Source organism: Triticum aestivum, chromosome 5B, assembly GCF_018294505.1.
Source record: "Triticum aestivum cultivar Chinese Spring chromosome 5B, IWGSC CS RefSeq v2.1, whole genome shotgun sequence".
Lineage (NCBI taxonomy): Eukaryota > Viridiplantae > Streptophyta > Magnoliopsida > Poales > Poaceae > Triticum > Triticum aestivum.
Window position 1 is genome coordinate 276,787,082 of NC_057807.1, and position 72,089 is coordinate 276,859,170.

Consider the following 72,089-nt stretch of genomic DNA (forward strand, 5'->3'; position numbering starts at 1 on the left):
GGATGGGTGCCTAGCACCACACGGTGTGCGGATGCGCGCCGTGATGCGCCAGCAGCTGCACAGAGGATGAGGGGAGCTGGGTGGCTAGCTGAAGGGGAAAGGGGTGAGCCGTGAGAAGAAAGTGAGACTGAGAGTCACCGATGTAGAATACTCCAGTTTTTTGTCGCAAGGCTCTATATTTTGGCCTTGTTCGGAACTTCCCCGCTCCGTGGAGTTGGGGAGTTGGGTTTTGGCAGCTCCGCCTAATTAAGCTAAAGGATGGTCCGCTCCCGGAGCGGAGTTAACGGAGCAGAGAGAAACCGAACACAGCCTTTATATATATTGGAGTAGCATATACTCACATCGTCCCAAAATAAATGTCCAATCTTAGTACAATTTTGTATTAAAGTTAGCACTTTCTCCATTCGGAAATACTTGTCATCAAAATGAATAAAAGAGGATTTATCTAGACTTATTTTAGTTCTAGATGCATCTCTTTTTATTCATTTTGAAGACAAGTATTTTCGGATGGAGGGAGTATAAAATTGAGACATTTATTTTGGGTCAATGGAATAGATCCGAGGTATTTAGACGGTTGTCAGGGCTATCAAAAATCTTAGATGTAGGCTTTTTAACATTTTATTTTGCATGTTGCATATGAATTATGATACTACTCACTAAAAAAAATTATACCTCTATTTAAATCATAGTTGTATATATGAATTTCAGGAAGTCCAGAGATGTCCAAAAAACACTTTCGTAGGTATGCATTCAGGCGTATAATACTTACTAACACAGAGATAATCTTGATATACAGAATTGACTAATGATAATTGATAGAGTTAAATACACTACAGGTGTCCTAACTTGTCCGGCGCGGTTAGTTTGGTGCCTAAACTTGATAAAAGTGATGTCGTAACTTGTCTACGGTGCCTCTCGACGTATGCCGCCGTATCGAGTTCCCGCGTGGCATTCCAGTCTGTCGCTGGGCCACATGTCAGTGGTTGCCTACGCGCGTTGTGAGCTATGCATGTTGTATTTTACAGGAATGCCTCTGGATTTTAATTAATTCTCGCAAAATATACCCCTTGATTTTAATTAATACTTGCAAAAAATACCAGGAAGTCAGCGTACAGGGACTTCGAACATGGGATATGTCGTTGCCTGACAATCGAGCGGACCAGGCGGCCACGGCCTGGTTTGCGCTTAATTATCAGCAAGCAGTTTATATAGATGATTGTACGTATCGCTCTGCATATGCTTCTACTGGAGCAATTTTCTTTTTATTTATTCCAAGTTACTACCTTGTCTTTCTTCGAGTGATGTTTCTGTTTAGTTTTTATGATAGATAAATTTTTCCATGTGAAAAATAAAATAATTATCAAGAAAGCTCGCCGCATGTAGTACAGATAGTAGACATTGGTTATGTCTATTACGCATGATTGTGTGTTTCAATTTGCAAGTGTAGTTATCACGTACTTGGTTTGTATCTACTATGTAGATGACTGTTTCGTCACGTTTGTTTGTATCTATGGTGTTTTAAGGGATGTACTAATTTCACGGATGATTTAGTTATTATCTACATTTAAAAACAAGTTTGTCCATGTTCATAGATTTTGAATTACCTTTGACATTGTTCTTTTGTCGAAATATATTCCATAAAAAGCACTCATTTAAAATATCCAAGTCCATGCTATGACTTTGTCGAGTAATCTTTTCACATCATACTTCGTATGTCCGTGGCAACGCATGGGCATTCAACTAGTAAAGATAAAAGTGGTAGATTGATTTTTCCATTGTGTGTTGTTCAACCAGCCATCACCTCTTACCTATTTACGAGGCGGTTGGACTTCCCATACAAGAAAAGGGCTCCAAATCCTTCCAATATTAACAGAACTCATATTAGTTATGTCTGAGACAACAGTTTGGTTTTTGTGTTTCACTGGCCAAATTCAAGCACCCTAAAGAAAATTTAACTGTTTTGACGAGACAAACAATTTTCGTGTTGAACGTTTTTCGATTTGACGCCATCTTGAAGCAGTTTCGGGCTATTTTCTAAGGTCTGTAGCAGGAAAATTGTTTGAGTCCGGACTCCAATCCGGATGATTGCCCGGATCATCCGAGACCTATCCCAGATCATCGGTTTCGGCTTCAACTTTCTGCTGCCTTCCCGAATGATAGCCCATACGTCCAGGACATTCGTCTGGTCATTGGTTGGATGAGCCAGCCATGTACTGCAGCATTGCACATTTTTTACTGCAACTTTCGCATACGATCTCGGGTTAAGACAATTTTATATCAAAATCATCTGTCTTTTGGCAAGACGAAGAACTTTCATGTTGAAACTTTTTCCATCGAGGCAATCTTAATTTGGTTTCATGACATTCTTTAATCTGATGTCAACATAAGCATCGTTAAGATTGTCATAACTATTGCATCCGAGCTCCGGTTTGGACCATCTCTATATCTATTTAGATCAGCATGAAGAGAGCCATCCAATGGTGACATTAAATCATAAATTTTACCTCATCTTGCGATAGCCTCAAGTCACTCTTGCGATCATGCCATTTTTGAGCGTCAACAGTCGCCCCGGGAGATATCCTCCTGGTCGTTGTGGTTGTCGGCCTCTAGTTCGGGGTGGCGGGCGTCGTCCTCGAGCCGGGGAGGACCTCATCCACAATGAAGAACCCGAACAGGAGTGCCATCCGCGCCTCCAAGAGCTCCAACACGCCATAGCGCTCGTACAACCCCCCCCCCCCCCAGCGCATTTGCATCGCCTTTGCCTCTCCCTCCCCCCATCAATCATCGACGGCGACAGCGCCTAGCACCACAACCTTTGCTACCATCCTGCACTCTTGACACCAACGCCATGTTGAAAGTGCAACTATCCCTAGGTGGTTTTGGTAATTCATAACAACATGTAGCTCATTGAGCTAATGCTATTCCAAGACTACTATTTCAGGAAAGCTCAATGAATGGCATGGCACGGATGATGAAAGTGGATCCCTCAAAATATCAAGGATAAAGGATTGGCTCAAGCTCAAAAGCTCAAGACTCTTCATTTTACATTTTAGTGATCCAAGATCACATTGAGTCTATAGGAAAAGCCAATACTATCAAGGAGGGATGAGGTGTTGCTTAATGAGCCTCTTGCTTCAAGTGCTTAGTGATATGCTCCAAATACCCTCAACTACTTTCTCACATCCTCATATGACCTAAACCCAAAGTCAAAATCGGTCACACCGATTCTTTCTATCCGGCGCCACCGAGTTCAAATGTCATAGCCACTGTCACAAACCCTAGGCAAATCGGTCTCACCGATAGGGATCTCGGTCTCACCGAGATGGGATTGTAATCTCTCTATTTCACTTCGTAACGTTTCGGTCTAACCGAAGTGAGCGATCGGTACCACCGAGATTGCAATGTAAACTCCCTGTTTCCCTTTCGTAACATTTCGGTCTCACCGAAATGAGCGAATCGGTCCCACCGAGTTTACCTGACCAACACTCTGGAAAGCGTATTACCAAAATCGGTCTCACCGAGTTTGTGTAATCGGTCTTAACGAGATTACGTTATGCCCTAACCCTAACCATATCGGTCTTACCAACTTGCAGGTCGGTCCCACCGAAAATCCTAACGGTCACTGGGTTTACTAAATCGGTCCGACCAAGTCTGTTGAATCAGTCCCACCGAGTTTGGTAAATTGTGTGTAACGGTTAGATTTTGTGTGGAGGCTATATATACCCCTCCACCTCCTCTTCATTCGTGGAGAGAGCCATCAGAAAAAACCTACACTTCCAACTTACCATTTCTGAGAGAGAACCACCTACTCATGTGTTGAGGCCAAGATATTCCATTACTACCATATGAATCTTGATCTCTAGTCTTCCCCAAGTTGCTTTCCACTCAAATCCTCTTTCCACCAGATCCAAATCCTATGAGAGAGAGTTGAGTGTTGGGGAGACTATCATTTGAAGCACAAGAGCAAGGAGTTCATCATCAACGCACCATTTGTTACTTCTTGGAGAGTGGTGTCTCCTAGATTGGCTAGGTGTCACTTGGGAGCCTCCAACAAGATTGTGGAGTTGAACCAAGGAGTTTGTAAGGGCAAGGAGATCGCCTACTTCGTGAAGATCTACCGCTAGTGAGGCAAGTCCTTCGTGGGCGACGGCCATGGTGGGATAGACAAGGTTGCTTCTTCGTGGACCCTTCGTGGGTGGAGCTCTCCGTGGACTCACGCAATCGTTACCCTTCGTGGGTTGAAGTCTCCATCAACGTGGATGTACGATAGCACCACCTATCGGAACCATGCCAAAAACATCCATGTCTCCAATTGCGTTTGAATCCTCCAAACCCTTCCCTTTACTTTCTTGCAAGTTGCATGCTTTAATTTCCGCTGCTCATATACTCTTTGCATGCTTGCTTGAATTGTGTGATGATTGCTTGACTTGTCCAAAGATTGCTAAAATCTGCCAACCTCTAAAATTGGGAAAAGGTTAAGTTTTTAATTGGTCAAGTAGTCTAATCACCCCCCTCTAGACATAATTCAAGGTCCTACAAGTGGTATCAGAGCTTTGGTCTCCATTTGCTTTGATTTCCATAGCTTTTGGTGGTCATAGCCTTGGTTTCACAACCTAGGAGAGTATGGCATCTAGAGAGGGAAATTATCACCATAGAGGCCCTTACTTTGATGGTACTAATTTTGCTAGTTGGAAGCATAAGATGAAAATGCATATTCTTGGACATAACCCCGCCGTTTGGGCTATTGTGTGTATTGGCTTGCAAGGTGAATTCTTTGATGGGAGAGAACCAAACCGTGAAGCTAGCGCGGATGAATTGAAGATGTTGCAATACAACGCTCAAGCTTGTGATATCCTCTTCAATGGACTGTGCCCCGAAGAATTCAACAAAATCAGCCGTCTTGAGAATGCAAAGGAAATTTGGGTTACTTTGATTGATATGCATGAAGGTACTGACTCCGTCAAGGAATCCAAGTTGGATGTGCTCCAAAGTCAGCTTGACAAGTTCAAAATGAAGGATGGTGAAGGTGTCGCTGAAATGTACTCTAGGCTTGCTCTTATCACAAATGAGATTGCTGGCTTAGGGAGTGAAGAGATGACCGACAGATTCATCATCAAGAAGATCCTAAGAGCACTGGATGGAAAGTATGATACCGTGTGCACATTGATCCAAATGATGCCAAACTACAAAGATCTCAAGCCAACGGAAGTCATTGGAAGAATTGTTGCTCATGAGATGTCACTCAAGGATAAGGAGGAACTCACAACAAGTCAAGTGGTGCTTACAAAGCCTCATGTGAAGCCCCCACATCATCAAGTGAGAAACAAACCTTCAATGAAGAATTGAGCTTAATGGTGAAGAACTTCAACAAATTCTACAAGAGTAGAAGCAAAGAAAGAAGATCTAAGTCAAGGTCCTACAATGACAAAAGATCTTCTAGTCCAGAGCGCAATTGCTACAATTGTGGGAGACCCAGACACTATTCCAATGAGTGTACGGCACCCTACAAAAGAAGAGAAGATTCTCCAAAAAGAAGAAGCAAAAGAGAAGAATCACCACCAAGAGAGAGGAGGAGTAGAGATGATCATTATGAACGAAGACCCTCACGGAGAAGCAAGGATTCAGAAAGGAAGGACAAGTCATCAAGAAGCTACACAAAACGAAGACATCAAGCTCATGTTGGTGAATGGGTATCCGGCTCCGACTCCGACAATCACTCCGAGAGAAGCTATCACTCCGACTCCGAATATACTCAAGATGAATGTGTTTCCGATCTAGCACTTGTGTCAACCAACTCCTACGACATATTTGAAGGAAATATGCCCTAGAGGCAATAATAAAGTTATTATTTATTTCCTTATAATCATGATAAATGTTTATTATTCATGCTAGAATTGTATTAACCGGAAACATAATACATGTGTGAATACATAGACAAACAAAGTGTCACTAGTATGCCTCTACTTGACTAGCTTGTTAATCAAAGATGGTTATGTTTCCTAACCATGAACAATGAGTTGTTATTTGATTAATGAGGTCACATCATTAGTTGAATGATCTGATTGACATGACCCATTCCATTAGCTTAGCACCCGATCGTTTAGTATGTTGCTATTGCTTTCTTCATGACTTATACATGTTCCTATAACTATGAGATTATGCAACTCCCGTTTGCCGGAGGAACACTTTGGGTGCTACCAAACGTCACAACGTAACTGGGTGATTATAAAGGAGCATTAAAGGTGTCTCCAAAGGTAGATGTTGGGTTGGCGTATTTCGAGATTAGGATTTGTCACTCCGATTGTCGGAGAGGTATCTCTGGGCCCTCTCGGTAATACACATCACATAAGCCTTGCAAGCATTACAACTAATATGTTAGTTGTGAGATGATGTATTACAGAACGAGTAAAGAGACTTGCCGGTAACGAGATTGAACTAGGTATTAGATACCGACGATCGAATCTCGGGCAAGTAACATACCGATGACAAAGGGAACAACGTATGTTGTTATGCGGTCTGACCGATAAAGATCTTCATAGAATATGTAGGAGCCAATATGGGCATCCAGGTCCCGCTATTGGTTATTGACCGGAGACATGTCTCGGTCATGTCTACATTGTTCTCGAACCCGTAGGGTCCGCACGCTTAAGGTTACGATGGCAGTTATATTATGAGTTTATGCATTTTGATGTACCAAAGGTTGTTTGGAGTTCCGGATGTGATCACGGACATGACGAGGAGTCTCGAAATGGTCGAGACGTAAAGATTGATATATTGGAAGCCTATATTTGGATATTGGAAGTGTTCCGGGTGAAATCGGGATTTTACCGGAATACCGGGAGGGTTACCGGAACCCCCCGGGAGCTATATGGGCCATAGTGGGCCTTAGTGGAAAAGAGAATAGGCTGCCCTAGATGGGCTGCGCGCCCCCCCTTTCCCCTAGTCCTATTAGTACTAGGAGAGGTGGCCGGCCCCCTCCTCCTCTTTTCCCCTCTGAGGAATCCTAGTTGGACTAGGATTGGAGGGGGAATCCTACTCCCAGAGGGAGTAGGACTCTCCTGCGCCTCCCCCCTTGGCCGGCCAGCCTCCCCTCCTCTCCTCCTTTATATACGGAGGTAGGGGACACCTCTAGACACACAAGTTGATCCACGTGATCTATTCCTTAGCCGTGTGCGGTGCCCCCTGCCACCATATTCCTCGATAATACTGTAGCGGAGTTTAGGCGAAGCCCTGCTGCTGTAGTTCATCAAGATCGTCACCACGCCGTCGTGCTGACGAAACTCTTCCCCGACACTTTGCTGGATCGGAGTCCGGGGATCGTCATCGAGCTGAACGTGTGCTCGAACTCGGAGGTGCCGTAGTTTCGGTGCTTGATCGGTTGGATCGTGAAGACGTACGACTACTTCCTCTACGTCGTGTCATCGCTTCCGCAGTCGGTCTGCGTTGGGTACGTAGACAACACTCTCCCTCTCGTTGCTATGCATCACATGATCTTGCGTGTGCATAGGAAATTTTTTTGAAATTACTACGAAACCCAACAATATTTGACTCACCAAATGAAGGAATTGGAAGATGCTTCATGGCCAAAGGTCCAAAGGTAACACATCCCGAGTATGTTGATTTCAATAGTGATGAAGATGACTTGCTAGGTGATGATGATTTACTTGTTGACAACTCTAGTGATGAATACTATGATGAAACGTCAATTAATCATGCTAATCAAGATAAAACGAATGACAATGATAAGGAGCAGATTGAGCTTCTAACTAAAGAACTAAACACTCTTAAGTTAGCTCATGAAACTATCTTCGAAGATCATCGAGAACTTTTAAGGGCTCATGAGAAGTTACGCTCTGAAAAGCTCAATCTTGAGCAAGAGCATGAGTTCTTAAAAGCAATCAATGATGATCTCCGTAAGAAAAGTTCTTCTTACATTGCCAAGCGTTTGCTCTTATCTACTTACATGCCTCAAGTCAAGTCTAGTAACAAGTACAAGAAAGATCCTTCCTCTAGTAGTAATAATAATAATGCCAAATCCAATATTGTTGCTTCTATAGTTCTCTTGATTCCACTAATGATTCTCTTAGCCAAGTTACACTTGAGCAAGAAAATAGCTTATTAAAGGGAATTATAGAGAAAGGTGTATACAAGAGCCTTGCCTGGAGTAAGCAATTCGAGGAAATTGTACGGAAGCAAGGAAGGCACCGGAAGAATCAAGGTGTTGGTTTTGAATGAAAGTTCAATGCCAATGGAGTTGAGTGGGAAGAACAGCAATACCCCAAGACGAAGTTTGTTCCTCAATAAGAGAAGTATGATCCTACTTCCTTCAAGGGAACACAAGCACAAGATGATCTTCCACCACAAGACCACAAGAACAAAGGCAAGGACAAGCTTCAAGAGAAGATTGATGCATTTGAAGAAGCACCCAAGGCCTTGATCAAGTGGGTTCCCAAGACTACGTCAAGTTCTACTTCATCAAGTACAACTACAACTACAAGGATTCCCATCAAGATGATGTGGATCCCAAAGAAGAAGAACTAGAGAGTTCTTGAGGGTGATTCCGCCAACATTCTTCACTCATATCATTATGGCAAGGACAAGTGCAATCAACTTCCACATCTTGCACTAGTTCAAGGAGTCACAAACCCTCATGTTGGTAAGGCAAGGGACAAGGTAACCTAATGATTTCATGGACATCATCTTGTGTGTGCATCACTCTATGTCTATGGATATTCTTGTTTGTTCCTTGTGGGACTAACCCATGTAGGTATGTTGAAAGTGCAACTCACTCCAAAGGATTGCTCCAAATGATCTACATCAACATTGAGCATCCACATCTTCAACACCTACATGAAGTCATCATCTACAAAACCCAAGGTTATTTTATCCCTCTAAAAGGGGATCTCACATCTAGGGGGAGCTTAACTCTAAGAATTGAGTCAAAGCAACTCTAATGGTGTGAACACATCAATGCATTATGTAAAAGTGGTAACCTCACTTGAGCTTAAACGATGAGTATGACCTATGATCAAATATTCTCATTTGACTCCTAAGTCAATATACTCATATATAGATGACCTAGTCATCGCCAATTGTTTGATAGATGCTAGAATTGGTTGTGCATGCTTTCCCACATATTTCATTTGCCATTTTATTGTGTGAGCATGTTGGTTGCATACTGTACTCATTCGAGGACATCCACTTGTTGTTTTGATTGATTGGCTTCTTTTTTTCTTTTTGCCAAGTGGATGGACAAGAATGCCTAAGAACCTTCTCTAGCTATCTATGCTTTTCTCGTCTCAAACTCTATTCATGCTACATCACAAAATTTGATCAAGTCAGATTCGAACCACTCTGTGTGAGGAGCACTCAGAGTCCCCGATTCGTCATAGACTTCAACTTCCAAAACTTCTTTGTGATTCTCGGTCTGACCGAGCCTCCATTTCGGTCCTACCAAGATCACTAAGTCGATCTAGGTTTTCAATCTCGGTGCAACCGATTTGAACTTTTCGGTCACACCGAGTTGCTGTAACTGTATACAGTTATGCATCTCGGTGCCACCGAGTTGTTCCACTCGGTCACACCGACAGGGTCGGGCTATATATACTCACGGGTAAAATTTTGGAAAATTTCTCCAAACCCCTTCGCCCGCGCATAGCTCGCTCTGCCTCCAGGGTCTCCGGATCGTCTCCTCGTCGCCAGCCGCCTCCTGTCGCTGGTCTCCGCCGCCGTCAACGGAATTCACCCCGGCTGTTGCCGCCGTAGAGAGTTCATTGCCAAGCTAGGGTATGGACTCGATCATAGTGCTATCCTCGTCCGATTCCTAGCACATTGTGTTCATTATGATTCTTGCCACGATTGAAACACTCCTATCCAGTCAATACAATCCTTAGAATAGATGCGATTTGAAAATTTAGGGTTAGGTTTCCGCCGAAACCATCTCGGACCCACCGAGTTGAAAAACTTGGTCCCACCGATTTGGCTAATGCCATTGCACTAGTAACTCTCGGTCTGACCGAGAATTGCTAATCGGTGTGACCGATTTTAGAACTTTGTGAAACCCTAGCAGTCTCGGTGCCACCGAACTGTGACTCGGTCCTACCGAGTTCACCAGTTTATGTTCCAAAACTGCTTCGGTATCACCGAGTTTGAAAATCGGTTGATCCGAAATGCTTTCTGTGGAAAACTAAAACTGAGTTTTTGAATCATTCTTTTGCAAAAATCTCTGCATTTTGTGATGCTCATCCATTCTATCTCATCTATAACTATTCACAGGGTCAGCAGTCAGTGATTTGCAGCATGTCAGACCAAAGTGATAGTCAGAACAAGTCAGAAGAGCACAATCACATGAGTGAGGGCACTAGTCCCTCTATCACTTCAGATGATGGCAGCAGGAGCACCCCAAGCAATCTGCCTAAAGCTGCCACCAGGACAAGGAAGAAGAGAACCTCAGAATCTGAGGATGAGGATTATATGGCAGAAGAAGATGAGGCTACTTCCAAGAAGGTAGTGCTCAAAAAGGAGTATGCCTCAGCAAAGAACACAAAGCCTGGACTCAATAGGAAGGTCCCTGCCAAGAGGACACCTATGCTGAAGGTCAGAGGATCAACTCAAGTGCCTGAAAAGACTGATCCCAAAGAGGCACCTGCAAGAAGAGTCACAACTTCCAAACCCAAGAAAGTTCCCACTGGAGAAACTATGAAGTTTACCATTGAATCAGAAGATGAAGCTGCTGGTCAAGATAAGAAGAAGAAGAGAGCCAGAACCACTACTGCCCAGGTTCTTGGAAATCCCTCTATGAGGAGAGACTCTGAAGAGGAAGAAGAGGTTGCTGCACCAGCACCCAAGGCACAAAAGCTAATGGGTGATGCTATAAAGTCAGGGGCTGCAACATCAAAGCCCAAAGAAGCACCCAAAGCTGCCCCCAAGCCCAAGATTGCACCAAAGAGGAATACCAGGAGTATTCCAGCTGCTAAGAAGAACAAGGCCCCAGTGCCTGAAGTTGCTGATGAGGAAGATGATGAAGGACAAGTCCTGAGGAAGCTAAAGCCCAAGATTCCAGACCACAATGATGCTCATCCTGTGGCTGAGAACATGAAGTTGAGAAAGGATGCAGGACTCGAATTGTGGAGGCTGCCAGATCCATATGCTATCAGGAGAAGAACTGTTGTTGATTACAGGTTCCATACTAAGGAACAGTAGGACTTCTATGAGACAGTGATGTTGGACAAGAAACCAATAGTGTGTGATATGAGGTGGGTCGACTGGACCTACATGAAGGAAAATGAGGAACACTATCCTGGAGTGCAAGACAGTTTTGTTGCTTGTGGAGTTGCAGACTTTGTTGGGCAGAAGCTCACAAAGTGGAATGATGAGCTCATTATGCAATTCTACCCCACATCACACTTCTATCCAGATGGCAAGATAGTTTGGATGTCTGAAGGTACAAGGTACCAGTCAACAATAGAGGAATGGGCAAATATGATCAATGCCCCAAAGGAGAGTGAAGATGACTTGGATGTCTATGCCAAGAAGAAGATGGACCACAACACCATGGCTCACATGTACAAGGAAATTCCTGATGCTGCAGTTGAGACACATAAGTTTGGGTCAGTTCACTTCCTTCTATCAGGGCTGCCAACAATCAACTGGATCCTAAGGCACACTCTATTTCCCAAGTCAGGTGACCACAACATGATTAGAGGGCATGCTATCAACTTGCTACACTTGTTTGATGTGCCACAAAAATTCAAGGTCATGAGCCTCATTATTGAGACCATTAAGAGGACAGCAACAGACCAGAAGAGAAGTTGTGGGTATGCCCCACAGATTCAGGAGTTGATTAACTCAAAGATGGGCACAAGAACATACTTGCTGGATAAGGAACATTTTGCTATCTATCCAGACTTTGAGGACAATCAAGTTATAATGAATGAGAATGAACCATCTTCAGTGCAAGCTCAAGAGAAGAAGGAGAAAGCAAAGAGAGAGAAGGCTGCCAAGATGCCAACTCAAGAGGAGGCATCTGAGTATTTTTTGAAGAACAAGCAGGAGCAGCTTGGTTACTTGATAGCATCAACACTGAGGATTGAGAAGGGGTTGGCCACCCTAACTCAAAACCAGGAGAGCCTTGAAAGAATCATGGAACAAAAATTCTATGATCTAGATGTCAAAGTAACTGAGATTCAGTCAGTTGTGGAGCAGCTCCTGGATGATATGCAGGAGAGGAAGGGCAAGACAACCACTGATGCATTTGCCAGAGTGCCTAGAGGTCAGAGGTCAGCTGCAGTGCCTATGACAGACACCAGAGCCACATCATCTGCACCAGCTACAGCTCCTACAGCTCCAGTGCAACCAGCTCCAGCACCGACTCCTCCAGCTCCATCCACATCAACTGAAGCCTTCGTCCAAGGAGCCATCTCTACACCACCACCTGAAGATCAAGCCTAAGCGATGATCTAGCACTATGCATTTTCTATGAACTTTTTGGTAACTTGTTGCCAAAGGGGGAGAAAAATGTATAGATCATAGGCTTCGAGAGAGAGTGTGTGTGTGTTGCTTTTGTTGTTCTCTCTTGATTTGGTGGTTAAACTTTGTTTGCTTTTGATTGCTTGAGATACTATGATATTATCTGTGAGACATTGATGATCACGTGTTTGATCATAAGCTACACTTATTATCTTACCTATCCTTATATGATCATTCACTTTGCTTGGTGATGAGTGCATGTATTCAATCATTATTATTTTGAGCGCTCCACCAAGATGTATGTGACATGGAAGAGTAACCCATGAGCCTAAATCCTTGTGCATTTGCAGTCCAAAGCAAATTTTAAACTATGCACAAATTTAGGGGGAGCTCTTGCTTATCACATACTTCTCAAAGAGATGATGTTTTCCAATCTTATTATCATTTGTCGAAGCTTTGATCTATATGTTGTCATCAATTACCAAAAAGGGGGAGATTGAAAGTGCAACTATCCCTAAGTGGTTTTGGTAATTCATAACAACATATAGCTCATTGAGCTAATGCTATTCCAAGACTATTATTTCAGGAAAGCTCAATGAATGGCATGGCATGGATGATGAAAGTGGATCCCTCAAAATATCAAGGATAAAGGATTGGCTCAAGCTCAAAAGCTCAAGACTCTTCATTTTACATTTTAGTGATCCAAGATCACATTGAGTCTATAGGAAAAGTCAATACTATCAAGGAGGTATGAGGTGTTGCTTAATGAGCCTCTTGCTTCAAGTGCTTAGTGATATGCTCCAAATACCCTCAACTACTTTCTCACATCCTCATATGACCTAAACCCAAAGTCAAAATCGGTCACACCGATTCTTTCTATCCGGCGCCACCGAGTTCAAATGTCATAGCCACTACCACAAACCCTAGGCAAATCGGTCTCACCGATAGGGATCTCGGTCTCACCGAGATGGGATTGTAATCTCTCTGTTTCCCTTCGTAACGTTGCGGTCTAGCCGAAGTGAGCGATCGGTCCCACCGAGATTGCAATGTAAACTCCCTGTTTCCCTTTCGTAACATTTCGGTCTCACCGAAATGAGCGAATCGGTCCCACCGAGTTTACCTGACCAACACTCTGGAAAGCTTATTACCAAAATCGGTCTCACTGAGTTTGTGTAATCGGTCTTACCGAGATTACGTTATGCCCTAACCCTAACCATATCGGTCCTACCGAGTTGCATGTCGGTCCCATCGAAAATCCTAACGGTCACTAGGTTTACTAAATTGGTCCGACCGAGTCTGTTGAATCGGTCCCACCGAGTTTGGTAAATTGTGTGTAACGGTTAGATTTTGTGTGGAGGCTATATATACCCCTCCACCTCCTCTTCATTCGTGGAGAGAGCCATCAGAAAAAACCTACACTTCCAACTTACCATTTCTGAGAGAGAACCACCTACTCATGTGTTGAGGCCAAGATATTCCATTCTTACCATATGAATCTTGATCTCTAGCCTTCCCCAAGTTGCTTTCCACTCAAATCTTCTTTCCACCAGATCCAAATTCTATGAGAGAGAGTTGAGTGTTGGGGAGACTATCATTTGAAGCACAAGAGTAAGGAGTTCATCATCAACGCGCCATTTATTACTTCTTGGAGAGTTGTGTCTCCTAGATTGGCTAGGTGTCACTTGGGAGCCTCCAACAAGATTGTGGAGTTGAACCAAGGAGTTTGTAAGGGCAAGGAGATCGCCTACTTCGTGAAGATCTACCGCTAGTGAGGCAAATCCTTCGTGGGCGACGGCCATGGTGGGATAGACAAGGTTGCTTCTTCGTGGACCCTTCATGGGTGGAGCCCTCCGTGGACTCGCGCAACCGTTACCCTTCGTGGGTTGAAGTCTCCATCAACATGGATGTACGATAGCACCACCTATCGGAACCACGTCAAAAACATCCGTGTCTCCAATTGCGTTTGAATTCTCCAAACCCTTCCCTTTACTTTCTTGCAAGTTGCATGCTTTAATTTCCGCTGCTCATATACTCTTTGCATGCTTGCTTGAATTGTGTGATGATTGCTTGACTTGTCCAAAGATTGCTAAAATCTGCCAAACTCTAAAATTGGAAAAAGGTTAAGTTTTTAATTGGTCAAGTAGTCTAATCACCCCCCCTCTAGACATACTTCAAGGTCCTACACACGTCTTCGATGTCGCTACCACCAGGACAATGTCCGGATCTAGCCGGCCTCAGCACCATCTCGAGTCCCATTCTGCCTCACCCGACACCAAACAATCTGAGGAAAAATCATCGGGAGCTGGCCGGGATTCGTGCAGCGAGTTGTGCCGGCCGCTCCATCTCGCCAGCAAATTGTCGAGCGGAGTTTGTGTTGGTTGACTCACGAGGATTGAGGGGAATGAGAGAATGGGTGAGGTGAGTGGGAACTGATGGCTGTCGGCGAGGGGAAGGAAAATATATATTCATTCAGTTCCCACTTCCCATCGAACGTCCCCAGGAGCTGACGTGGAGCTAACTTCGCGTTAAGATCCGTGCTTAAAATCCAACGGGAGTCAACGCGTTCGGCGGGAACCCTTAAAAATCTGACGTTCGATGGTTATCTTTTTCGTTTTTCTTTGTGCGGGGAAGAAATTCAAGGGAGAGAAGGTGTGCGATGGGTGCGGGCGACAGTGGGGTGCCGTGACATTCTGCGTAGGAAAGGGAAAAAGGAACCCGAGTCGCGTCGGATGACGCGCACTGCCCGAACAACACGATTGGGGTGCGAGACCAGGTGCTCTTGAAGACGTGCGCTTTTTCGCTAAGTGCCAGTTTTTTTGGGCGGCTTGAAAAATAAGCCGCCTCTTCCCAGCTTAAAAAATAAGCCGTCCCTAATTTTGTTGAGATTTCTAAATCAGTTCTCTCGTAACTAGTTTACAAGCCTCAGTGAGTAAGAGAGGCGGCTTGTTAGGAAAGCTAGGGAGAGGAGGCAGCTTTTTTTTAAGCTGGCAAAAGAACTGGCCCCAACGGACACTGTTTGCTCGTTAAACGTGTCCGTGTTTCTTCTAAATGATCAGGAACAGCCGACATGGATCCATTTAATTGGTTCAGGTTTCAATCCCCGGTACAAAATCAAATATATACTGTACATAGATAGTTCCGTGTTGTGTTATGTATACGTACTCTCGCGTAAGCAGCTGTGTGGTTGCACCCGCAGGGGTATATATGTACACACGACCGACACAAGAATTAATCACCACACACCTGCATATGCTACTACGTACAGTACAGTACACACCGCCGATCGAGCAAAGTAATCTGCTCAGAACATGAAGAACTGGTGCTTGTCCTTGCCACTTCTCCGGCCGCGCTGGTCGCCCCCGCGCGAGGACGACACCGTCGCCGACGAGGACGAGGGCCCGCCGCCGTAGCCGGGGATGCGGCGGAAGCCGATGTTCTCGACCGCGCCGACGGTGTTGAAGAACATGCGCTTGTTGAGCTCCTCCACAAGCGTCCGGTGCAGCAGCTGGCTCCGCACGTCCACCATCGACCGGTTCCTCGTCATGCGGCCCTGCTGCCTCCGCGGCCGCCCCTCGTCGCCGCCGGCGTCGGGGCTCCCGCGGTGGTGCCGCGGCCGGCCGGCGCGCGACGACGACACGTCGTGTCCTGCTGTGCCGCCGTCTCCTGGGCCGAATCTGGTGGCCTTCACCTGGCCCGTCTTGGAGACGCCAGGCTTCTCTTCGGGCTGGGCCTCTTCGGAGGAGTACTGCAGCGCAGAGCGCGTGGAGCTTGTCTCGTCGTCGTCGCTGCTCACAGCGTAATCTACACCAACCACAATAGGACACGTGTCATGGCTCAACGAAGGGCAGCAAAACGACCACAAAATTGCAACTAGTCAAAGATAGGGAAATATGTGCTCCATTATGCTGTCCTTTCGCCTTCATCAAGGATGACTATGATATATCCCATTTCCACATGCTGGGACGTGACATAAAATATGTGCTTTTTATCATGTCAAATGGATATGCTAGCAAATGGGCATATGTAGACAGCGACAACCGCGTAACGAATACTTCCTCCGTTCCCAAATACTTGTCTTTTTAGGCATTTCAAATGGACTCAACATACGGATGTATGTAGACATATTTTAAAGTGTAGATTCACTCATTTTACGCCGTATGTAGTCACTTGTTGAAATCTCTAGAAAGACAAGTATTTAGGAACGAAGGGAGTAGTATATGCATGCCAACACCACATGCAACAGCCATACAAACCACAAGGAGCCACAATGGCCACAGTCGCTGATGCATAGCCATAGCCCATAGGTACATAAATATCAATATGTCTTAGACACTGATAGGGTCTTTGATATGCATGCCAATCATCTGTCTGGTAAAAGCGTATTACTGAAAAAATGAATTTTATATTACGGAAAGATCGTTACAGACCTAATCGGTACTCTTTTGATTTATTAAGCTAAATAAATGTTTTTGTATCTATTAGTTGCCACAAGTTTCACTCCACACTTCCTAAAAAGTGTAACATGTAGTTTCAAAAAAAAAGTGTAAGCATGTAAGAGCATGCGCAATGCTTGGTCCTTATGTAGATGCTTGCAGTTGAAAAATATATCAAAACTTCATGTTAGTGCCCTCTCTTTCAACGCTAGCAGCTAGTACATGCACTAATAAACTCCATAACCTGTGGTCATGGCCCCTAAGTATTTTTATACCTCCTAATGCAAAGGAAAAAGGCCAACGATGGACTCCATCTTTTGTGATGATGCCACACCAATTGCAGAATTTCTTGACACAATTGTTGATTGGCTGGTAATTCTATCATAGCGCCTTCTGCTAGCCCTATGCATTGGGCATTCCCTAATAAAGGTCTAGTGGAGTCGTCGCATGATACTTACTTCACCTTTTTTTCTAAGCAGAATATAGAGAGATCAAATTTTGCATTATGGTTGTCATTTCTTAAAACTTCTCCACTGTGTGCCTTGATCGCTTCTTAAATCTAAATGAATTTTTCAGTCCATTGTATCATCATCTAACTATCATTCACAACACACAAATATAACACGACTAAAGATTGCATTAATATTTCACCTTTGTGCTTAATACTCGTGTGCAATCTAATTTAGAATTCATAGTGTGCAATCTTGGATTACTTAATACAAGAAATTTAGGTAATAAAGAATCCACAAACCTTACTTTCTAGTATGTAACCATGTTAATATATTGTAGCAACTAAAATTGCACTTCAGATTTATATTGTAAAACTGTATTTAAGAAAAATTTAACAATACTACTTTCACATAACCAATGTAATATACCACATGGAACATTGGTGAGTAATCTAAAAAAAAGGTTTATATGTTGCACAAAATAGTTGTTCAATTAATCTGACTGCATGCTTCTAAAGTGTGGTCTATATATTCCCAAACAGAGCTACCTACTACCACATAAATAATTACTGCAATCTGACATTGTATCAACATCTAACTATGTTCACCCACATAATATAACATAAATAATTGCATTAAGATTTCACGTTTGTGCTTAATACTTATGTGCAATCTAATTTAGAATTCGTATTGTGCAGTCTGAGATTACTGAGATTCAACAAATTTTGATAACCAAGAATCCACAAAACCGTACTTTCTATCATGTAACTATGTTTAATATACTGTAGTAAATGGCAAAATCAATAAGGCTACTTTCACATACCTGACGTTTATATACCACATGGCACACGTGGTGAGAAATCTAGAAAAAAATAATTATATGTTTTCACATAATAGTTCTTAAAATAAATCTAACTACATCCTCTTCTAAATAAAGTATGATCTTTTCCTCAAAAAAATAAAAATAAAGTGTGATCTATTCCAAATAGTTACTATGCACTGCCCTAAATATATTACTCCGTCCTAAAATTCTTGTCATAGATTTGTCTAGATACAGGTGTATCTAACACTAGAATATGACTAGATACATTTGTATCTAGACTAATCTAAGACAAGAATTTTGGGACGAAGTATAACGTATTGCTTTGCATGATCTTCAAATATGCAATTTAATACATTAGGCATTACACATATCTAAGAAAAAGTTTAAACAAAGATTAAACAACTAATCATGATATATCCAATTAATAATATCATTAAGGGTGACTTCTTATTATAAACAGTTAGTCGACAAACATAGTGCTCTAGCTAAATCCTTTTTTTTTGTGTGTGTTTTTTTTGCGGTTGCTCTAGCTAAATCGTTGTATCTATGTTCTTAATTTCCTGTCATACCCCTCTAAAAACTTCTTATCGCACCACCATTTCAATTGTAAATGGGCCTTCTAATTACTTTTTTAAAGAGGGGATACTAATTAACCCCTACCTGTGCAATCGGTCTTCTAACTACTGATCAAATCAAATCAAGTAAAGTAGCATTGCGATGCTGACATATGATCACAACTCAAAAGAAGAAGAAAAAAACGTACCTTGAAACCAGCCACCGTGGCCGCCACCTGATGTTGTCGGCCCTATGCCACAATGAGACCCGTTGGAAGAGGTCGGGGAAGAGGAGAGGTAGTAGAATGGAGGCTGCTCCTCATTGTCGTCATTATCCGCGTACGTATAGTACTCCTGCTGATCATCACAGCCACCGCTGACCCAGTCCGGTACCAGCCTCATGATCTCCTCCTCGATCATGGCGGCGATCTCTGAGGGGTCCCGGTCCGTGATGTCCAGCTCCTTCACCATCTCCCTCGCCACCTCTGTCGCTGTATCGCCGGCGATGTCGAACGGGAAGTAGATGTTCCTCGAATGGCCTGATCAGATCAACAATTAACCTTGTCACCTTGTCAGGTCAAGATTTCCATGTACATACGTACGTATGTGCTTACTTGTCTGGGAAATGTTGCAACGTCTGAACGTGTACCTGCTTCGTCGACGATCTGCACTTTGAGGAATATGGTATCGTCGTCGGTGTTGAGCTTGCCGGTGATGGTCATGTCAGTCCTTGCTGCCGCCGGCTCTGCCTCCTCCGGGTTATCCTTCCGGTCACCGGAGGTGGGCAAGGCAGGCAGCAATGGCGGCGGTGACAGCGTCATGGTGGTGTCCTGCGTGGAGAGGAAAGGGTCGAGCAGGAGCTCCTGGGCGGAGGGGCGGTGGGAGGCGGGGACGAGACACCTCCCGATGAACCTGCGCGCGTCAGCGTCATCGACCCGGTAGAAGGCGTCGGGCAGCTTGCCGGAGGTGACCTTCTTGTAGATCTGCGCCGGGTTGGAGCACTCGGCGTAGGGGTACTCGACGGTGAGCATCTCGAGCATGCACATGCCAAAGGAGTAGACGTCGACGAGCTCGTCGTAGTCCTCGTCGTACATCTCGGGCGCCATGAACTCGGGCGTGCCGATGACGCTGTGGGCGGCCTGGGCGCCGCGGAGCACGGCGGCGAGGCCGAGGTCGCCGATCTTGACGGTTCCCTGGTTGCCGTTGACGAACACGTTGTCGCACTTGAGGTCGCGGTGGATGACCGGGGGGTCGTGGGCGTGGAGGTAGGCGAGGCCCCGGAGGATCTGGCGTGCCCAGCCGCGGACGGCGCGGAGGCTGACGCGCGGGTATCGGAGGCGGTACGCGCGGAGGGTGCCGGAGGAGAAGAGCTCGGTGATGAAGTTGAAGGTGCGGCGGGGGGCGCCGCCGGTGCAGCCGCCGCGCGGGGAGGGGGAGGAGACGGAGACCCACGAGGCGTGGAAGGCGATGATGGCGTCGTGGCGGAGGGTGCTGAGGAGGTGGACCTCGGAGTACATGCGCTGCAGCGCGTCAGGGGTGCGGAGGACGTCGGCGAGGTTGGCCTGGTTCCATGCCACCTCCACGCCGCGCACCTCGTCGAACCCCCTGTACACCGACTTCATCGCCCCCTTGCCCAGGAGCTCGTCGAACTGCATGCATGCATCACATTTCCAACACAGATCAACCTTCCCATCCATCAGCCCCAAGAACAACACTTACCAAAATAAATGTTCTGAAGTTGTGTTAAAGCTGCGACAAGTAATATGGATCGGAGTGTGTAATATTAATATTTCCGTGTGTGTTTTCAGGTAGTATAAATTACATTCATAATTCAAATTAGAATTCACACTGATTGCACGTAATATGACCGTTAGTGCTTCGATATGCCAATTTCATGTTAACAAGGAAATACTAGGATTAAAAGAAAAACCAATACGTAGACTAACAATACAACTACTGTACACAACTGTGGAGAGAGCACTGAAAGGACAAACATGAGTGACCGCTACAACTTCATCCACTGAGAAATAAAGGTGAAGGATATCTTTGGGGGATACTGACAGGGCATATTATCCCGTTGAAGCTTTCAAAGCATCTCATTATTGGCATATTTGACGCATGGAACAATCCTCACCACCAATCCATCACTCATCAACCAAACCCAACTTAGTCCTAACCTAACTAGGGGTCTCCAACCAAACACAAACTCTTCCCTGATATAACTTGGATTAATTAGATTAGAAGAGAAATCACAATGAAATTCTCACCTTCCAAAACTAATGGTCCACCTTCCTCAACTATTTGACCAGGTATAGAAATACCATATCGATGATGTATTTCAATGCAACAATTTCTATGATTGTTTGCATGCATTAGGATATGCTAGCTCCCTCCATTCACAAATATGAGATGTTTTGCATATTTTAATATAAACTAGTACATTAGAATTAAAATGAGTGAACAAACACACTAAAATGCGTCTATATACATCCGAATCAGAAAAAAGAAAGAATATCTTATATTTGTGAATGGAGGGGGTTAGCATTTAATTAATATTCAACTGGCCAGTTCATATCCGGACGGTTTCAGGCCTGCTACCGCACAAAGAAAAATTGGCTGTAAACATCTCGTACGTGGTCGCCAACGGGCAGCAGGTGAAATTCATCAATCAATCTTGCATATATACTCCAATTGAAAAGCACTTAGTTTGCCAATTAGTGGACATGTACGTACGTAGTTAGCCACTGAATTGCACACGTAGTTTGACTGTAAACAAATATAGAAGATGTGCAGCTAAGCTAGCTAGCCCTAGCAAGGCAACAAGAGCCAAATGGACATGTAAAGAAAAGAAAAAGGCACAATAATTGTGGCCTTGTTTAGGGTAGCTCCCATGTACACATCAACACGGCATCCATCCTTGATAATTGAGTTAAGCATTTGAAAGCCCACAATCCTATTCAGTTCATGGTGTAGTTGTAAGCATGTTTGACTCGAACCCAATCTAATCTAATCACAAGAACATGCTCCTAACAAACACAAGAAAAAAAAAACCAAGAACACGAAGCTTGAGAAATTGAATGTAAGCAAGCTGCTAATTGGTTATTATGACTGTTTTAGGTTGCGCGATAAACTTAGCTGAAGCGATGAGATCGAAGAGGCAGAAGAGATGGAGAGCTTACCCGGCCGTAGCGACCAGTGGGGTCGGTCTCGACGTATCCATTGTCGTTGTTCCTCGCCGCCGGTGACATCTCCGGCCGCCGTGGGCTCGACATGGCTTAACTACTGCTGCTCTACTAGCTAGTACTGTACTAGGCTCCCTGTGGCTGTGTGGATGGATCAGTAGGTGATCCTGCTGGCGGCTAGCTTGCCGCCGTGATAGGTGCAGAAGACGCCAGAGAGGAGGCGCGAGTCGTCGATCCGCCGCAGCATGATCCACGCCGCCGCAGACGACGAGGAGGAGGTGGAGGAGGAGGATGACGCCCCCGCAGCCGCAGCGTCGTCGAACCACGACCGCGCGCTGCTCATCTGACGCTGACAAGGACGGGGCGGTAGTAATAGGAGGAGGTGGCGAGCAGGGGCAGGGCAGGGCAGGTTGAGTGCTGGAATTGGATGCCTGACCCAGGTCCTAACAAACTGAATGCTTAAGGGTGATCACCTTCAGACTACGTCTTAAGTCATACATAATCTATAATTAGGATAAGCTATGATTCTCTAAGAACATACGCTAAATTTGGCTCGTGAATACCACGCAACTGTTGAATATGGATTAACTGTGACAGGCAAGCAGGAGTAGTTAATTAGCAGAGCGGGTGCAAAATACGAACATCTCTTTGACGTTCGACATTGGTTTCTTTTTCTTATGCAACTTTTTGGCGCGTTTGGGGAAGAGGGAGAGGACTCGACACTGATCCTGATGCAACTTCTATTTTAACTGGTGCTTGGTTTTTGACCATTCGAGCTATCGAAAAGGTTATATGAGGAGCCAAGTTTCTTAGAGAGGATACTAAAACCAACACCAAATTGCGTCAATCAAACTAAGCTCTAGAGAGAGAGAGAGAGAGAGAGAGAGAGAGAGAGAGAGAGAAACGTTGGAAGGATAGACTCCAATAATTGAGCTACCAAACTTTATTCTACACGTAAGCACTTGTACTTCACCCACCAAAAGAGCATATAAAAAGGGGCATAATTGGGAGTTCAAAACAGCCAGAATTCAAGGTATGATCTCATCATTCTGCAAAAATAATTGTCATCCGCATGGAAATACATATTAAAAATAATATTATTGAGAGAAAGATAGTCGTTTTATTTTTGACCGACTACACGATTGAACATATCGTTGCATCCTATTCAAACATGTCACTAGACTGACTACATGACTCGGATTCTAGTTGCATTTTGACTTTACGCTTGAAAGTGACATGATATAACCACACATTTCTGCCCTACGCGCTCGTTTCTATGCAAAATCACAAGCAAATCATACTCGACATCACACCGCCTTTTCCAACATGAAACAGAGCTAACAGTTGAGCATAATGATGTTACAAATCTAAAATAAATAAACAAATCTAAAACAATTAACAACAATGATAAGGCAAGGCACAATACGAGCAAAATTTCTTTCCATGTGAAAGATACAGAACGCTGACAGAATGTATCAACTGCAACTCCAAAATCTCATATGCAACGCCTATCCATTTCTAGGCAGCTAATGTTACTTCAGGCAAGGGGTCTTTCAGTTGCAAGTCAAGACCCAGACAGATTAACACTACAACGGCGAGCTCCCGAGCAATCCTCGAATGCTCACAGGGTAAAAACAGAATGTCTAAACTATCTCTTTTCCTATCCATCTTTGCATCCTGTTCCCCACTTAAGGGGAACGCCAAAACTTTAAAGAAAACGAAAGGAAATATATTTTTTGCCCCCAAGTATCTACAGTTCTACATGGCACAAAATGTCCTGTTTTCCAGGAGGGGTAGGGGCTGAAACTTCGGTTACTGCAGGGCAAACTTGCATTGTCGCCGCCGCATAAGGTGAATCTGATGACTGGAGAACCAAGTTAGGATGTGCATGATGATGCTTGACTAGAAGAGAAACCCTCTGCTATGGCTGCACTGAGTGTGCGCCACACATCAGTATCTTCCGGTTGAATCAGAAAAAACAACAGCTCTGCTATGCGGTAAGCCATATATGGCGTCAACTGGATAGTGGTGGGAAATCACCATTGTCCTTGAGATGATATGGCTTACTATTCCTGCAAATTGTGTAGTGTAGGATTATTAAGAACTGTAAATGTTGAAAACACACATAATAAATGAGTGAGGTCACACAGTGAATGTGGTAAAACCAGAGAAAAGGAATGCATTTTCAAGCTGAATAGATGTGATTCAAGGTTACACTAACAAAATGGACGGTTTCCATATTACAAATTAGTGTTCTAGTGTGGGTTTCGCGTGGCCATATCAATATTTTTTGCTGAAGCTACAACCTAACACTGACCTTAATTTCTGTTTAAGAAACTAATAATTGTGGTGTGCCTCAATAGTCATTGCTGTAAAATAGTAAAGAAATAGGGATTAGCTACACGTCCCTCTATGAAACAGTTGACTTTATTGCTTTTGATTACTAAAAGGATGCATCTTACTTACCTCATTACATTAGATTTATAACCCGTTCCAGGATTTTGTCCAGGAGAGTTCGATCTCAGGGTTGCAGAAGGTTTACTGTCAGAAGCAGAATATGGTCTGTTAGCTTGATTTTGGGAAGCATTCCTAACTTCCATGTGCAATGCCCCCAAGGTCCCAAACTCAAGTTTGCTGTCATGTGGATGAATAAAGCCCCTTCCATGAATATTATCCTGTGTAGAATGGGATGATGGTGTTGGTATCTTCAACGGAGAGGGAATTCCTTTATCATTTGCAACAGGAACATAAATCGGCAATGGTGGCTGTTGCCTCAATTCCTCAGAACGTGTCATATCTGCAGGCATGTCCACCCTACCATAACGGTGATGCTTTTGATAATTATTCCGAGGGAAATAATTCTTTCTTTCCCCTCGTCCAGTGGGTGGTGCCTCCATGCACAAATTCTACAATATCCATCAAGCCAGACAACTCAGATAAAAAACAAGACAGAGCAGCACAAACAGCACAAATACAGTGCCTAGCCTTGAGAAAGTAAAACTGTTCTGTAACAGAAACATAAAACTAACAGGGATATGTTCATGAATATGTATTTACAAAAGATATGGCAGCTCCAGTATCACTTTAATTCAAGCGCAGGAGCATTAGTAAATTATTCTTGCAAGCATTTACATGCATGATACATGGAATAAAAAGGCATTTAGGTTAATACAAAATTCAGTTTACTCGAAATGCACTTTCAAGTTGTACAAGCAGAATAATGGACAAAAAAAAGGGAACATACTGGGTTGGGGAAGTAGGTGACTGCTCCATGAGGTTGCATAGGATCCTCAGTGCGATAAAACGGCTTTAAGACGAAGTAGCCAGGTGAATAAGGACCAGGGGCCATTCTGTTTGCACTGGGATATCCATAAGCATTTTTTCTGTTATGACCATTCAGTGAGTGTTTGTTCTGATATTGTACAGGTGGCGGGGCAAGCATTGGATAGTATGGATGAACTGGATAGTCTTGGTGGCAACTCTGTGAATAGAGGAGATTGTTAAAATTTGTTCTGTAATCCCCTGTGAGATCTGATAGATTGTCAGTGGTGGCACCCCGATCACCATCCGCCTCTTTGTACACCTTTGTTGACATCCCATTGCTCACACTAACAAAAGAACTAGTTACAAGATGTGAAGCAGATTTCATTTCCTGGTGCTCACCGCTAGAGCTATGTTCCTCCTGCTTCAGAAATCCATGATTATCTGAAATGTTGATACTACTAAGCTGATAAGATAGATCCTCACAGGGATTACTGTGTAAAGGTGGATAACCCTTGTTGTCTCTTTCAATGTTCAAGTTCACTGCAGTGCCTTGCACATCTGGGCGTACCCTGCCGAGGTTTCTCTTCAGTGTGCTCCTGAAGAACTGATTGACTTCATCCACGATAGAATTGGCAGGAACTTGAAGGATCTTTCCAAGCTTCCGGGCACCAAGATCAAAAGCACTGCGTATTCTGTAAAAGTTACCTGGGCATTCAGCAGTCGAGTTAGGCCCAGGAAATAAAATCAAACTAAAGACTATGTCCATGAAGTGGTTTGGTGCACATACGAAGAAAGTTACGCGTGTTGATCAAAACAAGACCACAAGTACACACACAACAGACAGCCATTCAACAGCACATTTGCAAGTGAGCTTAGTGGAACTGCATGATAAAATGGCAAAGAGTTTCCTTGTACACAAACCATAAAATGAAATCCGATAGCCGATAGAAGCCAATTGCATGCAACAGCAAGCAGTGGGAAAAGCAAGACAGTCAAAACAGCACTAGTTGCAGTAAATCAGTTAGTAGTGAACTATAAGAGGAATTAGCTCGGAAAACGTCGATGGAAGAACAGAAAATTGGGACAAGCACGTATTAACCGTAACTCTGGACGTGGGAAGCCCATTTCAGCCAGTCATTATGCGAACTAAACTATCTGTGATGCAAGTACATAAATTAGGGGAAAAGAAGTCAAGCAACACTTTCCTTTGAATAGCAGTGTCAATCATGAAAATATGACATGAATATGAAATCAAAAACAATTTCGCATCACAACAACCAAGTTAACACATCAGCTTTTCCTAAATTCCCTATAGTTGTGACATAGTTGAAAGCATAATCATCCTTTCTACCACCAAAATAAATGATCTGGAGGCAGAAAACAGACCTTTGCTGACACTGCGCCCGAGATTGTTACTCTGCTTCAATGGATCCACTATGTTGAGAAATTTTCGAGGGAACGGGCGTGTATTTCTCTCATAGTTCCTAGGGGGGGCAGTAAACATTTGAGCACATTCTCTTAGAAACTCCTCCCGCTCAAGAAAACAATCATTATGAATGCCTGGTGGGTCAGCTGTGCAAGGAAAGCTATGTGATTAGCAATTATAACACAAAACATTCAATCATACACAAAGATCAGGCTGTGTACACTTACTAGCTAGCTCAGGTAGGGAAGATAAGGAAATAGGACCATGTAAGCTTATACCCCTGTTATCCCAGTCAAACTTGCTATAATAGTCCAGAAACCTATAGAGTACCTGCGGAAGAGCAGATAGTGATGTCACCCTTGTGAGTCTGTGCATCCTAAAGGAGCTTAGAAATGTGACAAACACAATCTTTACAAATGTGGCACACAAAAATTAAGTCAGAACTTACAGCTAATGGACCATCCAAAGACTCATGGAAGAGATGGAAGATATATAGCACTAATGTCTCCAAGGCATAGGTAGAAATTAGACCATGGTGGGCTCCAAGGATGCGGCTTTCATAATAACACCAGGCTTTTATAAGCACTATACTTCTCTTGAAAAGGTGGGTTTTTTCAAATCTTTGATTCACCTAGAAAATGGTGGTTACAAATATGCCTGGTAACGAGCAGACTGATAACAAGGAAGTTCTTTTCCCAAGTCCTACCTCAGAAGGAAGGGAAAGGGAATGATAGATGATAGATCTGCGGTTTCAAGAAAGCAACCAAGTAACTTGTGGCAACTTTGAAATATTACCTGCTCTAGAAAACAAAGCGTATATAGTCCACCAATCTGATTAAATGAGATGTCGACAACAATATTTTGGACAAAGCATTTGACTAGCTTGACCTGACATCAGAAAGGCACATCAGTTGAAACATCCTGATGATAAAATACTAACAATATGCGGCAACATGTATAACAACAAAATTTGTTCATAACCATGACATGAGATAAGACCTCTGATATGATTCCCCATTATCTCTTAATTAGGTTCCATTTGTTAGACAAGTTAGGCCCGGGAACGAGGTTAGTTGTGTAAGTTGACTCTAGCCAATAGTATGAATAAAGCATGCAAAGATTAATTTAGTATCTCATCCCAGTTCTATCCTCGTTCCCACTACCCAATCAGGGGGCTATTTGGCATCACGGCTAGTCAACCCAGAAGACCATCTCCCACAGCTACCCGCTCCAGGTCAATCCACCGCCAAGCATCCCACCACACGACATGATCACAGTAAACAATTCCTTTTTATCAATATGAATGATACGTATATAAGATAATGACATGTCTCATTGGTTTCATATGAAAAGATGAATACTTCTGTTGTTCTTCCCCCAATTTATGGTAGGACAAGAATGATATCAACAATTTGGTTAAATCACAGGAATGTCATTACCCAGCCTTATATAATATACTTAAAAATGAGCATTCATAAGAAGATGGCAGCTACTATGTGAATAGACAATTAGTACCCCAAAAAAAACTAAAACAGAGAGCAATTCGAAGGCGCACCTCAGCATTTATATACTGGACATCTTTGATTTCAAATTCAGCATCTTTGCGCCGCTCTTCTGATTCCAGAATGGCACGTACCTCATTTGCTAGGCTTTCATCAGAACATGTATAACCGAAAGCAGCCAAGTCAATATCTCCATCAGGAAGATATGTTTTCAGTGGAACGGATCCAAATGGAAAGACCTAGTTTGAAAAAGGGAAAAAGGTTAACTTTGTACCTCTATAGGCTGTCGAATTATTCAAGATAACCATTAAAAAAAGGTCAATCTCAGTACAGGAATAAAAGCACAAGCAATAATTATTTTCCAACTTTGGTACACAATTACAAAAAAAAAGGGGGTTTATGGTTTTTCTCTAACGCCATGTCCAGAAGTGACAGTATTATTACTTTTTCAACATGTGAAATAGTACGAAGTGTAAAGCATATTGAGCATACCAAGAAAACTGCCATTACATTTCACTGATTTCCATGCAGAACTTCAATTATCCCTACGCGCCAAGTAGACTATTTATAGCAAATTCTAACTACATTAGCCAGATATCCAGGGAACAATGATCCAAGACAACCTAACTAACTAATTGTGTAACAAACATGTACATAACCCTTCCTCGAATACAACTAACTATATGCAGAAACATGGTTTTATTGCATGCACAAATATAGTAAGATAAGGGCATTTATCCAAAAGGATCATGCTAACACGAACAAGATATGGAGGCCCAAAATGGTCACTAAGTTAAGTTATACCCAATCCTCCGACCCAAGACTGACAAGTCATCGATCAATCTGCACTTGTCGTAAATAGATAGTCAAGCAATATGATGAGGGAAATCGAGTGCATGCCCGACAAGGGGCAATGAAACATTCATGGCCAATAAAACCTCGACATATGAATAATGTCAGGATTCCAAATATAGCAACAAGTATATCTCTTTGATGGCATTGGCAGCGCTAGCACGATCACACTGGGGCCAGAATACACCTAAAACGAAACTGCAAGCATGGTAACCATGAAATGAGTAGTAGCAATATGCATCACAGGTTATCCTGGCAACAATTCCATGACCTAAAGGATAAATCAGAACTGTGAGGAATCCTCCTAAAGGGCTCCCAGGCATATAACAGGGATGATCTCAAAGTTGTCACGCTGCGAATAGATTCGCAACTACACACCTGCGCGCCTTGCACATGTCCGTCATGCGCAAAGCAAAGGACTTGTAGAGTTTGTCGTGCAACGGGACAGTAAGGAAAGCATATCGAGTAAAAATTGGAGCATGCCGGAAATGGAGTAACTGGTACCGAGCAGCCGACGGAACACTTGACGAGGCGTTGGATATAGTCGACAACGGCCGCACGGCGCCCCTCCGAGGCGACGGTTGGCTGGATCCGGCACATGACACCGAGCGCGGCGGCCTCGAAAGGCGCCCATGCGTCCGGGGAGATGGAGGAGGGGTTCGGGTTCGCCAGCGCATGCTCGAGCTCGGGCACGAGCGCCACCGAGCACTCGTCGATGTCGACCATGGACGCTGGAAGCCCCCCGCACCCACGACTTCGTCGGAGGCGCGGAGCGAGCGCCGCTGGAGAAGAAGACGGAAGCTTGGAGCGACGAGGGAGAACCGCTGGAGACGGCAAGGGAAGGACAGCCCCGACAAGCAACTTAAAGTGGATGCTAGGGTTCGACAGAGGTGATCGTCGACGAGGGTGCAGTCGCGATCTGCGCGCCGCCGGCGAGGGGAGGGGATAGGGGAGAACCGGGGTAGAGGGAAAACAAAATTAGGGATTTCTATATCATTTTTATATGTGAAGGAAAACAAAGGTCAGCCTTTTTTTTCCTCCCTTCCTGCCTCCTCCTCACACCTCTTGAGCTCTTCCCTCACGATGTCCTCTTCTTTGGGGTGAGTGTGCTTTGAGCTCTCGTTGCATCGAAAGACCTTGTTGAGATTTAGTTTAGGGTTTATGACACAACCTTTTAAGGGCACGAACCGTTGCCTCGCTCTTTCAAATCTTTATTGCGCGTGAAGCCTTGCCCTATGTCGGTATTGTCCCTGGTGATTGTGTGGCGCTGGGCAATGTCAGGGGAGTGGCGAGGGCGGTGATCGGTAACGAGGAAGGCAGGTGGATGAATAAAGGAATATTTCCATGTGGAACCGACGACACACGCTACATGATTCAATGTCTACAAGGTAGGGGAGAAGAGAGGAGAAATCGGGTCTTATAAAAGTACTAGGTACTAAAGGGGAGAGAGTTAAAAGAAGGCGTGAAATAGGTAGCCGCTCACATACCTCGCGACCGAATGGAAGTAGATGCAACGAAGAGCGTGCTCGCTTTTCTCTGCTAGCCATCATCGGACCACCGTCATGCTAGCCAAGGTGAGTGTGTCGTAGTGGTGGGACTGAGCAGCAGGGCAACGAAGAAAAGAGCACATCCGTAAGAGAGCAGCAGCTGAGGGGGAAGAAGAAGTGAGGAGGCAGGAGCGTAAACTCTCCTCCCTCTCATCCATTCCCCTTTATAGGCCGACAAGAGGCGATACGGCAGTAGGCAATCCGTGTCGCATGGCAGGCAAATCCCCTCGTATCCCAGTATTGCCCGCGAGAATTGAGGGGACCACCATTATTGCCCGCGAGAATCGAGGCACGCGCCTTCACGTGATGGGATGTGGCCTAGGTGGGCCCGTGCCCACTCCTACATGTCACTTTGACCAGAGGATCAGGTCTGACACGCAGTCCGACCTGACTAGCTGAAGACAGTGATCTGGTCTGACTGGTAAGACTGGACTAGCGAATTTCACAAGTGTTGCGCGGGGAATTTGGCTCGTGAAGGCCTGTTGTGTGGGGAATTTCTCTTTGCTTGGATCGGCTATCTTCATCAACAATTCAAGACCGAAATGGTCCATCTGACTTCAGAAACAGTACGGCCATAGGAGGTCGGTGACGAACAGTTGTTGTTAAGGGATCTTCGAAGAACCAGTTTCAACCTCGGCGGGCGAAAAGACGATGTTGCAATTTGGTACAAGTCGGGATGCTGCCAAGCTTGAAGATCAGTCCAGGGAGGGATGCTGCCAAGCTTGAAGATCAGTCCGGGGACTACTGGCGGTGTTATTGAAAGTGCAGAGAAACGCAGATCCCTCAGTAGGGTAGCGAGCGTAACCGAGGAGGTTGTGGCGGCACTAGAGGATATTAAAGCCATCCTTGCCACAAATCCCATCTTGGCAGCACCAGGTGTATGTGAGCCGATGATATTTTACATCTCGGCCAGAAAGGTGGTCAACGCAGTACTCGTGGTCGAACGAGATATGGAGGGTCACAAGTTCCAAGTCCAAAAGCCCGTTTATTACGTCTCCGAGGTCCTAACCCTGTGCAAGACACGCTACCCTCACTATCAAAAGATAGTCTACACTGTGTTTATGGCGTCACGAAAACTTTGGCACTATTTCCAAGAGTGCTCCGTAATCGTGGCATCCAACGCCCCCCTAAGCGACATAATTAATAACCGGGATGCAATGAGGCATATAGCCAAATGGGCCATAGAGCTCCTACCCTTTGAAATAACATATCGACCACACTGAGCTATTAAATCTCAGGTGCTGCCAGACTGTTGGGGAACGTAGCAGAAATTCAAAAAATTTCCTACGTATCACCAAGATCTATCTATGGAGAGACCAGCAACGAGGGGAAGGAGAGTGCATCTACATACCCTTGTAGATCGCTAAGCGGAAGCGTTCAAGTGAACGGGGTTGATGGAGTCGTACTCGTCGTGATTCAAATCACCGATGATCTAGTGCCGAACGGACAGCACCTCCGCGTTCAACACACGTACAGCTCGACGATGTCTCCCACGCCTTGATCTAGCAAGGAGAGAGGGAGAGGTTGAGGAAGACTCCATCCAGCAGCAGCACAACGGCGTGGTGGTGATGGAGGAGCGTGGCAATCCTGCAGGGCTTCGCCAAGCACCTACGGGAGAGGAGGAGGTGTCACGGGAGGGAGGGAGGCGCCAGGGGCTCAGGTATGGATGCCCTCCCTCCCCTCCACTATATATAGGGGCAAGGGAGAGGGGGGAGGCGCAGCCTTGCCCCTTCCTCCAAGGAAGGGGTGCGGCCAAGAGGGGGGAGGAGTCCATCCTCCCCAAGGCACCTCGGAGGTGCCTTCCCCCTTGAGGACTCTTCCCTCTAGGGTTCCCTAGGCGCATGGGCCTCTTGGGGCTGGTGCCCTTGGTCCATGTAGGCCAAGGCGCACCCCCTACAGCCCATGTGGCCCCCCGGGGCAGGTGGCCCCACCCGGTGGGCCCCCGGGACCCTTCCGGTGGTCCCGGTACAATACCGATGACCCCGAAACTTGTCCCGATGGCCAAAACAGGACTTCCTATATATAAATCTTTACCTCCGGACCATTCCGGAACTCCTCGTGTCGTCCGGGATCTCATCCGGGACTCCGAACAACATTCGGTAACCACATACAAGCTTCCTTTATAACCCTAGCGTCATCGAACCTTAAGTGTGTAGACCCTACGGGTTCGGGAGACATGCAGACATGACCGAGACGTTCCCGGTCAATAACCAACAGCGGGATCTGGATACCCATGTTGGCTCCCACATGTTCCACGATGATCTCATCGGATGAACCACGATGTCAAGGACTCAATCAATCCTGTATACAATTCCCTTTGTCTATCGGTACGATACTTGCCCGAGATTCGATCGTCGGTATCCCAATACCTTGTTCAATCTCGTTACCGGCAAGTCTCTTTACTCGTTCCATAACACATCATCCCGTGATCAACTCCTTGATCACATTGTGCACATTATGATGATGTCCTACCGAGTGGGCCCAGAGATACCTCTCCGTTTACACGGAGTGACAAATCCCAGTCTCAATTCGTGCCAACCCAACAGACACTTTCGGAGATACCTGTAATGCACCTTTATAGCCACCCAGTTATGTTGTGACGTTTGGTACACCCAAAGCATTCCTACAGTATCCGGGAGTTGCACAATCTCATGGTCTAAGGAAAAGATACTTGACATTAGAAAAGCTTTAGCATACGAACTACGATCTTTGTGCTAGGCTTAGGATTGGGTCTTGTCCATCACATCATTCTCCTAATGATGTGATCCCGTTATCAATGACATCCAATGTCCATGGTCAGGAAACCGTAACCATCTATTGATCAACGAGCTAGTCAACTAGAGGCTTACTAGGGACATATTGTGGTCTATGTATTCACACGTGTATTTACGATTTCCGGATAATACAGTTATAGCATGAATAAAAGACAATTATCATGAACAAGGAAATATAATAATAATCAATTTATTATTGCCTCTAGGGCATATTTCCAACAGTCTCCCACTTGCACTAGAGTCAATAATCCAGTTCACATTGATATGTGATTAACACTCAAGGTCACATCCCCATGTGACTAACATCCAAAGAGTTTACTAGAGTCAATAATCTAGTTCACATTTACCATGTGATTAACACTCGATGAGTTCTGGGTTTGATCATGTTATGCTTGTGAGAGAGGTTATAGTCAACGGGTCTGAACCTTTCAGATCATGTGTGCTTTACAAATCTCTATGTCATCTCCTAGATGCAGCTACCACGTTCTATTTGGAGCTATTCCAAATAACTGTTCTACCTGGAGCTATTCTAAATCGTTGCTCCATTATATGTATCCGGTATCTCCACTCAGAGCTATCCGGATAGGTGTTAAGCTTGCATCGACGTAACCCTTTACGACGAACTCTTTTACCACCTCCATAATCGAGAAAATTCCTTAGTCCTCTAGTTACTAAGGATAACTTTGACCGCTGTCCTGTGATCCATTCTTGGATCACTCTTGTACCCCTTGACTGACTCATGGCAAGGCACACTTCAGGTGCGGTACACAGCATAGCATACTGTAGAGCCTATGTCTTAAGCATAGGGGACGACCTTTGTCCTTTCTCTCTATTATGCCGTGGTCGAGCTTTAAGTCTTAACTTCATACCTTACAACTCAGGCAAAAACTCTTTCTTTGACTGATCCATCTTGAACACCTTCAAGATCATGTCAAGGTATGTGCTCATTTGAAAGTACTATTAAGCGTTTTGATCTATCCTCATAGATCTTGATGCTCAATGTTCAAGTAGCTTAATCCAGGCTTTCCATTGAAAAACACTTTCCAAATAACCCTATATGCTTTCCAGAAATCCTACGTCATTTCTGATCAACAATATGTCAACAACATATACTCATCAGAAATTCTATAGTGCTCCCACTCACTTCTTTGGAAATACAAGTTTCTCATAAACTTTGTATAAACCCAAAATCTTTGATCATCTCATCAAAGCATACATTCCAACTCCGAGATGCTTACTCCAGTCCTCAGAAGGATAGCTGGAGCTTTGCATACTTATTAGCATCTTTCAGGATTGACAAAACCTTTCGGTTGTATCACATACAACCTTTCCTCAAGAAAATCGTCGAGGAAACAATGTTTTGACATCCTATCTGCAAGATTTCATAAATGATGCAGTAATTGCTAATATAATTCCAACAGACTCTTAGCATCGCTACGAGTGAGAAAGTCTCATCGTAGTCAACTCCTTGAACTTGTCGAAAAACATCTTAACGACAAGTCGAGCTTTCTTAATGGTGATACTTACCATCATTGTTCGTCTTCCTTTTAAAATCCATCTGCACTCAACAGCCTTACGACCATCGAGTTGTTCTACCAAAGTCTACACTTTGTTTTCATATATGGATCCTTTCTCGGATTATATGGCTTTGAGCCATTCGTCGGAATCCGGGCCCACCATTGCTTCTCCATAGCTCATAGGTTCATTGTTGTCTAGCAACATGACTTCCAAGACAGGATTACGTACCATTCTGAAGTAGTACGCATCCTTGTCATCCCACGAGGTTTGGGAGTGACTTGATCTGAAGTTTCATGATCACTATCATAAGCTTCCACTTCAATTGGTGTAGGTGCCACAGGAACAACTCTTTGTGCCCTGCTATACACTAGTTGAAGTGACGGTTCAATAACCTTATCAAGTCTCCACCATCCTCCCACTCAATTCTTTCGAGAGAAACTTTTCCTCGAGAAAGGACCCGATTCTAGAAATAATCCCTTATTGCTTTCGGATCTGAGACAGGAGGTATACCCAACTATTTTGGGTGTCCTATGAAGATGCATTTATCCGCTTTGGGTTCGAGCTTATCAGCCTGAAACTTTTTCACATAAGCGTCGCAGCCCCAAACTTTTAAGAAATGACATCTTAGGTTTCTCTAAACCATAGTTCATACGGTGTCATATCATCGGAATTACGTGGTGCCCTATTTAAAGTGAATGCGGTTGTCTCTAATGTCTAACCCATGAATGACAGTGGTAATTCGATAAGAGACATCATGGTACGCACCATATCAAATAGGGTGCAACTATGATGTTTGGACACACCATCACACTATGGTGTTCCAAGATGTATTAGTTGTGAAACAATTTCCACAATGTCTTAATTCTGCGCCAAACTCGTAATTCAGATATTCATCTCTATGATCATATCATAGACATTTTATCCTCTTGTCACAATGATCTTCTACTTCACTCTGAAATTACTTGAACCATTCAATAATTCAGACTTGTGTTTCATCAAGTAAATATTCTCAACATCTACTCGAATCATCTGTGAAGTAAAAACACAACGATATCCACTACATGCCTCAGCACTCATTGGACTGCACACATCAAAATGTATTACTTCCAACAAGTTGCTTTCTAGTTCCATTTTACTGAAACCGAGGCTTTCAGTCATCTTGCCCATGTGGTATGTTTTGCATGTCTCAAGCGATTCAAGATCAAGTGAGTTCAAACGGTCCATTTGCATGGAGTTTCTTCATGCATATACACCAATAGACATGGTTCGCATGTCTCAAACTTTTCAAAAATGAGTGAGCCCAAAGATCCATCAACATGGAGCTTCTTCATGCGTTTTATACCGATATGACTTACGTGGCAGTGGCACAATTAGGTGGTACTATCATTACTATCTTTTGGCATGAACATGTGTATCACTACGATCGAGATTCAATAAACCATTCATTTTAGGTGCAAGACCATTGAAGGTATTATTCAAATAAACAGAGTAACCATTATTCTTCTTAAATGAATAACTGTATTGCGATAGACATAATCCAATCATGTCTATGCTCAACGCAAACACCAAATGACAATTATTCAGGTTTAATACTAATCTTGATGGTAGAGGGAGCGTGCGACGTTTGATCACGTCAAACTTGGAAACACTTCCAACACATATCGTCAGCTCACCTTTAGCTAGTCTCCGTTTATTCCGTAGCTTTTATTTCGAGTTACTAACACTTAGCAACCGAACCGGTATCTTAATACCCTGGTGCTACTAGGAGTACTAGTAAAATACACATTAACATAATGTATATCCAATATACTTCTATCGACCTTGCCAGCCTTATCATCTACCAAGTATCTAGGGTAATTCTGCTCCAGTGGCTGTTCCCCTTATTATAGAAGCACTTAGTCTCGGGTTTGGGTTCAACCTTGGGTTTCTTCACCAGAGCAGCAGCTGAATTGCCGTTTCATGAAGTATCCCTTTGTTCCCTTGCCCTTCTTGAAACTAGTGGTTTCACCAACCATCAACAATTGATGCTCCTTCTTGATTTCTACTTTCGCGGTGTCAAACATCGCGAGTATCTCAAGGATCATCATATATGTCCCTGATATATTATAGTTCATCACGAAGCTCTAGCAGCTTGGTGGTAATGACTTCGGAGAACCATCACTGTTTCATCTGGAAGATCAACTCCCACTCGATTCAAGCGATTGTTGTACTCAGACAATCTGAGCACAAGCACAACAATTGAGCTTTTCTCCTTAGTTTGCAGGCTAAGAAAATCGTCGGAGGTCTTATACCTCTTGACGTGGGCACGAGCCTGAAATCCCAATTTCAGCCCTCAAAACATCTCATATGTTTCGCGATGTTTCAAAAACGTCTTTAGTGCCTCAACTCTAAACCGTTTAACTGAACTATCACGTAGTTATCAAAACGTGTATGTCCGATGTTCGCAACATCCACAAACGACGTTTGGGGTTCAGCACACTGAGCGATGCATTAAGGACATAAGCCTTCTATGAAGCAATGAGGACAAACCTCAGTTTATGGACCTAGTCCGCATAATTGCTACTATCAACTTTCAACTAAATTTTCTCTAGGAACATAACTAAACAGTAGAACTGAAGCGCGAGCTACGACATAATTTGCAAAGATCTTTTGACTATGTTCAAGATAATTAAGTTCATCTTATGAACTCCCACTCAGATAGACATCCCTCTGGTCATCTAAGTGATCACATGATCCGAGTCAAACTAGGCCGTGTCCGATCATCACGTGAGACGGACTAGTCATCATCGGTGAACATCTTCATGTTGATCGTATCTTCTATACGACTCATGCTCGACCTTTCGGTCTCCGTGTTCCGAGGCCATGTTTGTACATGCTAGGCTCGTCAAGTTAACCCTAAGTGTATTGCATATGTAAATCTGTCTTACACCCATTGTATGTGAACGTAAGGATCTATCACACCCGATCATCACGTGGTGCTTCGAAACGACGAACTGTAGCAACGGTGCACAGTTAGGGGAGAACACTTCTTGAAATTTTGTAAGGGATCATCTTATTTACTACCATCGTCCTAAGTAAACAAGATGCATAAAACATAATAAACATCACATGCAATTATATAAAGTAGTGACATGATATGGCCAATATCATATAGCTCCTTTGATCTTCATCTTCGGGGCTCCATGATCATCTTGTCACCGGCATGACACCATGATCTCCATCATCATGATCTCCATCATCGTGTCTTCATGAAGTTGTCTCGCCAACTATTACTTCTACTACTATGGCTACCGATTAGCAATAAAGTAAAGTAATTACATGGCGTTGCACAATGACACGCAGGTCATACAATAAATTAAGACAACTCCTATGGCTCCTGCCGGTTGTCATACTCATCGACATGCAAGTCGTGATTCCTATTACAAGAACATGATCAATCTCATACATCACATATATCATTCATCACATCCTTTTGGCCATATCACATCACATAGCATACCCTGCAAAAACAAGTTAGACGTCCTCTAATTGTTGTTTGCATGTTTTACGTGGCTGCTATGGGTTTCTAGCAAGAACGTTTCTTACCTACGCAAAAACCACAACGTGATATGCCAATTGCTATTTACCCTTCATAAGGACCCTTTTCATCGAATCCGATCCGACTAAAGTGGGAGAGACAGACACCCGCCAGCCACCTTATGCAACTAGTGCATGTTTGTCGGTGGAACCGGTCTCACGTAAGAGTACGTGTAAGGTTGGTCCGGGCCGCTTCATCCCACGATGCCGCCGAATCAAGATAAGACTAGTAACGACAAGCATATTGAACAAAATCAACGCCCACAACTACTTTGTGTTCTACTCGTGCATAGAATCTACGCAATAGACCTAGCTCATGATGCCACTGTTGGGGAACGTAGCAGAAATTCAAAAAATTTCCTACGTATCACCAAGATCTATCTATGGAGAGACCAGCAACGAGGGGAAGGAGAGTGCATCTACATACCCTTGTAGATCGCTAAGCGGAAGCGTTCAAGTGAACGGGGTTGATGGAGTCGTACTCGTCGTGATTCAAATCACCGATGATCTAGTGCCGAACGGACAGCACCTCCGCGTTCAACACACGTACAGCTCGACGATGTCTCCCACGCCTTGATCCAGCAAGGAGAGAGGGAGAGGTTGAGGAAGACTCCATCCAGCAGCAGCACAACGGCGTGGTGGTGATGGAGGAGCGTGGCAATCCTGCAGGGCTTCGCCAAGCACCTACGGGAGAGGAGGAGGTGTCACGGGAGGGAGGGAGGCGCCAGGGGCTCAGGTATGGATGCCCTCCCTCCCCTCCACTATATATAGGGGCAAGGGAGAGGGGGGAGGCGCAGCCTTGCCCCTTCCTCCAAGGAAGGGGTGCGGCCAAGAGGGGGGAGGAGTCCATCCTCCCCAAGGCACCTCGGAGGTGCCTTCCCCCTTGAGGACTCTTCCCTCTAGGGTTCCCTAGGCGCATGGGCCTCTTGGGGCTGGTGCCATTGGACCATGTAGGCCAAGGCGCACCCCCTACAGCCCATGTGCCCCCCCGGGGCAGGTGGCCCCACCCGGTGGGCCCCCGGGACCCTTCTGGTGGTCCCGGTACAATACCGATGACCCCGAAACTTGTCCCGATGGCCAAAACAGGACTTCCTATATATAAATCTTTACCTCCGGACCATTCCAGAACTCCTCGTGTCGTCCGGGATTTCATCTGGGACTCCGAACAACATTCGGTAACCACATACAAGCTTCCTTTATAACCCTAGCGTCATCGAACCTTAAGTGTGTAGACCCTACGGGTTCGGGAGACATGCAGACATGACCGAGACGTTCCCCGGTCAATAACCAACAGCGGGATCTGGATACCCATGTTGGCTCCCACATGTTCCACGATGATCTCATTGGATGAACCATGATGTCAAGGCTCAATCAATCTTGTATACAATTCCCTTTGTCTATCGGTATGATACTTGCCCGAGATTTGATCGTCGGTATCCCGATACCTTGTTCAATCTCGTTACTGGCAAGTCTCTTTACTCGTTCCATAACACATCATCCCGTGATCAACTCCTTGATCACATTGTGCACATTATGGTGATGTCCTACCGAGTGGGCCCAGAGATACCTCTCCGTTTACACGGAGTGACAAATCCTAGTCTCGATTCGTGCCAACCCAACAGACACTTTCGGAGATACCTGTAATGCACCTTTATAGCCACCCAGTTACGTTGTGACGTTTGGTACACCCAAAGCATTCCTACAGTATCCGGGAGTTGCACAATCTCATGGTCTAAGGAAAAGATACTTGACATTAGAAAAGCTTTAGCATACGAACTACGATCTTTGTGCTAGGCTTAGGATTGGGTCTTGTCCATCACATCATTCTCCTAATGATGTGATCCCGTTATCAATGACATCCAATGTTCATGGTCAGGAAACCGTAACCATCTATTGATCAACGAGCTAGTCAACTAGAGGCTTACTAGGGACATATTGTGGTCTATGTATTCACACGTGTATTTACGATTTCTGGATAATACAGTTATAGCATGAATAAAAGACAATTATCATGAACAAGGAAATATAATAGTAATCAATTTATTATTGCCTCTAGGGCATATTTCCAACACAGACTTCATAGCCGAATGGACAGAGGCCGAACTCCCTAGAGAATACAACACATACTCACACTGGACCATGTATTTCTACGGCCCCAAAATGCTTGCTGGCCTAGGGGCTGGAGTAGTTGATGCGGAGCATCCCGTGATCATTCCCATGGACACCACCTTGACTATCCAAGCTCCAAGTGGACCCATGACAAGAGCAAGGGCTCGTGCTATTCAGTCTGAGGTGACATCACTCCTTCTTGAGTTCCCCTTTTCTTCCAATGAGACATGGTTACTGCCTAAGTCCGAGATGCCATGCGTGATCAGGTACAACGCTCAAGCCACGGAGCCGAGAGGTGAAGAAGAAACAACAGGCGTCAACTCTCTGGACAGCCCGGAACTTCTGGTCACAGCCCGGAACTTCCGGCCCTCAGAACATCCGGCCCACCTAGAGCTTCCGGCCTCCGTCGACCTCGACCTACCTGGGCGTGCCAACTCTCCGGTTAGCCCGGAACCCGGCCCGGATCTTCCGGTCCCCGGAACCTCCGGCCAGCCCGGACCTTCCGGCCCCCGGACGCCAGCCCAGCTCCACCCACACCAACTCTCTGGTTAGGCCGGACCCTGCCCGGAACCTCCGTCACCCGAAACTTCCGGCCCTGCCTGCGCGTAGCCACTTGGGTCGAGGCCCGTGTACCCTTTTGCCCCATAAACTATATATACTCTTCTCCTACCTACGTTTTAGGGTTAGCATTGTGATAGCTCATTTCAGATAGAGCATTGCTCATCCGTACCGGATCTACTCCTCGTGAGGGACCGCACCTCTTCGGAGAAGATCCATCTGGATTCAAGACCTCCATCCGGAGAAGACAATCAAGACCTCCTCTTGGAGAAGCACGATTACTCTTGTATCGTCCCTTGTTGACTTTGGATCTCGAGTTACTTTGTGCCTCGATGATCTAGCACTTGTGTGATCAATTTCGTGTCGGTTGAGTGTTTCTCTTGTTTTTCCCTCGTGTTTTCCCTCGTGTTCTTCCGCGCGTTCTTCGTGTTCCCCATAGGATCCTCTCCAAATGTGAAAGATCGGCCCCATGGGGTTCCGCCCTACATCATCTTGGTATCATGAGCCACGTTGATCACGTTCTTGGAGCCCCTACCCTTTGTTTTCTAGCTTGATTTTGTTGATTTCGTCCTAAATACGAAAATCCCCACCAAAAATAGCCCCAAATTTTTTTCTTTGTGATTTGTTGGTGTGATGAAGTTTTGTTCGATTTGATCCACGGATCTGCTTTGCTTCGAGTGGATCTAGCTTCCCCACCCTTCTTCCCCCCCCCCCCAATTTCTTCTTTTCCCCATAGGATTTGGGTTTTCCCCCAGGTTTTTCCGCCCAAACCCACGATCCCCAAGTCTCTGTTCTTGGCAAAATCACGACCACCAGAACTTCCGGCCCTGCCCGGAACTTCCGGCCCTCGGACCTTTCGGCCGTCCCCAGAACTTCCGGACCCCGGACCTTCCGTCTTGCCTGGAGCTTCCGGCCTAGACAGAAAGGTTGAGCATCTTCGACGACTTCCGCTACTTCGACAACTCCGACCACGGTGCAGCGGCATCTTCGCCAACGTACTGAAGACCGTTCACCACGACATCAACTACAATCGCATCCTTTTGGAACCTTCAACCGTAAGCAAGGACGGTAATCTCGACGACATCTTTGTCCAAACCTTGCCATTGCATTGATAACCATCATAACCCATCTTTTGCATTGCTTACCCATCGAGACTAGCCATTGAGTATTGCCGGCAACGTGACTTGTGCACATTAGTGATCATACTCCATATCATACATACCATACCATAGTGGTGCATATCTTGACATCATCTTTTGTGTCACAAAGTTGTCATCGCATACACATCTTCTATCTTGGTTCGTGAAGTTTTGCATGATAAAAGAGCTCAAAAGTGAAAGAGCCAACCAAGCTTTTAAGCAAAGAGGGAAAGATAAGCAAAGAGCTTATAAGCAAGAACCATAGCATCATACTACATTAAGATTGTCATATCCGATCATCTTGGATCATATCACCGAAATACCATACATATAGCATACTTGGGATAGAGATCGTTGCATTTTTGCCTAGTAGGTTGTGCACAAGTTCCGTATCCGCCTATTGTGCAATCATGCTAGCGTCTCTCGTGTATTGTGCAACGAGAGCATTTTCGTGGATTCCACATTTTGGATCACTTTTGGTTTGCACAATCCCACTTATCTATTTGCGTGTGTGTTTCCGTGTACCACTACTTGGCTTGGTCTACTTGTTGCATTTGCAAATTTGTGAATCTTTTCCAACATTATTGAAGCTCACTTACAATTGCATCAAATTTTGTGCCACCATCCTAACCAAGCTCCACCATAAGCTTTTACTTGTCTAGGTGAGAACCGACAAGAATTGGTACCAATAGTGCTATTTCATTGTCCGCATTTGAGTGAACTTGATTCATCGTCAACATCGGTCAAGGTACATTGGTATAAGTTCTTCTCCTTCTACCACTCACATTTTTTTTCTTAGAATGATGGATAGGCCGAGTACTTCTACCAAACCACTCTTCATCGAGCATGACGATGACATGTCATCATTCGTCACCAAGAGCCACCTCTTTGGTGAACGAGCGTTGCATCAAGAGCAACAAGCTATGACAGACCGCATCGACAACCTCGCCACCGACTTGTGACTCTCCGAGCAACGTACCAAGGACTACTTCGACAAGAAGCTCGACGCTCACAAGCAAGAGAACGATGCAAGGATGGACGAGATCCGCGCTTTGTTGGTGAACCGTCCTCCTTCTACTTCTTCATACTCAAGACGGAGCCGCTCAAGTCGACACTCCGACGACACCTTCTCAGGCTCAAGTGCACCCACATCGAACACTCTTCGACGAGCCGCGCGTCAAGACCGTCATGCATCTCGCAATCCGCTACATGACAAGCATTAACAAGAGCAGGTCGACGAGCAAGAACTTCGTCCTCCACCACATCAAGTTGCGTTTGCTCAAGCTCACGAACGACAATGTCAACATTGCCAAGAGGAAGAACGAGCGCATCTACACCAAGAGGAACAAGACGCCGAGGCTCTACGTCTTCAACAACAACAACGTGAAGCACAAGCTCTTGAGGTGCAATGTGCCCTTCAAGAATCAAGTCGAGCCATCGCCAACCACAATCGCGAATGGCGCAATCAAGAGGAAGTCCTTCGAGAAGAAATCCAAGAGAGGAACTACCAACCACGAGTGCAACGTCAAGTTCCTCAAGCTCCTCCACAAGCTCGTCAAGCTCCACCTCAACCTCAAGTTCAACAAGAGCAAGTTGATCATGGACTTCCTCCACGCCAAGAGCGACATGAGGATGATTACCCTCCACGTCAAGGGCGTCATCATCACCATCGCCAACAACACAATGAAGAGCAACGCTACGGCAAGCTAAAATTCACCATGCCCAAGTTCAACGGAAGCAATGATCCCGAGGAGTACCTATCATGGGCATTGAAGGTCGACAAAATCTTTCATTTGCACAACTATGAGGAAGAGAAGAAGATCGCTATGGCATCACTTGAGTTCCAAGACTATGTGCTCATATGGTGGGAACAAGTCCTTGAGCGCTGAGAAGCAAGAGATGAAGCACCAATCACCACTTGGGCTCAAATGAAGGAAGTCATGCGAGCATGTTTTGTGCCCACCTACTACAACCGCGATCTCTTCAAGAAACTCCAACTCCTCAAGCAAGGAACAAAGAGTGTTGAAGAATACTACAAGGAAATGGAGATATCCATGATTCGAGCCAATGTCACGGAAGATGATGAGCAAACTATGGCACGTTTCTTGAATGGACTCAATCATCCCATCAAGAAGATTGCCGACTTCCAACCCTACTCCAACCTCATTGAGCTCGTGCATCAAGCTACCCAGGCGGAACGCCAAGTGCAAGATGACTTCAAATACGCCAAGTACTCATCCAAGACCTACAGCTTCTCCAACAACCAAGCTTCAACGACTCCTCCAACTTCTACCTCAACCAAGCCATCTACAAGCAATGACGACAAGTCAAGTTACAAGAAAACTTCGACAAGCTCAAGTCGTCCTCCTCCTACTACAAGCAACTTCAAGCCGTGTGCTTCATTATCTACTCCGACCGATGAGACCGTCAAGACAAGCTCCTTCAAGTGTTTCACTTGCGGAGGCCGAGGACACAAGTCCTATGAATGCACAAACAAGCGCACCATGATCCTCAGTGATGATGGAACCTATGACTCCATGAGTGACGAGGAGATGGAAGCCCTTGAGCAAGTGGCCATGCACCGGCGCGTGAATGAGGATGAAGATGATCAAGTCTTTTGTGATGAGGATTCGAGCCCCGCCCTCGTTGTCTCCAAAGTCTTGACTCTTCAACATCAACAAGAAGAAGACCAAAGATGCCACATCTTCCACACAAAGGCCGGCATCAATGGAAGGTCCGTCAAGGTCATCATCGATGGAGGTAGTTGTCACAACTTGGCTAGTGAAGAACTATGCTCCAAGCTTCAATTGGTCAAGAGGAAGCACCCGCACCCATACAAGGTTCAATGGCTAAGTGACTCCGGCACTATTCGAGTTGAGCATACGGTCCAAGTCTCCTTCAAAATTGGTGCATATGAGGACACTTTGGAGTGTGATGTCATCTCGATGTCCGTCTGCCACCTCCTTCTTGGTCGACCATGGCAATTCGACCGTGGTGTCACCCACAACGGGCTCAATCACTATAGCTTCAAGATGAAAGGGAAGGAATATGTGCTACGACCTATGTCTCCTAGTCAAGTGATAGCCGACAAGCAAGCCACCCATCGTGGAGAGAAGAGTGAGAAAGTGATCCACCAAAAAGTGAGTGAGAGCCACAAGCCAAACTTGAGCGCCTCTTCGCCTAGAGAGAAAAACCTAGTCCTATTTGCCACAAAAAGTGAGATGAGAGAAGTGTGTGAAAACCCATCGAGTGTTATGCACTTTGTCCTTGTGTGCAAGGATGGGGAACCAAAAACTAACACCTCTCACGAGCTACCTTTAGTGTTTCAATCTCTTTTGCAGGAATTCCAAGATGTTTTCCCCGATGATCTACCTCCGGGTCTCCTCCTCTTCGAGGCATTGAGCATCGAATCGACCTCATCCATGGAGCGCCCCTCCCAAACAAAGCTCCATACCGCGTCAACCCCGAAGAGACTAAGGAGATCCAACGTCAAGTACAACAACTAATCGACAACGGCAATGTACTTGAAAGCTTAAGCCCTTGTGCCGTTCCGGTTATACTTGTCCCTAAGCAAGATGGAAGTTATTGCATGTGTTCCGATTGTAGACCCATTAATTCTATCACCGTTTGCTATAGGCATCCCATTCCTCGCCTAGATGATATGCTTGATGAACTTAGCGGTGCCGCCTTTTTCTAAAAAATTGATCTTAAAAGTGGCTATTATCAAATCCGCATACAAGAAGGTGATGAATGGAAAACCGCTTTCAAAACCAAATTTGGCTTGTACGAGTGGTTGGTCATGCCTATGGGTTTATCGGAAGCTCCCGGTACTTTCATGAGACTTATGCATTTTATGCTTCGTCCTTATATTGGAGTGTTTGTTGTGGTTTACTTCGATGACATCCCTGTTTTTTTAGAAAATCCATGAAATAGCATCTTAATCATGTTAGGGCTGTTTTGCAAACCCTTCTCAAGGAACATCTTTATGCCAACATGAAAAAGTGCACGTTTGGTGTTGACAAACTTGTTTTCTTGGGTTTCGTTGTCTCTTCCAAGGGTGTCCATGTTGACGAATCTAAAATTGAAGCAATTAAAACTTGGCCCCAACCCACCAATTTGCAACAAGTGCGTAGCTTTCTTGGCCTTGCAGGTTTTTATCGTCGCTTCACTATTGTCGCTCCTTTTCATGCCTTGAGTAAGAAGAATGCTCATTTTGTTTGGGGATGTTTGCAATCTACCACTTTTGATGAGCTCAAGTCTTTGCTTACTCATGCTTCGATTCTTGCTTTGCCCAACTTTGACAAAACTTTTGAGGTTCATTGTGATGCAGGTGGTACCGGAATTGGCAGAGTTTTGATGCAAGAAAAATGAGCCATTGCATATTTTAGTGAAAAACTCTCCGGTGCTCAGCTTAACTATCCCATCTATGACAAAGAATTGTATGCTTTAGTGTGTGTGCTACATGTTTGGGAACATTATCTTAGACCTCATGAGTTTGTCATACATACCGATCATGAAACGCTTAAGTACTTAAAAGGTCAAACTAAATTAAACAAGTGTCATTCAAAATGGAGTGAATTTATTGAATCTTTCCCCTATGTGATCAAGTACATTAAGGGTAAGGAAAATGTAGTTGCGGATGCACTTTCACGCATATGTACGCTTGTCACTAAACTTGAGTTGAATGTTGTTGGTTTTGAGCATGTAAAAGACTTGTATGCAAATGATACTTCCTTTGCTACTCCTTATGCTAAGTGTTTGACGCATACTTCTTGGGAACAATATTACATCAAAGATGATTATCTTATGAGAGCTAACAAACTTTGCATTCCCGAGTCTTCTCTTCGTTTGCTCCTTTTGCAAGAGGCTCATGGAGGCGGATTCATAGGACATTTTGGACGCGACAAGACATTTGTCACGCTCTTCCAAGAACTACTTTTGGCCCAAGATGTTCCGTGACGTCTCACGCTTCACCAACCGATGCTCTACATGTTGCAAAGCTAAGTCTAAAGCTCAATCCCATGGTCTTTACATGCCTCTTCCTATTCCTTATCAACCTTGGGAAGACATTAGCATGGATTTTGTACTTGGTTTGCCTAGAACTCAAAATGGAAAGGATTTCGTGTTTGTTGTCGTGGACCGATTTTCTAAGATGGCACATTTCATCCCTTGCAACAAGATAGAAGATGCTTCACACGTTGCAAATCTCTTTTGTAGGGAAATCTTGCGCCTCCACGGAATACAAAAGACAATCGTCTCCGACTGCGACGTCAAGTTCTTGAGTTACTTTTGGAAGACGCTATGCGCCAAGCTCGGAATCAAGCTCTTGTTCTCATCCGCATACCATCCACAAACTGACGGCCAAACGGAGGTGACGAACCGTACGCTCTCCACTCTACTTCGCGTGTTGATCAAGAAGAACATCAAGGAGTGGGAGGCATGTCTACCCATCGCCGAATACGCCTACAACCGTGCAAGACATTCAACAACCGGCATGTCCCCTTTCGAGGTCGTCTATGACTTCAACCCGTTATCTCCATTGGACATTCTAGCACCAACATGGATGCGAGTACACGGGCAAGCTACATCAAGAAGATCCATGAGGATACAAGACACACCATCGAGCGCCAAGTACAACGACTAGCGACCAAGCTCAACCTCAACAAGCAACCCATGATATTCAACATCGGAGATCTCGTGTGGCTATACCTTCGCAAGGACCGCTTCCCCAACGAACACAAGTCCAAACTTCTACTCGAGCCGATGGACCCTTCAAGGTGCTAGCACGCTACAACGACAACACTTACAAGATCGACCTCCTGCGTGACAAGTACAATGTGAGCGACATCTTCAACGTCAAAGATCTTTCTCCATACCATGGTGATGAGGATTTCGATCCGAGGTTGGATCTTTCCCAAGGGATGGGAGATGATGCAGAGCATCCCGTGATCATCCCCATGGACACCACCTCGACTATCCAAGCTCCAAGTGGACCCATGACAAGAGCAAGGGCTCATGTTATTCAATCCGAGGTGACATCACTCCTTCTTGAGTTCCCTTTTTCTTCCAGTGAGACATGGTTACTGCCTAAGTCCGAGATGCTATGCGTGATCAGGTACAACGCTCAAGCCACGGAGCCGAGAGCTGAAGAAGAAACGACAGGCGTCAACTCTCTGGACAGCCCGGAACTTCCGGTCACAGGAACGTCCGGCCCACCTGGAGCTTCCGGCCTCCGTCGACCTCGACCTGCCCGGGCGTGCCAACTCTCTGGTTAGCCCGGAACCTGCCCGAAAACCGGCCCGGACCTTCCAGCCGCCGGACGCCAGCCCAGCTCCACCCGCGCCAACTCTCTGGTTAGGCCGGACCCTGCTCGGAACCTCCGTCGCCCGGAACTTTTAGCCCTGCCTGTGCGCAGCCACTTGGGTCGAGGCCCGTGTACCCTTTTGCCACGTAAACTACATATACTATTCTCCTACCTAGTTTTAGGGTTAGCATTGTGATAGCTCATTTGAGATAGAGCATTGCTCATCCGTACCGGATCTACTCCTTGTGAGGGACCGCACCTCTTCGGAGAAGATCCATCCGGATTTAAGACCTCCATCCAGAGAAGACAATCAAGACCTCCTCTTGGAGAAGAACAATTACTCTTGTATCGTCCCTTGTTGACTTTGGATCTCGAGTTACTTTGTGCCTCGATGATCTAGCACTTGTGTGATCAATTTCGTGTCGGTTGAGTGTTTCTCTTGTTTTCCCCTCGTGTTCTTCCGCGGGTTCTTCATGTTCCCCGTAGGATACTCTCCAAACGTGAAAGATCGGCCCCATAGGGTTCCGCCCTACATCAGTAGTGCTTACATCGCCAACTGGTGATCGCATTTGATACGTGTTATAAATTATGTACATCGACTCCAACAATGTGGCCGAATACGAAGCCCTTTTATATGAACTCCGGATAGCGGTCTCAATGGGCGTTAAATGCCTCGAGGTACGAGGAGATTCCAACCTTGCCATCTCCCAGGTAAATGGTGAGTTCGACGGAAGGACCAGAAGATGACAACCTACAGGAATGTCGTCCTAAAAATCTCAGCTAGGTTTGAGGGGCTTAAATTTCATCATATCCCCCAAGATAGCAACCAGGCCGCCGATATTCTCGCCCGAATGGGCGCCAAACAGGATAAGGTCCCCGAAAACACCTTCCTCGAATGGCTCTTTAAGCCATCCGTAGTCTGATGGGACGACAAAGAGACGTCGAAGTCAAACGACATAGGACAATTCGCCCCACCCGAGGAGGACACAGAAGAAGACATAATGGGTGGATCGACCATCCAGGAAACGACCTCGGCACACGAGGTCATGGCAGTTATTGCACCCTAGACCGAGCCACTCCTAGCATACTTACTCCGCAAGGAGCTCCTCGAAGACCAAACCGATGCACGTCGAATCATAAGGAAGTCTAAGGACTATAGGTTCATGAGGGTGAGCTCCATAAGCTAAGCACCACGGGGGTCCCTCCAGCGATGTATATTCGAAAAGGAAGGGAGATCGCTGCTTCAAGAAATACACGCCGGCATGAGCGGACATCACGCCGGTGCTCGGACCTTGGTCAGCAAGGCGCGGAAGCATTGAAAGTGGGCTCAACATCAGACAAATTTCTTTCTTTTTTCCAAATAATTTTATCAAGCTGAAGCACTAAAAGCTGACTCAAAATGTGAGATGGGTTATTTTTCCAATATTTTTCTATGTGGAACCAGCGTCATCAAGTTGATTCTGAAGCCGTCCTATTGATATAACAAAAGAGACCTGTTTTTTCAAGGAGACGGTTTATTAAATAAGCGCTAGTGGAGCAAGCCGGTCCCTTGACATATTAATTATTCTTATTTCAGGAGCTTAGCATGAATAAATTCAAGCTAACCTAGGGGGCTAATGTTGGGGGAATTACCTGCGACTAGTCCCGGCAGTCCGAGACATGACCCAGCTAGATGAGAAGGACCATGTGTGGGATGTCCAAGGCGCCATGCGGGTCGGCTCCCCGTAGGCTAGGAACCTGGAAGGAACCCGACAAGGGAAACGAGACCCAGCCCGGGTTGATAGGTGCGGAAGAGAATGCAGGTGCCTGAACGTGGCCCAACATGGGGGTGGCCCAGCAGGCTAGTTTTGTGTTGGAAATATGCCTAGAGGGAACAATAAAATGGTTATTATAATATTTCCTTAATCATGATAAAGGTTTATTATTCATGCTAGAACTATATTGACCGCAAACTTAAATACATGTGTGGATACATAAACAAATATTGTGTCCCTGGTGAGCCTATACTAGACTAGCTTGTTGATCAAAGATGGTTAAGGTTTCCTAACCGTGGACATGAGTTGTCATTTGATAACGGGATCACATCATTAGGAGAATGATGTGATGGACAAGACCCAACCGTTAGCATAACATATGATCGTTCGGTTTATTGCTACTACTTTCTTAATGTCAAATACATGTTCCTTCGACCATGAGATCATGCAACTCCCGGATACCAGAGGAATATCTTTTGTGTCAAACATCACAATGTAACTGGGTGATCATAAAGATGCTCTACAGGTATCTTCAAAGGTGTCTGTTGAGTTGGTGTGAATCGAGATTGGGATTTGTCACTCCGTGCATCAGAGAGGTATCTCTGGGCCCTCTTAGTAATACACATCACAAGAAGCTTGCAAGCAAAGTGCCTAAGGAGTTAGTTGCAAGATGATGTATTATGGAACGAGTAAAGAGACTTGCCGGTAACGAGATTGAACTAAGTATAGAGATACCGACGATCGAATCTCGGGCAAGTAACATACTAACATACCGACAGACAAAGGGAATTACGTATGTTGTCATAAAGGTTCAACCGATAAAAGATCTTCGTGGAATATGTAGGAATCAATATGGGCATCCAGGTCCCACTATTGGTTATCGACTGATACGTCTCCAATGTATCTATAGTTTTTGATGTATTCATGCCATATTTATAATATTTCTACATGATTTTGGGATGATTTGGTTAGAACTAACCTGGACTAACGCTGTTTTCAGCAGAACTACCGTAGTGTTGTTTTTGTGCAGAAATAAAAGTTCTCAGAATGTGCTGAAAATCAACGGAGATTTTTTCTGGAAAATATAAAAAATACTGGAACAAAGAGTTACCAAGGGGAGGCCCGTGGGCCCCACGAGGGTGGAGGGCGCGCCCCTATGCCTCGTGGACTCCCCGTGGGTCCCCCTGACTTGTTCTCGACGCCAACCTCTCCTATAAATCCCCAAACCTCCAGAACATAACCTAGATCAGGAGTTCCGCCGCCACAAGCCTTTGTAGCCACCAAAAACCAATCGGGACCCTGTTTCGGCACCCTGCCGGAGGGGGGAATCATCACCGATGGCCATCTTCATCATCCCGACGCTCTCCATGACGAGGAGGGAGTAGTTCACCCTTGAGGCTGAGGGTATCTACCAGTAGCTATGTGTTTGATCTCTCTCTCTCTCTCTCTCTCTCTCTCGTGTTCTTGATTTGGCACGATCTTGACGTATCGCGAGCTTTGCTATTATAGTTGGATCGTATGATGTTTCTCCCCCTCTACCTTCTTGTAATAGATTGAGTTTTCCCTTTGAAGTTATCTTTTCGGATTGAGTCTTTAAGGATTTGAGAACACTTGATGTATGTCTTGCGTGGGAGACCCGTGGTGACAATGGGGTATTCTATTGATTCACTTTATGTATGTTTTGGTGATCAACTTGCGGGTTCCGTAACCTTGGGAATCTATGCATAGGGGTTGGCACACGTTTTCATCTTGACTCTCCGTAGAAACTTTGGGGCACTCTATGAAGTTCTTTGTGTTGGTTTGAATAGATGAATCTGAGATTGTGTGATGCATATCGTATAATCATACCCGCGGATACTTGAGGTGACATATTCTGTTTTTCACGTGTTGTTTGCTTATTTTGATGAATTTATGAGTAGTATCGAAGGGTATGAACCATAGAGAAGTTGGAATATAGTAGATATAACACCAATATGAATAAAGAATGAGTTAACAACAGTACCAAAAGTGGTGATTTATTTTCTTATACTAATGGAGCTTATGAGTTTTCTGTTGAGTTTTGTGTTGTGAAGTTTTCAAGTTTTGGGTAAAGATTCGATGGACTATGGAATAAGGAGTGGCAAGAGCCTAAGCTTGGGGATGCCCAAGGCACCCCAAGGTAATATTCAAGGACAACCAAGAGCCTAAGCTTGGGGATGCCCCGGATGGCATCCCCTCTTTCGTCTCCGTTCATCGGTAACTTTACTTGGAGCTATATTTTTATTCACCACATGATATGTGTTTTGCTTGGAGCATCATTTTATTTTATTAGGTTTTGCTTGTTGTTTGAATATAATACCAAGATCTAAAATTCTTAAATGTTAGAGAGTCTTAACATAGTTACATAATTATTCGACTACTCATTGATCTTCACTTATATCTTTTGGAGTAGTTTGTCATTTCCTCTAGTGCTTCATTTATATCGTTTTAGAGCACGTCGGTGGTTTTATTTTGAAGAAATAGAGGAACACTCATGCTTCACTTATATTATTTTGAGAGTCTTAAACAGCATGGTAATTTGCTTTGGTTATAAATGTAGTCCTAATATGATGGGCATCCAAGAGGGATATAATAAAAACTTTCATATAAAAGTGCATTGAATACTAAATGAAGTTTGATTCCTTATGATTGTTTTGAGATATGAAGATGGTGATATTAGAGTCATGCCGACGGAACTCGTCGACTCCTTTGTGCCTCTGCTGGATCAAGAGTTCGAGGGATGTCATCGAGCTGAACGTGTGCAGAACTCAGAGGTGTCGTACGTTCGGTACTTGATCAGTTGATTCGAGAAGACGTTCGACTACATCAACCACGTTAAGTTAACGCTTCTGCTTTCGGTCTATGAGGGTACGTGGACACACTCTCCCCTCTCGTTGCTATGCATCTCCTAGACAGATCTTGCGTGAGCGTAGGATTTTTTTTTTGAAATTGCATGCTACGTTTCCCAACAGTGGCATCCGAGCCAGGTCTATGCGTAGATGATATGCATGAGTAGAACACAAAGAGTTGTGGGCGGTGATCGTCATACTGCTTACCACCAACGTCTTATTTTGATTCAGCGATATTGTTGGATGAAGCGGCCCGGACCAACCTTACATGACCGCGTTCATGAGACTGGTTCCACCGACAGACATGCAACTAGTTTTGCATTAAGGTGGCTGGCGGGTGTCTGTTTATCCAACTTTAGTTGAATCGAATTTGACTGCGGCTGGTTCTTGTGAAGGTTAAAGTAGCAAACTTGATAAATCACCATTGTGGTTTTTGTGCCGTAGGTATGTACGGTTCTTGCTAGCAGTTGATACGTCCATTTTGCATCATGCTTTTATATCGATATTTATTGCATTATGGGTTGTTATTACACGTTATGTCACAATACTTATGCCTATTCTCTCTTATTTTACAAGGTTTACATGAAGAGGGAGAATGCCGACAGCTGGAATTCTGAGCTGGAAAAGGAGAAAATATTAGAGACCTATTCTGCACAACTCCAAAAGTCCTGAAACTCCATGGAAGTTATTTTTGGAATTAACAAAAATACTGAGCGAAGAAAATACCAGAGGGGGGCCACCCACCGTCCACGAGGGTGGGGCGCGCGGCCCTACCCCCCTGGGCGCGCCCCTGCCTCATGGGCCACCTGGCAGGCCTCCGGTGCCCATCTTCTGCTATATGAAGTCTTTTACCCTGAAAAAAAATCATAAGCATGCTTTCGGGACGAGACACTGCCGCCACGAGGCGGAACCCTGGCGGAACCAATCTAGGGCTCTGGCGGAGCTGTTCTGCTGGGGAAACATCCCTCCGGGAGGGGGAAATCGTCATCAACGATCCTCTCATCGGGAGGGGGTCAATCTCCATCAACATCTTCACCACCACCATCTCCTCTCAAACCCTAGTTCATCTCTTGTATCAAATCTTTGTCCCAAAACCTCAGATTGGTACCTGTGGGTTGCTAGTAGTGTTGATTACTCCTTGTAGTTGATGCTAGTTGGTTTATTCGGTGGAAGATCATATGTTCAGATCCTTTATGCATATTAATACCCCTATGATTATGAACATGAATATGATTTGTGAGTAGTTACGTTTGTTCATGAGGACATGTGAGAAGTCTTGCTATAAGTAGTCATGTGAATTTGGTATTCGTTCGATATTTTGATGAGATGTATGTTGTCTCTCCTCTAGTGGTGTTATGTGAACGTCGATTACATGACACTTAACCATTGTTTGGGCCTAGAGGAAGGCATTGGGAAGTAATAAGTAGATGATGGGTTGCTAGAGTGACAGAAGCTTAAACCCTAGTTTATGAGTTGCTTCGTAAGGGGCTGATTTGGATCCATATGTTTCATGCTATGGTTAGGTTTACCTTAATACTTCTTTTGTAGTTGCGGATGCTTGCAATAGGGGTTAATCATAAGTGGGATGCTTGTCCAAGAAAGGGCAGTACCCAAGCACCAGTCCACCCACATATCAAATTATCAAAGTAACGAACGTGAATCATATGAGCGTGATGAAAACTAGCCTGACGATAATTCCCATGTGTCCTCGGGAGCGTTTTCCTTCATATAAGAATTTGTCCAAGCTTGTCCTTTGCTACAAAAAGGATTGGGCCACCTTGCTGAACCTTATTTACTTATGTTACTTGTTACCCCTTACGAATTACCTTATCACAAAACTATCTGTTACCGATAATTTCAGTGCTTGCAGAGAATACCTTACTCAAAACCGCTTGTAATTTCCTTCTACTCCTCGTTGGGTTTGACACTCTTACTTATCAAAAGGACTATGATAGATCCCCTACACTTGTGGGTCATTGTGGGAGTCCAGGATTAGGGGGTCCTCGGACAGCGGGACTATATACTTTGGTCGGACTATTGGACTATGAAGATACAAGATTGAAGACTTCGTCCCGTGTCCGGGTGGGACTCCCCTTGGCATGGAAGGAAAGCTTGGCAATTCGGATATGTAGATCTCCTTCTCTGTAACCGACTCTGTGTAACCCTAGCCCCCTCCGATGTCTATATAAACCGGAGGGTTTAGTCCGTAGGACAACAACAATCATAATCATAGGCTAGCTTCTAGGATTTAACCTCTACGATCTCGTGGTAGATCAACTCTTGTAATACTCATATCATCAAGATCAATCAAGCAGGAAGTAGGGTATTACCTCCATCGAGAGGGCCCGAACCTGGGTAAACATTATGTCCCTCGCCTCCTGTTACCATTAGCCTTAGACGCACAGTTCGGGACCCCCTACCCGAGATCCGCCGGTTTTGACACCAATGTTGGTGCTTTCATTGAGAGTTCCACTGTGCCGTCATGATAAGGCTTGATGGCTCCTTCAATCATCTTTAATGATGCGGTCCAGGGTGAGGTTTTCCTCCCCGGACAGATTTTTGTATTCGGCGGCTTCGTACTGCGGGCCAACTTGCTTGGCCATCTGGAGCAGATCGATAGCTATGCCCCTGGCCATCAGGTCAGGTTCGGAAGCTTGAACTATACCGCCGACATCCGCGGAGACTTGATCTTCGACGGATTTGAGCCCATGTCAGGTGCGTCGAACAGTCACGATGAGCATGACTTAGATCTACCATTGGACAGTGTTCGGGAGATCACACCTGCGGCTGCCCCGACCCTCAATCCGGAGCAGATCGTGCCATCCAAGGACGGGCGGATGGACCCCGCCACGGAGGCCGCACACTCAGCGGCGATATAGCCAAACATCGACTTCACCTCCTATGAGGCCGATGTCATCAGACCCTCGGACTCGTCTCCGGTTACAGGCTCCGAACCGCGTGTGTCCGTGCCTATCAAATCTGATTGGGCACCGATCATGGAGTTTACCTCCGTGGATATCTTTCAGCACTCGTCCTTGGGCAACGTGCTAAATTCATTGAGGTCTCTCTCCTTGTCAGGAGACTCTTGGCCGAACTATGTCCTGCTGGAGTGGGAAGCGGACGACGAAGAAATTCGTTCCCCACCCACCACCCACTTAATAGCCACTGTCGACGACTTAACCGACGTGCTTGACTTCAACTCCGAAGACATCGACGGTATGGACGACGAAGCAAGAGAAGAATAGGAACCACCGCCCACGGGGCGCTGGACAGCCACCTCATCATATGATATATACATGGTGGACACACCCAAAGAAGGCGATGGCGATGAGGCAATGGAGGATATTCCCTCTGAGAAGCAATCTAAGCACCAGCGTAATAGGCGCCGCTCTAAGCCCCGCCAGAGCAAAAATAGCGATACCGGCACAAGAGACGATAGCAATTCAGATGGTGCCGAAGACGAAAACGATACCGCCCAACCAGGCTTCGAGCAGGCCAAACGGGAGGGTGGGCAAGCTAGCCCTAAGGAACAGGCAATGGATGGAGAATCAGAGGATGACAATTACATGCCCCTCTCCGAAGACGAAGTGAGCCTTGGCGATGAAGAATTCGCCGTGCCTGAGGATCCCATCGAGCAGGAGCGCTTCAAGCGCCGGCTTATAGCCACTACAAAAATACTGAAGAAAAAGCAGTAGCAGCTTCAAGCTAATCAAGATCTGCTAACTGATAGATGGACTGAAGTCCTGGCAGCCGAGGAATATGGATTCGAGCGCCCTACCAAAAGTTACCCAAAGCGCAGGTTGCTACCTCAACTAGAGGAGGAGGCATCAAAGCCTACACTACCAGCGCATGATGCGGCTGACCGGCCACCTCATGTCCGAGACAAAGCGGCGTATCAACCCGAAGTCCAGCCCGCACTCCGGCGCCGAGCAAGCAAAAACACGAAGGCCCGGGGCTACACGCATCACCTGCGAGATAAATTTGAAAATAAAGCAGGTCAATCAAGATGATGACCGTCACGCCGGATATACTAAAAACAAATCCGGCAGGGCCGAATACAGTAGACCAGACTCATTTGAACTGCGTCGTGATGTAGCCCGGCATAGAGGCGCCGCACACCCCTTATGCTTCACTGATGAAGTAATGGATCATGAATTCCCAGAAGGGTTTAAACACGTGAATATTGAATCATATGATGGTACAACAGACCCCGCGATATGGATTGAAGATTTCCTCCTCCACATTCACATGGCCCGCGGTAATGATCTATGTGCCATCAAGTACCTCCCACTAAAACTCAAAGGACCGGCTCGACATTGGCTGAATAGCTTGCCGGCAAACTCCATTGGTAGTTGGGAGAACTTGGAAGAGGCATTCCTTGACAACTTCCAGGGCACTTATGTGCAACCACCGGATGCTGATGACTTAAGTCACATAACCCAACAGCCCGGTGAGTCAGCCAGGAAATTTTGGACTCGATTCCTAACTAAAAAGAACCAAATTGTCGACTGTCCGGATGCCTAAGCCTTAGCGGCCTTTAAGCATAACATCCGCGATGAATGGCTCGCCCGACACCTCGGCCAAGAGAAGCCGAAGTCCATGGCAGCCCTCACAACACTCATGACCTGCTTTTGTGCGGGCGAGGACAGCTGGCTGGCTCGTAGCAACAACACATCAAGAATCCTGGCACTTCAGACACTAGAGATAGCAATGGCAAGCCACAACACAACAGACATAAGCGTCGCAACAATGGCGACAACGCCGAAGACACGGCAGTCAATGCCGGATTCAGTGGCTCTAAGTCCAGTCAGCGAAAGAAGCCACTCAAAAGAAACAATCTGGGCCCGTCCAGTTTGGACCGCATACTCGATCGCTCGTGTCAAATTCACGGCACCCCCGATAAACCAGCCAACCGCACCAATAGAGAATGCTGGGTGTTCAAACAGGCCGACAAGTTGAATGCCGAAAACAAGGAAAAGGGCCTGCATAGCGACGATGACGAGGAGCCCCAGCCGCCGAACACAGGAGGACAGAAGAAATTTCCTTCCCAAGTGAAAAGGGTAAACATGATATACGCAACCCATATTCCCAAGCGGGAACGGAAGCGTGCACTAAGGGACGTCTACGCGATGGAGCCAGTCGCCCCAAAGTTCAACCCATGGTCTTCTTGTCCGATCACTTTTGATCGCAGGGACCATCCTACTAGTATCCGTCATGGCTGTTCTGCCACATTGGTCCTTGACCCCATCATTGACGGACTCCACCTCACACGAGTCCTTAATTATGGACGGTGGCAGCAGCTTGAACCTGCTCTATCAGGATACAGTGCGCAAAATGGGCATCGACCCCTCAAGGATCAAACCCACGAAAACCACCTTTAAAGGTGTCATACCAGGTGTAGAGGCCTGTTGCACGGGCTCAATCACACTAGAAGTGGTCTTCGGATCTCCGGACAATTTCCGAAGCAAGGAGTTAATCTTCGATATCGTCCCCTTCCGCAGTGGCTATCACGCACTGCTAGGACGTACCGCATTTGCCAAATTCAATGCGGTACCACATTATGCATACCTCAAGCTCAAAATGCCAGGACCTCGCGGGGTTATAGTAGTTATGGAAACACAGAGCGCTCGCTCCGTACGGAGGAGCACACTGCGGCCCTTGCAGCAGAAGTACAAAGCAGCCTTCTTAGGCAGACCGCCAATTCAGCGATGAAGCCCCCGGACACCGTCAAGCGAGTCCGGAGTACCCTGCAATAGGATCGTCTAGCACGTCCAGAGCTCGCCTAGCAATTCGGCCTCCGTCCTGGTCCCAAACAAGCGGCAAAATTCGTGCCACACGTACATAATTACGCACTCAAAATACCATGGGCATAGGCAGAGGCATGGCTACGACACGGTCCACAATGCGGCTCAACCGCCCCAGGATCCGTATATCTTCACACATTTTCTTTTTCAGGTCCCTACTTTCGGGAGGCTCTTCTGATAGTCCGACTATCGGACCCATAACGGGATGGAAACACCAAGGAGACAAGAAGCATTGGCGCACAAAGGAATCCCCGGGTGGTCTCTGATATCGATCGCTATACCTGTTTTACATACCCACACGCAGCTCGCTCTTGGTCTAGGACATGTTAAATAGTCCTATTTTGCTTATCGCACCACCTGTACATATACGCCTTGACGTATTATTCAAATAACAATGGAAAATAATGTACAACGTCAGCTTACTATTGCATTATACTTTTATTATCGCTTATTTATTACAAATTGCACCCGTACATTTTGGTACGTCCAGTTCGCCAGGGCTTCAGTGTACCCCATAACACGGCAAGAAAAGTCCGAACACTTTCGACAGTGCGGCACCCCGAACTTATAGCATTATATGCATTAGCTCCGAATCATGTCTTGGGTCAATAGTTGGGTTTGCTCGGCTCCCATGTTTTGGTGCCTTACGTTCCGCTATATCGGTTAAGGTAGCAGAGAGAGAACTACTGCGATTGTGTCTCGGTTCTTCTGGACGAGCACCTCAGTAGAGAAAGCCGAAAACTGACTGTCATGATGCGGCAAGAGTTGGTCGCTGTTCGAGAGGTCTTAAATCCTTAAAGATTTTTTCCGCTTCGGGCGAGGAATCGGCCTTGTCCGATTTAGGCGTGTATAGCGCCCCAAGTTCGGCCTTCCGAATACTAGGGGCTTCGCCAAAATTTAAAATTATAGACTTCTATGGCTAAGTGAGAGTGATAAAGTTGTATAGTCCGATTGCCTTGTTCGCTGCGCTGAACACCTCCTTAAAGGGCCAATTTTTTTGGATAAAGAGTGTTTAAATTTATCCTGAACACCCCAGTACTAGTTACATGGGGGCAGAAGCCGACGAGTGGCCAACTCTCAGACTTTATAAACGGCCGCATAGAAGGTAATATTTTAAATTAACAAGCGTTTTATAGCGCACATGAACTTGTTTTCATATTACAGGATGACATGAGCACATTCATTCAAATATTACATCCTTAGCACATTCCTCCACCACAAGGCGGGCACCCTTCAGGACATTGTCATAATACTGTTTGGGATGGCGATGCTCCTTGCCCTTCGGCGGCCCCTCCGTCACCAGCTTCTTGACATCCATCTTCGCCTAGTGCACTTCCGCACGGGCCAAGGCCCTGCGCGCACCTTCAATACAGACTAACCGCTTTATGACTTCAAGCCGCGGGCAGGCATTGACAAGCCGCTTTACTAGGCTGAAGTAGCTGCTGGGCAGGGGCTCGCCAGGCCACAGCCGGACTATGAGGTCCTTCATGGCCAGTTCAGCCGCCTTGTGCAGTTCAACCAGTTGCTTCAGCTGGTCGCTCAAGGGCATCGGATGTTCGGTCCCAGTATATTGAGACCAGAACAACTTCTCTGTCGAGCTCCCTTCTTTGGCCCGGTAGAACTCCACGGCATCCGATATGCTGCGCGGCAGATCTGCGAACGCTCCTGGAGAACTCCAAATTCAGGTAAGTAAAAGGAAAGTCTCCTTCACATGCTTGCTTCGCATAATGAATGCCTTACCCGCCGCTATATTCTTGGCCGCCTAAATCTCCTGGAGGGCCTTTTGGGATTCGGCCTTGGCATCTTGTGCACTCTGGAGGGCCTTCGCAAGCTCGGACACTTGCGTCTTAGAGTCACGCTCCAAGGACTCGTATTTTTTGACGAAGTCCTGGAGCTCTTGCTGGACCTCGTCAACCCGAGCCTCTTGCTTCTCGTGCTCGGTGCGCTCCTTGGCCGCTTTGTCTTCAGCCTCGGACAACGCCTTCTTAAGGGCCGCCACCTCGGTCGTGGCCCCTATTGACATTCATGACGCTTCTATTAGCATCAACAACTTTTCCTTTATATGGCATATAGACAGGGCATTGTGTACCTTTGTTTTCTTCGAGCTGCCTCTTCACGAGGCCGAGCTCTTCCTCGTTCCGCTCCAGGTCCCGCTTCAGTCCGGAGACCTCCGCAGTGTGAGCGGCAACGGCCAGTAGCGACGCCTGCTTATTCACGTAGACGTATTCTTATTAGACTCCTCGGGATGTTATTTGATCCTCTGTTCAGCTTTTCTTTCCGAACACCAAAAAGAGCATCAGGGGCTACTGTCTATGCTGGGATATTTTCTCATAATTTAATTACTTACCTCAAAGCCTGTTAGGAGACTAGTGCAGGCTTTGGTCAATCCACTTTTGGCGGACCGAACCTTCTCAATCACCGTACTCATAGGAGTACGGTGTTCTTCATCAATGGAAGCGCCCTGAGCGCTCCCAGCAAGTTGCCCAATGCCTCTGGATAGATAGAGGTCATCGGCACAGGCGGTTCGCCACCCTTAGCGAGGGGCTGCCTGCCTAAATCCGGAACCACTGGAGGTTCCGGCGCAGTATCCGGCTGGGGGCCAAACTCGCTGCGGCCCCCGTTATCAGAATCCATGGGGGTCTTCCCCACCCTGCTACCTCTTGAGCACTGCATTGGATTTCCCCGAAGAGGAGAGGATGATGCAGTAAAGTAGCGTAAGTATTTCCCTCAGTTTTTTAGAACCAAGGTATCAATCCAGTAGGAGACCACGCACAAGTCCCTCGTACCTACACAAAACGATAGCAACTCGCAACCAACGCTTAGGGGTTGTCAATCCCTTCACGGTCACTTACGAGAGTCAGATCTGATAGAGATAATATTTTTGGTATTTTTGATAGATAGATGCAAAGTAAAAATAAAGGCAAAGTAAAAACAAAGCAAGTAAATAAAGTGATATAGATTGATATGATAAGAATAGACCTGGGGGCCATAGGTTTCACTAGTGGCTTATCTCAAGAGCATAAGTATTCTACGGTGGGTGAACAAATTACTGTTGAGCAATTGACAGAATTGAGCATAGTTATGAGTATATCTAGGCAATGATCATGTATATAGGCATCACGTCCAAAACAAGTAGATCGAAACGATTCTGCATCTACTACTATTACTCCACTCATCGACCGCTATCCATCATGCATCTAGGGTATTAAGTAAAAACAGAGTAACGCTGTAAGCAAGATGACATGATGTAGAGGGATAAATTCATGCAATATGATAAAAACCCCATCTTGTTATCCTCGATGGCAACAATACAATACGTGCCTTGCAACTCTTTCTGTCACTGAGTAAGGACACCGCAAGATTGAACCCAAAGCTAAGCACTTCTCCCATTGCAAGAACTACCAATCTAGTTGGCCAAACCAAAAAGGATAATTCGAAGAGACTTGCAAAGATAACTCAATCATACATAAAAGAATTCAGAGAAGAATCAAATATTTTCCATAGATAATACTGGATCATAAACCCACAATTCATCGGTCTCAACAAACACACCGCAAAAAGAAGATTACATCGAATAGATCTCCACGAGAGAGGGGGAGAACATTGTATTGAGATCCAAAAAGAGAGAAGAAGCCATCTAGCTACTAGCTATGGACCCGAAGGTCTGAAGTAAACTACTCACACTTCATCGGAGGGGCTATGGTGATGATGTAGAAGCCCTCCGTGGTGGATGCCCCCTCCGGCGGAGCTCCGGAACAGGCCCCAAGATGGGATCTCGTGGATACAGAAGGTTGCGGCGGTGGAATTAGGTTTTTGGCTCCTGTTCTGATCGTTCGGGGATACGTAGGTATATATAGGAGGAAGGAGTACGTCGGTGGAGCTCCGAGGGGCCCACGAGGTAGGGGGCGCCAGGGGGCGCCCTCCACCCTCGTGACCTCCTCGGGCACTGCTTGGAGTAGGGTCCAAGTCTCCTGGATCACGTTCGGTTGGAAAATCACGATCCCGAAGGTTTCATTCCGTTTGGACTCCGTTTGATATTCTGTTTCTTCGAAATACTGAAAAAGGCAAAAAACAGCAATTCTGGGCTGGGCCTCCGGTTAATAGGTTAGTCCCAAAAGTAATATAAAAGTGGAAAATAAAGCCCAATATAGTCCAAAACAGTAGATAAAGTAGCATGGAGCAATCAAAAATTATAGATACGTTGGAGACGTATCAGGCATCCCCAAGCTTAATTCCTGCTCGTCCTCGAGTAGGTAAATGATAAAAAAGAATTTTTGATGCGGAGTGATACTTTGGCATAATTTCAATGTAAATCTTCTTAATTGTGATATGAATATTCAGATCCGAAAGATTCAAGACAAAAGTTCATATTGACACAAAAATAATAATACTTCAAGCATACTAATCAAAGCAATCATGTCTTCTCAAAATAACATGGCAAAAGAAAGTTCATCCCTACAAAATCATATAGTTAGGCTATGCTTCATTTTCGTCACACAAAGATGTTCCCAACTTCTATACCCCCGATGACAAGCCAAGCAATTGTTTCATACTTAAATAATCTCAAACTTTTTCAACCTTCACGCAATACATGAGCGTGAGCCATGGATATAGCACTATGGGTGGAATAGAATATGATGATGGGGATTGTGTGGAGAAGACAAAAAAGGAGAAAGTCTCACATTGACGAGGCTAATCAATGGGCTATGGAGATGCCCATCAATTGATGTCAACATGAGGAGTAGGGATTGCCATGCAACGGATGCACTAGAGCTATGAATGCTCAACAAAAGAAAACTAGTGGGTGTGCATCCAACTTGCTTGCTCATGAAGACCTAGGGCATTTGAGGAAGCCCATCGTAGGAATATACAAGCCAAGTTCTATAATGAAAAATTCCCACTAGTATAAAAAGACAACTTATGAGACTCACTACATGAGGAACAAGGTGCTACTTTGAAGCACAATATATGAGACTCACTACATGAAGAACAAGGTGCTACTTTGAAGCACAAGTGTGGAAAAAGAGATAGTAGCATTGCCCTTTTCTTTGGGCCTTTCTTTTTTTGGCCTTTCTCTCTCTCTTTTTTTAATTTGGGCAATGCTCTAATAATGATGATCATCACACTTCTATTGATTACAACACAAGGATTACAACTCAAAACTTAGAACAAGATATGACTCTATATGAATGCCTCCAGCGGTGTACCGGGATGGTGCAATGAATCAAGAGTGACATGTTTGGAAAATAATGCATGGCAGCTTTGCCACAAATACGATGTCAACTACAAGCTCATGCAATGGCAATATGACAAAAGTAATGTATGTCATGATGATGATGGTGGAAGTTGCATGGCAATATATCTCGGAATGGCTATGGAAATGCCATGATAGGTAGGTATGGTGGATGTTTTGAGTAAGATATAAGGAGGTTTATGTGTGATAGAGTGTATCGTATCACGGGGTTTGGATGCACCGGCGAAGTTTGCGCCAACTCTCAAGGTGAGAAAGGGCAATGCACGGTACCGAAGAGGCTAGCAAAGGTGGAAAGGTGAGAGTGCGTATAATCCATGGACTCATCATTAGTCAAAAGAACTCATATACTTATTGCAAAAATTTAGAAGTCATCAAAAATTCAAGTACTACGCGCATGCTCCTAGGGGGATAGATTGGTAGGAAAAGACCATCGCTCGTCCCCGACCGCCACTCATAAGGATGCACAAGCCAGGTACACTTCATGTTTCAAATTTGTTACACAACTTTAACCATACGTGCATGCTACGGGACTTGCAAACTTCAACACAAGTATTTCTCAAATTCATAATCACCCAACTAGCATGACTTTGATATTATCACCTCCATATCTCAAAACAATTATCAAGCATCAAACTTATCTTAGTATTCAATTCACTCAAAAGAAAGTTTCACATATCTTGAACACCAAGTATATTAACATTAAGCAAATTACCATGCTATTAAAGACTCTCAAAATAATCTAAGTGAAGCATGAGAGATCAATAGTTTCTTTAAAACAAATCCACCACCGTGCTCTAAAAGATCTAAGTGAAGTACTAGAGCAAAAATTATCACGCTCAAAAGATATAAGTGAAGCACTATGAGCAAAACTATCAAGCTCAAAAGATATAAGTGAAGCACATAGAGTATTCTAACAAATTCCAATTCATGTATGGCTCTCTCAAAAGATGTGTACAGCAAGGATGATTGTGGTAGACTAACAAGCAAAGACACAAATAATACAAGACGCTCCAAGCAAAACACATATCATGTTGGTGAATAAAAATATAGCTCCAAGTAAATTACCGATGGAAGTGGACGAAAGAGGGGATGCCTTCCGGGGCATCCCCAAGCTTTGACTTTTTGGTGTCCTTGGATTATCTTGGGGGTGCCATGGGCATCCCCAAGCTTAGGCTCTTGCCACTCCTTGTTCCATAATCCATCAAAAGAATTCACCCAAAACTTGAAAACTTCACAACACAAAACTCAACAGAAATCTCGTGAGCTCCGTTAGAGAAAGAAAACAAAAGACTACTTCAAGGTACTGTAATGAACTCATTCTTTATTTATATTGGAGTTAAACCTACTGCATTCCAACTTCTCTATGGTTTATAAACTAATTTACTAGCCATAGATTCATCAAAATAAGCAAACAACACACGAAAAACAGAATCTTTAAAAAACAGAACAGTCTGTAGCAATCTGTAACTAACGCAAACTTCTAGAACTCTAAAAATTCTACTAAAATAGGAATTCCTGTACAATTTGTTTATTGATCAGCATAAAAAAGAATCAACACAAAAGCACGTTCCTGTGATTTATCATAACTAAATTCGTGCGCGCAAAGTTTCTGTTTTTCAGCAGAATCAAATCAACTATCATCGTAGGTTATCCTATAGGCCCTACTTGGCACAAACACTAATTAAAATATAAAACCACATCCAAACAGAAGGTAGATGGATTATTTATTACTAAACAGAAGCAAAAACAAAAAACACAAAATAAAATTGGGTTGCCTCCCAACAAGTGCAATCGTTTAACGCCCCTAGCTAGGCATAAAAGCAAGGATAGATCTAGGTATTGCCATCTTTGATTTCATTTTTTTGGCGGAGTCATGCTCGAATCCGGGAGGTTCTTTCCGCTTCCCTTCATATTCGGAAATTTTTAGATCTAAAGAATCCAACCGCTTATTACAAAGAGTAATCAACATATTCATGCGGTGAAGATTTCCGCTAACACTTTTAAGAGGCTCAAGAGATTTTTGTAAATTTTTTATTACTTCGCAAATCTTCTCAAACACTTGGGTTTCTTCCTGGGTAGGATGAGATCCTCCCTTTTGGGGTAGTGTTCCCACTATTCCCTCTAAAATTTCATGCGCAATACTGGGATCAATCTCAATGAAATTTCCTTTGGCAATGCAATCCAAGAGTTGTTTATGTGTCATGTTTAACCCAACATAAAAATTGCGAAGAAGAATTCTAAAGTTCACCTCTAGGGTGCACTTACGATAAGATTCCATCATCCTATACCAAGCATCTTTTAAGTTTTCTCCTTGCCTTTGCTTGAAGTGAAGAACTTCAAACTCGGGAGACATAGGAGCGGATAAGGAATTGGACATAAAGACAAGCAAACTAACACACGAGCAAGCAGAAAGGCAAACGGGAAAGAGAGGAGGAGATTGGGAAAGAGAGGGCAAATAAAATGGCAAGGGTGAAGTGGGGGAGAGGAAAACGAGAGGCAAATGGCAAATAATGTAATGCGAGAGATAGGGATTGCGATGGGTACTTGGTATGGTTGACTTGCTTGCGTGAGCCTCCCCGGCAACGGCGCCAGAAATTCTTCTTGCTACCTCTTGAGCACTGCGTTGGATTTCCTCGAAGAGGAGAGGATGATGCAGTAAACTAGCGTAAGTATTTCCCTCAGTTTTTGAGAACCAAGGTATCAATCCAGTAGGAGACCATGCACAAGTCCCTCGTACCTACACAAAACGATAGCAACTCGCAACCAATGCTTAGGGGTTGTCAATCCCTTCACGGTCACTTACGAGAGTCAGATCTGATAGAGATAATATTTTTGGTATTTTTGATAGATAGATGCAAAGTAAAAACAAAGGCAAAGTAAAAACAAAGCAAGTAAATAAAGTGATATAGATTGATATGATAAGAATAGACCCGGGGGCCATAGGTTTCACTAGTGGCTTCTCTCAAGAGCATAAGTATTCTACGGTGGGTGAACAAATTACTGTTGAGCAATTGACAGAATTGAGCATAGTTATGAGTATATCTAGGCAATGATCATGTATATAGGCATCACGTCCAAAATAAGTAGATCGAAACGATTCTGCATCTACTACTATTACACCATTCATCGACCGCTATCCATCATGCATCTAGAGTATTAAGTAAAAATAGAGTAACGCCGTAAGCAAGATGACATGATGTAGAGGGATAAATTCATGCAATATGATAAAAACCCCATCTTGTTATCCTCGATGGCAACAATACAATACGTGCCTTGCAACTCTTTCTGTCACTGAGTAAGGACACCGCAAGATTGAACCCAAAGCTAAGCACTTCTCCCATTGCAAGAACTACCAATCTAGTTGGCCAAACCAAAAAGATAATTCGAAGAGACTTGCAAAGATAACTCAATCATACATAAAAGAATTCAGAAAAGAATCAAATATTTTCCATAGATAATACTGGATCATAAACCCACAATTCATCGATCTCAACAAACACACCGCAAAAAGAAGATTACATCGAATAGATCTCCACGAGAGAGGGGGAGAACATTGTATTGAGATACAAAAAGAGAGAATAAGCCATCTAGCTACTAGCTATGGACCCGAAGGTCTGAAGTAAACTACTCACACTTCATCGGAGGGGCTATGGTGATGGTGTAGAAGCCCTCCGTGGTGGATGCCCCCTCCGGCGGAGCTCCGGAACAGGCCCCAAGATGGGATCTCGTGGATACAGAAGGTTGCGGCGGTGGAATTAGGTTTTTGGCTCCTGTTCTGATCGTTCGGGGATACATAGGTATATATAGGAGGAAGGAGTACGTCGGTGGAGCTCCGAGGGGCCCATGAGGTAGGGGGCGTGCCTAGGGGGCGCCTTCCACCCTCATGACCTCCTCAGGCACTGCTTGGAGTAGGGTCCAAGTCTCCTGGGTCATGTTCGGTTGGAAAATCACGATCCCGAAGGTTTCATTCCGTTTGGACTCCGTTTGATATTGTGTTTCTTCGAAATACTGAAAAAGGCAAAAAACAACAATTCTGGGCTGGGCCTCCGCTTAATAGGTTAGTCCCAAAAGTAATATAAAAGTGGAAAATAAAGCCCAATATAGTCCAAAACAGTAGATAAAGTAGCATGGAGCAATCAAAAATTATAGATACGTTGGAGACGTATCACCCCCCCATGTGCCCGGCATCGGGGATTTCACCATGGGGCGTCTCCAGAACTGTCTCCCTCTAGTCCAGTATCCTCTGAGACAACACCTCGGTGTCGTCCGTGGGCCGGGGGGTGGTGGCCTTCGGGAGAAAATCGTTGTTCATCGCCGACGCGGTCATAGACCTACCCGAGGAGGATACGTCAATGCGGGCTTTGGACAGACTGCACGATCATATTTAACATGATAAGAACAATAAAGCAAAACATGCAGGAAGTATTATAGTATCCGGATACTTACGACTTCGCCAGGGGCTTGTTCCTGGGCAACCACTCCTCGTCGCTGTATGCGGCTATTGTGGAGTGGTCCAGAGGGAGGGTTTTTCCCTTCTTGGACCCTTCGCCCCCCCAGATGGGGCGACCTTCCTTTTCTCCCCCCCCATTTGAAGGGGGAAGGTTTTCCTCTTCCTCCTCCTCGTTTTCATTGGAGGAGCGGGCCTCGTTGTCTTCGAACAATGAGTCTGATACAACCTTGTGCTGGAGACCTTTCCTGGTCCCCACGACCTTTTTCTTGGACCTCTTCTCCGGCACCTCATAGGGTGCCGGAAACAGCATCTTCGTCAAGATGGGCAATGCTGGATCTTCGGGTAACGGAGCCGGACAGTCAATCCGCTCCGCTAATGCTACCCAGTCCTGTTAAATCGGCAAGGAGGCTTAGATTTCTCCCGCGAACATGTCGGGGAAAGGTCCATCTTGGAAAATATAAAAACTTACCGGATTAGCGGGGTGCTTTGCGCCAAGCCCACGATCCTTGTTTGTGGGCGGAGGTACCTCGGTGGCCTTGAACAACACCTTCTAGACGTCTTCGTGTGTCGTGTCGAAGAGCTCTCGCAGCATCTGGTGTTCGGCCGGGTCAAACTCCCACATATTGAAAGTCCGTCTTTGACACGGAAGGATCCGATGGAAGAGCATGACCTGGACTACGTTGACAAGCTTGATTTTCTTGCTTATCATATTTTTGATACAAGTATGTAGTCCAGTCAGCTCCGCTGATGCACCCCAGGCTAAGCCCTTATCTTTCCAGGAAGTGAGCCGCATGGGGATGCCAGATCGAAATTTGGGGGCCGCCGCCCAGTTGGCGTCGCGCGTCTCGGTGATGTAGAGCTACCCCGACTGCCACCCCTTCACGGTCTCCACATAGGAGCCTTCGAGCCATGTGACGTTGGGCATCTTGCCCACCATGGCGCCTCCGCAATCCGCTTGCTGGCCGACCACCACCTTCGGCTTCATGTTGAAGGTCTTCAGCCACAGGCCGAAATGGGGCTTGATGCGGAGGAAGGCCTCACACACGACGATAAACGCCGAGATGTTGGGGATGAAATTGGGGGCTAGATCATGGAAGTCCAGCCCATAGTAGAACATGAGCCCGCGGACAAATGGGTGGAGGGGGAATCCCAGTCCGCGGACGAAGTGGGCAAGGAATACAACCCTCTCATGGGGCTCTGGAGTAGGGACGATCTGCCCTGCATCTGGGAGCCGGTGCACAATGTTTGCGGCCAGGTATCCGACTTCCTGGAGCTTCATAATGTCCTCCTCCGTAACAAAGGAGACCATCCACTTGCCTCCCGCTCCGGACATGTTTGGAATGGCTTTGCGGAGAAGGTGAGAACTTGGGCGCTGGAGCTCGAGCGTGCGAGAATGGATGGGCAGGGGAAGAAGAAGGCGTGGGTGAAAAAGAGGAATCCTTATCCCTTTATAAAGGTGGTAGAAACTGTGCGCCTCCTCGCTTGCCCCGTAAAATCGCTTATTCCCCAAGCGCCGCAATTGATGGCGCGGTTGGGTCACTGAGGGAGTCCCGTATTAGGGGGTGTCCGGATAGCCGAACTATCACCTTTGGCCGGACTCCTGGACTATGAAGATACAAGATTGAAGACTTCGTCCCATGTCCTGATGGGACTTTCCTTGGTGTGGAAGGCAAGCTTGGCAATACGGATATGTAGATATCCTACCATTGTAACCGACTCCGTGTAACCCTAACCCTCTTCGGTGCTTATATAAACCGGAGGGTTTTAGTCCGTAGGATAAACAACAATCATACAATAGGCTAGCTTCTAGGGTTTAGCCTCTCTGATTTCGTGGTAGATCTACTCTTGTACTACCCATATCATCAATATTAATCAAGCAGGAGTAGGGTTTTACCTCCATCGAGAGGGCCCGAACCTGGGTAAAAACATCGTGTCCCTTGTCTCCTGTTACCATCCGCCTAGACCCACAGTTCGGGACCCCCTACCCGATACCCGCCGGTTTTGACACCGACATTGGTGCTTTCATTGAGAGTTCCTCTGTGTCGTCGCCATCAGGAAGGATGCCTCATCCCGTCTTTAAAGATGGCACTATTGCTAAAGGAGCTTTGGCTATCGGCCAAACTCTCCGGCTAGGCAGTTTCCTTATGACCGCCTGTCCGGCCGCCGCGCCGACGATGATTTCTCGGGTCATCGAAAGCAATCTTCACGTTAGCTCGGAACTCGCCGAGCAGTTAGATTCGATGGAGCTCTCTTCCTTAAACGAGCTCTTGGATCGCATCGCCGCCCTGGGAGTCGCTACAGACTACGATCAGATTGGGCCTAAACCCGATCTGAGAGAGATCAACTCTCCCCAGGTTACCCACCATGTTGCCGTGGTTGAGGAACAATACGACGACCCTTCCTCTATTCTAAGGACTAGCTATGTCCGGATTCCCGATCCCTCCATGTCGGATTCCCGCGGAGGGGAGGACGTCACTCAAGCCCTGAACCTAAAGTTAGGCAGCGGGCTAGATTCATTGGACAACATCCAACAACCCAAGCTTCCAAGTTCAGAAACTTCTTGGCCCCTGAGTCTTAGATTGGACGGGGTTCCGAATTTAATTCCACCCACCCACCCAAACATAAGCGACCTATCCCAAATCCGGCAAGAGCCCGCAGAAACAGTACACCATTACTGGGCCAGATTCCTCCTGGTCATGAATAGGATAAAGGATTGCCGTGAGGAGGACACAATTTCATTCTTCTGCAATAATTGCACGGACAAGGGAATCCTCAACACCGTAAGTCGTCGTGAAATTACACGCTTCGCTGACTTGGCGTCCATAGTACAAAAGTACTGTGCGATGGAAAGCGCCTGGAAAACCAAAATCAATTTTTGGGACAATACGGCCCTGAATACAACCCCAGTCCGAAATAAAAGGGTGCATCATCGCCAGGCACCTGGGTTAAATACCAAAAAGCAAAAACCCTCTATAGGGCATGGAATCGTACTGGAGGGATGGCTCAATGGACCCTGCAAAATTCATAGTACAGAGGGCGCCACTCCAACTCATGGCCTTAGAGCATGTTGGATACTATGGCAGGTGGCCAAAAGTGGCGAAGAGCTTCTAACTCCAGAGCACCAGTCCAGGGATGCCAGTACGGTATTAACACTCTTCGAGACTTTCGCATCAAATAATATGCGGAAACGAACACTCCGCAGCCTTGCCGAAGTCTACCAAGTAGCAACAATAAACCCATGGAGTGACACAGCTATTACCTTTAATGCCAGTGACGAACCTAAATTCCGAACAGCCCGAGCACCAGCCGCATTGGTCCTCAGTCCAATAGTGGACGGCTTTCGCCTTACCAAGGTACTCATGGACGATGGCAGCGGATTGAACCTCATTTACGAGGAAACCCTCCAAAAAATGGAAATAGACTGGAGCCGCATTGAGCGAAGCAGCACAACCTTTAGAGGAATAATCCCCAGTCGGGAAGCA

The 72,089-nt window shown here is 45.4% G+C and overlaps 2 protein-coding genes across 4 annotated transcripts; both read right to left on the reverse strand.

Moving 5' to 3' along the window:
* Positions 1 to 15,536: 15,536 nt before the first annotated feature.
* LOC123111359 (probable serine/threonine-protein kinase WNK8) lies at positions 15,537 to 22,352 on the reverse strand. The gene is made up of 4 exons (XM_044532138.1): positions 21,907 to 22,352; positions 19,377 to 20,376; positions 18,937 to 19,266; positions 15,537 to 16,269 (listed from the first exon to the last, which is right to left on the reverse strand). Exons 1-4 carry the CDS (start codon positions 21,997 to 21,999, stop codon positions 15,770 to 15,772), a joined length of 1,923 nt encoding a protein of 640 aa, XP_044388073.1. The 5' UTR covers positions 22,000 to 22,352; the 3' UTR covers positions 15,537 to 15,769.
* Positions 22,353 to 23,332: 980 nt separating this feature from the next.
* LOC123111358 (uncharacterized) lies at positions 23,333 to 29,936 on the reverse strand. 3 transcript variants are annotated; one of them, XM_044532135.1, is made up of 10 exons: positions 29,458 to 29,936; positions 28,155 to 28,340; positions 27,395 to 27,487; positions 27,048 to 27,230; positions 26,827 to 26,929; positions 26,560 to 26,745; positions 25,154 to 25,878; positions 24,376 to 24,815; positions 24,227 to 24,278; positions 23,333 to 23,981 (listed from the first exon to the last, which is right to left on the reverse strand). In XM_044532135.1, the coding sequence occupies exons 1-9, from the start codon at positions 29,677 to 29,679 to the stop codon at positions 24,266 to 24,268; spliced, it is 2,151 nt and encodes a 716-aa protein (XP_044388070.1). In that variant the 5' UTR covers positions 29,680 to 29,936; the 3' UTR covers positions 23,333 to 23,981; positions 24,227 to 24,265. The 3 variants fall into 3 exon arrangements, with proteins under 3 accessions (XP_044388070.1, XP_044388069.1, XP_044388072.1); XM_044532134.1 differs by lacking the exon at positions 24,227 to 24,278 and having other exon boundaries at positions 29,458 to 29,934; XM_044532137.1 differs by lacking the exons at positions 24,227 to 24,278; positions 27,048 to 27,230 and having other exon boundaries at positions 29,458 to 29,935.
* Between the last annotated feature and the right edge of the window lie 42,153 nt (positions 29,937 to 72,089).

Coding starts and splice junctions, on each gene's coding strand:
- LOC123111359 (XM_044532138.1), bottom strand. CDS start 21,999: ATGTCGAGCCCACGGCGGCCGGAGATGTCACCGGCGGCGAGGAACAAC. Junction 20,377..21,906: donor CCACTGGTCGCTACGGCCGG/GTAAGCTCTCCA, acceptor GCATGCATGCAG/TTCGACGAGCTCCTGGGCAA. Junction 16,270..18,936: donor CCACGGTGGCTGGTTTCAAG/GTACGTTTTTTT, acceptor TGGTTGGTGTAG/ATTACGCTGTGAGCAGCGAC.
- LOC123111358 (XM_044532134.1), bottom strand. CDS start 29,679: ATGGTCGACATCGACGAGTGCTCGGTGGCGCTCGTGCCCGAGCTCGAG. Junction 27,231..27,394: donor CGCTTTGTTTTCTAGAGCAG/GTAATATTTCAA, acceptor ACCATTTTCTAG/GTGAATCAAAGATTTGAAAA. Junction 23,982..24,375: donor TATAAATCTAATGTAATGAG/GTAAGTAAGATG, acceptor CACAATTTGCAG/GAATAGTAAGCCATATCATC.